This window comes from Dreissena polymorpha, unplaced genomic scaffold, assembly GCF_020536995.1.
Source record: "Dreissena polymorpha isolate Duluth1 unplaced genomic scaffold, UMN_Dpol_1.0 chrUn008, whole genome shotgun sequence".
NCBI lineage: Eukaryota > Metazoa > Mollusca > Bivalvia > Myida > Dreissenidae > Dreissena > Dreissena polymorpha.
Window position 1 is genome coordinate 158840 of NW_026273322.1, and position 72089 is coordinate 230928.

The 72089-nt window shown below is 38.3% G+C and overlaps 3 protein-coding genes across 3 annotated transcripts; 2 read left to right on the forward strand and 1 right to left on the reverse strand.

Moving 5' to 3' along the window:
- Positions 1-13308: 13308 nt before the first annotated feature.
- Positions 13309-19206, forward strand: LOC127863420 (uncharacterized). The gene is made up of 2 exons (XM_052402940.1): positions 13309-13717; positions 17486-19206. Exons 1-2 carry the CDS (start codon positions 13328-13330, stop codon positions 19028-19030), a joined length of 1935 nt encoding a protein of 644 aa, XP_052258900.1. The 5' UTR covers positions 13309-13327; the 3' UTR covers positions 19031-19206.
- A 6690-nt stretch (positions 19207-25896) lies between these two features.
- Positions 25897-55547, forward strand: LOC127863439 (cysteine-rich hydrophobic domain-containing protein 2-like). Its single transcript, XM_052402969.1, has 6 exons — positions 25897-26033; positions 34388-34442; positions 36339-36494; positions 38022-38078; positions 41220-41279; positions 54941-55547. Exons 1-6 carry the CDS (start codon positions 25918-25920, stop codon positions 54989-54991), a joined length of 495 nt encoding a protein of 164 aa, XP_052258929.1. The 5' UTR covers positions 25897-25917; the 3' UTR covers positions 54992-55547.
- Positions 55548-63987: 8440 nt separating this feature from the next.
- LOC127863433 (uncharacterized) lies at positions 63988-69138 on the reverse strand. The gene is made up of 3 exons (XM_052402961.1): positions 68554-69138; positions 67148-67288; positions 63988-66533 (listed from the first exon to the last, which is right to left on the reverse strand). Exons 1-3 carry the CDS (start codon positions 68746-68748, stop codon positions 64419-64421), a joined length of 2451 nt encoding a protein of 816 aa, XP_052258921.1. The 5' UTR covers positions 68749-69138; the 3' UTR covers positions 63988-64418.
- Positions 69139-72089: the final 2951 nt, after the last annotated feature.

The window sequence follows — 72089 nt, forward strand, 5'->3', positions numbered from 1 at the left end:
ACAGGTTCCGACAAAGCCACACAATTAAAACCAGACTACGACGGTGCCAAGAGGTCTCGCAGACAGTCTCCGACGATGCAAAACACTCCCAGATAGTGGATGACTGTGCCAAGATGTCTCCCAGAAAGTCTTCCAAGGTTAAAGGCACTCCAAGACAGGCTAGGATGTATCCCAGACTGTCTCAGACGGTGCCACAGACTCCCAGACAGTGGACGACGTAGCCAGACAATTCCAGAGAGTGGACGACGGTGCCAAGAGGTCTACCAGAAAGTCTCTGACGGTGCCAAAGACTCCCAGACAGTCTCCGACCGTGCCAAGAGGTCTCCCAGACAGTCTCAAACACTCCAAGACAGTGGACGACGGTGCCAACCGGTCTCCCAGACAGATTAAGACGGTGCAACACACTCGCAGACAGTTCACGACGGTACCAAGAAGTCTCCCAGACAGTCTCCGACGGAGCCAGAAACTCCCAGACAGTCTACGACGGTGCAAAGAGGTCGACAAGACTCACTCTGACGGTGCTAGACACTTCCAAAAATATACGACGGTGCCAAAAAAGTTTCCCATACAGTCTTGGACGGCGCCAGACACACCCTGACACTCTCCGACGGTGCCAAGAGGTCTCCAAGACAGTCTCCGACGCTGCCAAACACTCCCAAAAGTACAAGACGGTGCCAAGAGGTCTCCCAGAAGTCTCCGACGGTGCAAGACGCTTCCAGACAGTCTTCGACGGTGCAGAGATGTCTCCCGAACAGTCGTCGACGTTGCCAGACACTCCCAGTCAGTGGAAGACGGTGCCAAGAGGTCTCCCAGTCAGTCTCCGACGGTGCCAGACACTTCCAAAAGTCTACGACGGTGCCAAGATGTCTCCCAGACAGTCTCCAACAGTGCCAGACACTCGCAGACAATGCACGACGGTGCGAAGAGGTCTCCCAGACAGTCCCCGGCGGTGCCAGACACTCCAAAAAGTATACGACGGTGCAAAGAGGTCTCCCAGGCTGTCTAGGACGGTGCAAGTAACTCCCAGACAGTCTTTGACGGTGCCAAGATGTCTCCTTAACAGTCCCTGACGATGCCAGACACTACCAGACAGTGGATGACGGTGCCAAGAGGTCTACCAGACAGTCTCCGACGATACCAGACACTCCGAGACAGTCTACGACGGTGCCAAGAAGTTTCTCAGACAGTCGCCGACGGTGCCAAAAACACCCTGACAGTGGACAATGGTGCCAAGAGATCATCCTAACAGTCTCCGACGGTGCCAGACACCCCCAGACAGTCTTCGACAAGAGGTCTTCCATACACTTTACGACGTAGCCAGAAACTCCTAGACAGTCTACGACGGTACAAAGATGTCTTCCAGACAGTTCACGACAGTGCCAGACAATCACAGACAGTTTACGACGGTTTCAAGAGGTCTCCCAGACAGTCTCTGACGTAGCCACACAATCCCAAACAGTCTACGACGGTGCCATGAGGTTTTTCAGACAGTCTACGACGGTACAAGAAAATCCCAGAAAGTGGACGACGATCCTAAGAAATCTCCCGAACAGTCTTCGACGGTGCAAGACACTCCGAGACAGTCTACGACGGTGCCAAGAGGTCTTCCAAGCAGTCTCTGACGGTGCAAGACATTGCCAAAAGTCTTTCATGGTGCTCAGTGATATCCCAGACAGTCTCGGACGGTGCCTGACACTCCCAAACAGTCGACAACGGTACCAAGAAGTCTCACAGAAAGTCTCCGACAGTGCCAGACAATCCATGACAGTCTAGGACGGTGCCAGATACTCCCGAACAGTCTAAAAATGGTGCCAAGAAGTCTTTCAGACATTCTCCAACGGTTCCAGACACTCCCAAAAATATACTATAGTGCCAAAAGGTTTTCCAGACAGTCTCCGACGGAGCCAGACACTCCCAAAAGTCTATGACGATGCCAATAAGTCTCCCAGACAGTCTACGACGGTGCCAAGAGGTCTTCCAGACAGTATTTGACAATGCCAGACACTTCCAGACAGTGGACGACGGTGCCAAGAGGTCTCACAGAAGTCTCCGACGGTGAAAAGAGGTCTCACAGACGGTCTCCGACGGGGTCAGGCACTCCCAGAGTGTACGACGGTGCGAAAAGATCTCCCAGACAGTCTCCGACGGGCTCAGACAGTCTAGGACGGTGCTAAGAGGTCTTTCAGACAGTGCCCGACTATGTCAGACACCCCTAGGCAGTGGACGACGGTGCCAAGATGTCTCCCAGACAGAATCCGACGGTGCAAGACCTCCCATTGTCTACGACAATGTCACGAGGTCTCCCAGACAGTCTTCGACGAAGCCAGACCTTCAAAGACGGACTACGACGTTGTCAAGAGATTTCTCTGACAGTGTCCGACAGTGCCAGACATTCCAAGACAAGGACGAAGGTGCCAAGAGGTTTCCTGGAAAATCTCCGACGTAGCCACACAATCCCAAGACAGTTTACGACGGTGCCAAAGGGTCTCCCAGACAGCCTTCGACGATGCCAGACACTTCTAAAAGTCTACGACGGTGCCAAAAGGTCTCTAAGACAGTCTTCGACGGTGCCAATAGGTCTCCCAGACAGTCTCTGGCGGTTCAAACACTCCCAAAAGTCTACGACGGTTCCAAGAGGTCTCCCAGAGAGACTTCTACCGACGGTGCTAGCCACTCCCAGAAAGTCTATAAGGGTGACAAGAGGTCTAACAGACATTCTCTGACGTTGCCAGGCACTCCCAAAAGTCTAAGATGGTACCAAGAGATCTCCCAGATAATCTCGACGTCGCCATACAATCACAGACAGTCTACGACGGCGCCAAGAGGTCTCTCAGACAGTCTCTGACGGTTCCATACTCTCCCAGACAGTGGAAGTCTACGATGGAGCCAGGAAGTCTTCGACACAGTGTCCGACTGTGCCAGACATTCCAAACAATCTACGAAGGTGCCCGCTAGACAGTCTCCGACGGTGCCAGACACTCAAAGACAGACTACGACGGTGCCAAGAGGTCTCACAGACAGTCTCCGACGCTGCCAAACACTCCTAGACAATAGACGACGGTGTCAAGAGGTCCCCGAGACATTGGCCGACTGTGCCAGACACTCCTAGACAGTGGACGAAGGTTTCAATAGGTCGCATAAAAATCTCCGATGTAGCCACACAATCCCAAAAACTCTACGACGGTGTCAAGAGGTCAGAGGTCGACCAGACAGTCACAGCCGATGCAAGACACTCCGAGACAGTCTTCGACGGTGCAAAGTGGAGTATAAGACAGTGTCCGACGGTGTCAAACATTCCCAAAAGTCTAGGACGATGCTAAGAGGTCTCTCAGACAATCTCCGACTGTGCCAGACGCTCCCATACAGTCTACGGCGGTGCCAAGAGGTCTCCCAGAGAGTCTCCGACGGTGCCAGTCCCTCCCAAAAGTCAACGACGGAGCCAAGAGGTCTCCCAGACAGTCTACGACGTAGCCAAACACTCCCTGACAGAAGACGACGGTACCAAAAGGTCTCCCGAACAGTCTTCGACGGTGCCAGACACTCCCACTCAGTTGACAGCGGTGCAAAGAGGTCTCCTAGACAGTCTCCGACGGTGCCAGAGATTCCCAGACAGTCTACAAAGGTGCAATGAGTTCTCCCAGACAGTCTCCGACGGTGCCAGGCACACCAAGACAGATTACGACTGTGCCAATCGGTCTCATGGAAAGTCTCCGACGGTGCCAAACATTCCCAGGATATGGACGGCGGTGACAAGAGGTGTCCGAGACCGTTTACGACGTTGCCATACCACTCAGACAGTCTACTACAGTGCCAAAATGTTTTCCAGACAGTCTAGAACGGCGCCATACACTCCCAGAAGTTAACGACGGTGCCAATAGATCTACCAGACAGGCTCCGACTTTGCCAGACACTCCCAAAGAGTGTACGACGGTGCCAAGAGGTCTCTCATACAGTCTTCGACGATGGCAGACACTCCTAGACAGTCTACGACGGTACCAAGAGGTCTCACAGACATTCTCCGATGTTACCAAACACTCCCAGACATTGGACGACTGTACCAAGAGATCTTCCAGACAGTCTCCGGCAGTGCCAGACACTCCCAGATTTTAGACGAAGGTGCCAATCGGTCTTCCAGACAGTGTACGACGTAGCCAGACACTCCCAAACAGTGGACGACGGTGCCAAAAGGTCTCCCAGACAGTGTCCGACTGTGCCGGACACTCCCAGACAGCAGACAAAGGTGCCAATAGGTCTCCCGAAAAGTCTTCGACGGTGCAAACACTCCCAGACATTGAATGACGGTGCGAAGAGATCTCCCAGACAGTATCCGACGGAACCAGAAACTCCCAGAAAGTCTGCGACGGTGCCAAGATGTCTCACAGTCTGTCTCCGACGGTGCCAGACACGCCCGGACAGATTACGACGGTGCCAATAGGTCTCCCATACATTCTCCGACTGTTCCAGACAATCCCAAAAGTTCACGACGATGCCAATAGGTCTCCCAGACAGTTTCCGACGGTACCGGGCACTCTCAGACAGTCAACGACGGTGCCAAGAGGTCTTTAAGACAGTGTCCGACTGTGCCAAAAACTCACTGAAAGTGGACGATGGTGCCAAGATGCCTCCCAGACAGTCTCCGACGTAGCCAGACACTCACAGATAGTTTACGAAGGTGCCATGATGTCTTCAAGAAAGTCTCTGACTGTGCCAGACACTCCAAGACAGACTACGACGGTACCGATATGTCTACCAGAGAGTCTACGACGGTGCCAAGAAGTGTCTCAGAAATCTCTGACGGATCCAGAAACTCCCGGACAATAGTCGACGTTGCCAAGAGATGTCCAAGACAGGATCCGACGAAGCCACACAATAATAACCAGACTACGACGGTGCCAATAGGTCTCGCAGACTATGCCAGACACTCCCAGATAGTAGACGACGTAGCCAGACAATCCCAGAGAGTGGACGACGGTGCCACGAGGTCTCCCAGAACGGTGTCAGACACTCCCAGACAGTCTCCGACCGTGCCAAGAGGTCTCTTAGAAGTCTCCGATGGCGCCAGGCACTCCAAGACAGTATATGATGTTGCCAAGAGGTATCCCAGAAAGTGGACGACGCTGCTAAGAGATCTTCCGAACAGTCTTCGACGGTGACAGACACTTCAAAACAGTCTCCGACGGTGCAATACATTGCCAAAAGTCGTTCATGATGTCAAGAGATATCCCAGACAGTCTCGGACGGTGCCTGACATTCCCAGACAGTCGATGACGGTGCCAAGAGGTCTCCCAGACAGTCTCCGACGGTGCCAGACACTCTCAGACAGTCTTAAACGGTGCCAAGAGGTTTTACAGACAGTTTACGACGGTGCCAGATACTCCCGAACAGTCTACGATGGTGTCAAGAGGTCTTCCAGACAGTCTCCGACGGTTCCAGACACTCCCAAAAGTCCACGATGGTGCCAAGAGGTTGTCCAGACAGTCGAAGACGGAGCCAGACACTCCCAAAAGTCAACGATGGTGCCGAGAGGTGTTCCAGACAGTCGAAGACGGAGCCAGACAGTCCAAGACAGTCTACGACGGTGCCAAGAGGTCTTCCAGACAGTGTCCGACTGTGCTAGACACTCTCAGACTGTGGACGATGGTTCCAAGAGGTGTCCAAGACAGGTTCAGACGGCGCCAGACATTGCCAGACAGTGGGCGATGGTGCCAAGATGTCTCCCACACGGTCCTCGACGGTGCCAGACATTCCCAGACAGTGGACGACGATGCCCGATACTCCCAGACAATGTCCGACGGTGCCAAGAGGTCTCCAAAGCAGTGGAAAAAACAGATAACCCGAGGAAACCCTCACCTGTTTGTCATGGTGACAATGAACCACGAATACATCCAATGAATTTGGTCAATTAGTTTATTTTCCCTATAAATGATTGAGTCAACAGTTGTCACCGAACCCGAACCCTGTGGAAGCAGAAGCTGGTGCGCTACCACTGCGCGACATAAGCTTTATCAGAAATCGGCGAATTGTAAACGCCTATGTAGTACTACACGTATTTTCCAAGTAAGTGACGAAGAATTAAGGAAATCAATTAATGTTTTTTCACCATTAAGCGAAGCAGAAAGGTTTTGGGTATCGAACCCAGTCCGGTGACAAAATCACGTGCCAGACATTCCCGGGCAGTATACGATGGTGCCCAGAAGTTTTCCAGACATTTTCCGACGGTTCCAGACGCAACCATAATTCTACGAGTGTGTCAAGATCTCTCCCAGACGGTCTACAACGGTGCAAAGAGGTGTCCGAGACAGTCTCCGACGGAGCTAAATACTCCCAAAAGTCTACGACGGTACCAAGAGGTCTCAGATGGTACCAGACAGTCTACGACGGTGACAAGAGGTATACCGGATAGTTTCCGACGGTTCCAGACACTCCCAGACAGTGGACGACGTGGTCTCCCGAACTGTCTTGGACGGTGTCAGACACTCGCAGACAGTCTACGACGGTGCCAAGAGGTCTTTTAGACAGTGTCCGACGGCGCCAAACTCTCCACGACAGACTACAACGGTGCCAATAGGTCGTCCAAACAGTATCCGATGGTACCAGACCCTCACAGACAGTTTACGGCGGTGCCAAGAGGTGTCCCAGAAGTCTCCCGACGGGGCCAAACACTCCAAGACAATGGGCGATGGTGCAAAGAGGTTTTTGACAGTTTTTGACTCAACCACACTATACCAAACAGACTATGACGGTGCCAAGAGGTCTCCCAGACAGTCTCCGACTGTGCTAGACACTCCCAGACAGTGGATGACGGTGCCAAGAGGACTCCCAGACAGTATCCGACGTTGCCAGATACTCATAGAGGTTCACGACGGTGCCAGACAATCCCAGAATGGGCGACGGTGCCAAGAGGTATCCCAGACAGTCTTCGACGGTGCAAGACCAGAAGTCTCCGACGTAGTCACACAATAAAAAACAGTCTACGACTGTGTCAAGAGGTCTCCAAGACAGTTTACGACGGTGCCAGACACTCCCATACAATGGACGATGGTGCCAGGAAGTCTCCAAGATAGTCTCCGACGTTGCTAGACCCTCCAAGACAGTCTACGATGGTGCCAAGAGGTTTCACAGACAGTCTTAAACGGTGTAAGCCATTCCCATAAGTTTACGACGTTGCCAAGAGGTCTCCCAGACAGGCTCTGACTGAACCAGACACTTCCAGACAGCTGACGACGGGCCAAGTGGTCTCTCATACAGACTCCAACGGTTCCAGACACTCCCAGAAGTGTACGACGTGAGAAGAAGTCTCCTATACAGTCTCCAAAGGTGCCAGACACTACCAGTAACTAAAACACGGTGCCAAGAGATCTCCCACACTGTTACAGACACTCCCAGACAGTGGAAGTGACCATGGGTCTCCCAGACAGTCTTTGACGGTGCCAACCCCCCCCCCAAGACATTGTACGACGGTGCCAGACAATCCCAGACAGTATACGACGGTGACAAGAGGTATCCGAGACAATATCCGACGGTGCCAGACACTTTTAGTCAGTGGACGACGTGCCAAGAGGTTTCCAAGACCGAGTCCGACGGTTACAAACACGCCCAGTCAGTCTGCGACGGTGCCAAGAGGTCTTAAGGACAAGTCTCCGACGATCCACACACTCCCAAACATTCTTCGACGGTGCCAAGAGGTTTCCCAGAGAGTCTCCGATGGTTCCAGACACTCCCAGACAGTGAACGACGGTGCCACGAGGTCACCAAAACAGGTTAAGAACGTGCCAGACACTCCCAGACACTCTACGATGGTGCCAAGAGGTTTCCCGGACAGTCTACGACGGTGCCAAACACTCCAAGACAGTGGACGACGGTGCCTAGAGATCTTCCAGACATAGTCTTACTGTGTCAGACACTCCCAGACAGTCTACGATGGTGCCAAGAGGTCTCCCTGACAGTCTTCGACGGTGCCAGATAACCCCAGACTATACAGGACGGTGCCATAAGGTCTCCTAGACAGTGCCCGACTGTACCAGAAACTCCCAGACAGTATACGACGGTGCCAAGAGGTCCCCCAGTCAGTGTCCGACGTAGCCACACAATCCCAAACAGTCTATGACGGTGCCAACAGGTCTTCCAGACAGGATACGACGGTGCCACACACTCCCAGACAGTGGAGGACGGTACCAAAGGGTCTCCTAGACAATTCTCCTAAAACAATTCGAATAGCCTACTGAATCAAAATACACACCCATCAATATATTCTACACACACAATTTCACATCCAAATAGGCACGCACAATTTGAACATCAATAACACGAATAAGCTAGAACTACTGGTACAGGTTTCGACGGTGCAAGACACTCGCCAACTGTCTACGACGGTGCCAAGAGGTCTCCCAGACAGTATCCGACCGTGCAAGACACTCCCAGACAGTCTTAACCATGAGTAGTGATATGGAATGTTTTTGTTCTGGTACGCAAAATAGTCTTTAAAAATTTCACACAAAAACTGTAAAAGGAAAAAAATATCACAATATGCCTCGATTCAATTTTGCGCAGCATGCAATTGTAACACATTACGACCGCCAAAACAAGATTTTACTTTAATATAATTCATTTTATTTTCAAAGAAAATGATCAAAATCCAATATGGCGACCATTGCTCCTGGCCAAATGATGTCGATGTCAACATACATGTACGTGTAGATTTACACACAGAGTCGTTCTAAACATAAATTATCAAAAAAACTATACTCGCCTTATTTTTTCATGGACGCTGCAGATTTTGATGGCGTCTAGATCTAGACTTCACATCCTGTAGTTTGTGACCCAACACAAGATAATCCGTCATAATTCTATTAAACTTTGAAACACTAGTTGCAAACGGGTTATTCTTACTGAATAGTCTTTCTTTGATAAAATAACAAAGACAACGTTTATTCATCAAAGAAAATACGCTTACGTTACCTTAAATCCAAAAGCAAAACAATTCGAATAGCCTACTGAACCAAAATACACACCCATCAATATGTTCTACACACAATTTCACATCCAAATAGGCACGCACATTTTGAACATCAATTACACGAATAAGCTAGAACTACTGGTAGATCTAAAACGTCGTCTCATCGGTTCCATCCGAGGTAAGTAGTACATAGAATATGCACTTTTTCATAATTACATACAGGATAAATGTACAAGAAAAGAATGCGCGTTTTCAATGTTTTATTCCAGACATCGCATAGGCCTACTAGTTTCGTGTACTGTACACCAAAAGATGACATAACATGTTTTTTGGAAAATGACGCAATACGTATGTCATTTTATGACGCCATTAATCAGCTGATTGATTATACGGATAGCGAAAAATTATGTCCATTGACTAGATCTAAAGATTGAAGGTCGTATAATTTTAAAGCTACTTAATGTTTTCTCGACTCTCGAATTTGTTATGAACAATCTTTCAGTGGTAGAATAAAAGTAGTCCGTGCACGCGAAAAGTATCATATTCAACAAGGTGGGATTTATTCCATGAGGTGTTATACCGTCAATGTCGGTATAAAAATGGGATAAAATAATAGTAGCAGCACTCTATGGATGTGAAATATATAATAATCTGATTAGTTATGGAACGCTCGACATCAGATGCCCATAAATTATTCTTTTATTTGTGTTCGATATATTTATCATCTGCAAATTATGAAAATAAATCTGATCAATAACAGGAAGGTAAACCCAAAGTCCCAAAGCTTTCTCTGCCTGCTTGTTGTATTTATTAACTTCATCGAGAATAATATGTATCGTATAATTATGACGCTTTACGGCACATAACACGTGTCTGCTTGTAAAACACTTTAAAAACATTACGACAGTTCAACCGCTATTGATTAAAAGTGAATAAAGGACGGGCGCATTAAGTTAAGTAATTAAAGGAAGAGTGCATTAAGTTAAGTGATTAAAGGAATGGCGCAAAAAGTTAAGTGATTACAGTAAGGTCGCATTAAGTTGAGAGATTAAAGGAATGGTGCATTAAGTAAAGTGAATAAAGAAGGGCGCTTTAAGTTAAGCGATTAAAGGAAGGGCACATAAAGTTGGATCTATTGGAAGCTACATGAAAACAAATTGACAATTCAGGTCGCACAAAATATAAAGAAAGCTCAGCAATAAAATTATAAATACCATAATAAATTTAACATGTATGAATACACAGGAAAAATCTCAATTTTACGACAAAATATTCTTCGATAGCACTTCACGCTTTTGACTAGAAAATAAATAACGACAATACTGTCTATATAAACGAAAACAAAAACACGACGCTTGTTAGAGTCATTAAAATACCGTCTACAAAAACGGAAACTGAAACAGACAACCAAAACCGTCACTTCGCACCGGGTATACAGTCTGACTAGAGGCGGAATAAAGTGAACATGCGCTTAAGTTAAAGTACTACTTTCGTCACTTCGGACCAATACATTAAAAATCAAACCAAAACAGTTTGAAACAAAACAAATCGAGCGCTTGTCTTTGAGTAAATAGATGACACGACGTATCCATGTCTGATTTCGAATCGCACAATAAAAAAAATAATGTCAACATTTATGTGTTTCACCACGCTTGGTTTTTTTTCCCATCGCATTCACTTTTAAAGCTGTCACATGAACGGAAGCAGCGAAAAATTTGAACGCGAGAACACACGATGACGTAACCAAATAAAATAAAATGTCAAAATAGAACCTGCTATTATTTGTTATTGCGAATTAAAGCTAAGTCGAAGAGCAGCAGTTTCAACATGTTCGATACTAAATAGCACTACAAGAAGTTATTCGCATCGTGATGAAAATATTTCCCGGAATGATACGTTTTGGCATATATGATTGATTCTCTTAAGTAAAACTTGACGGCAAGTTCTTGCTGATAAGAACGCAGAATTACGTAACTTCAAAGACGGAGAGCGTAGACACATTGGCAACGAGGACGCTCTGACAACCAAAAACGCACGTCTTGTTTCATTTTTGAGGTAGTTAATATATAGACTAAGAGAATACTATGTTAGTGTGATTGTGTACTTGAATTTATTCGACAAGTTGAAGAAATTTTTACATGGCAAGGCTTGCCGAGCCGTGTAAACCTTTATGAGACGAGTCGGATAAAATAATTTCAATATTTCCCAACAGTGAATTACTGATAGTTCTGTGATATTCGCGCGCAGCGATGTGCTTGAGTTTTGAAACTGAAGTTTGCATGGTGAACAAGCCCGATCTTCCGAGACAATAATGATATACCCCGATATACCCCTGTACATGCAAAGCTAATGACCATGTGATAAATGGGCATTTCAGACAAGAATACATTGTTGTTATATTTATTTTATTTCGAGTGTCAATAGCCATAATCGATCATATATAGGAATATTGAAATTTCATGAACATTTCAATAAGACGAATTAATAAATGCAATCTTCCGCTTGACGTTTATCCAACAAACGCGAACAAATGAGATTATATAGTTTATAATATGTTTGACTGGTCTTGTCTTATGCTGACAGTTGAACGTTTTAAGTGTCTAACATTGTTGTTTGAAAAAGGACATATTCTTATGAAAGTGTTTCGATGCAATCTGAAAAGTGGCGTGTTCAATTATAAAGTTGAATTAAATCGGGCTGAGATTTGCTTTGTAACATGAATTTCATCTTGCACATCAACCTTATAATACACGTCACACACGGGATAGATCGTACTAAGCTGAATAAAAGTGGAAGCGAGGAAAAATAACACTGGTATCAATCATGGCACATTTGTGATAGGCAAGTGACCATAACTGAACGAGCGATATCACCTTACATACGTTGCCATTGACCTAATTTCTGGAAAAAATTGGAAATTTAACTTCGCTCTGGCGAAACGAGCTTTTATGCATGTGCGTAAAATGTCGTCTCACATTAGCCTGTGCAGTCTGCACAGGCTTATCAGGGACAACACATTCCGCTTGTATGGTATTTTGCGTTAAAATGAAGTCTATTCTTAGCGAAAATCCAGATAGGCGAAAAGTTTCGTCCCTATTAGTCTAAATTGGATTTTCGCTTAGAAGAGACTTCCTTTTAACGAAAAAGCAACATACAACTGGAAAGTAGTTCTTTATTAGCCTTTTGCGGACTGCACATTTTCTTTATGCACATGAAGTAGACCCAGTTTTCCTAGAGTGCGGCACATCTTAATTACTCTGCAATACTATTCGATAATAGCAGTTTTACATTACATGTTAAGCGGCAGAAATATTTTATACAAAGAGCGTAGGCTTTTTTCCAAAGCGCAAACGTATATGTGTGTGATTTAAGATGAATGGATATTAATCCTATAACGATAATTGCAGAGGAGATCCTAAATTAATTGTTAACGTATTGGACTTTGTTTTATGATACTGGTACAGTGGTACGATTTTCATTCGCTCTCAACCACCATCTGTAGATCAATCTATGCGACAGAAAGCGTGCGGTTTGCGTCGCACAAATCAACGCATTTCAAGTGGTGGTATCATCGATTCAGAGAGTTGCGCAGGCTCATATTTTCATAGTTGTCTATGGTGATTTAATGTTTTGTTTACATTGTAGGAAGTTTCTCTGAGGCATTTTCGTTTAAGTGCATTTGTAGACGGTGATTGTATCATTGTACTGCTAAATGGATGGCCAATGTAAAAGAGTTGACATCCCTTCCCATGGATGAAATACTCTCAGCAGCACACAACAGACCTGACCGGAGGAGGATTTCTGTATCGCCGATCCTCATTTCCACAAACGGCCAAACCGATCAAGGGAATGATGATGATGACTGCTTAATGATTTTGTCTATGGTTGTACGATGATTCGTTGAGAACACCAGCTACAGTCTGTAATTCACCGGTCGCTGTTTTAGCTCTCAATTGGGTTACCTATTTCGTACATGATACTCATGAAAAGTAATCTCTGAACGCATTTACCTTTTTTTTAAGTGTTTCCACCTGTATGTTTGTTTAAGTCCTATAACCATTTTTTACGAATTGAAACGTGATGGATGAAATCACGCATTTAACTAAAAACCGCCAATTGGAGGAAATGAGGAATGTGCCGTCAACGTCAAGTGAGCGTTAACGTAACGTAAAGAACGTAAAATAGCGTAAATGATGGATTGCATACACCGCGTATACACACACATGTTTAATGTTTTACTATAAATATAAAGATTGAAGGCTCACTTTGAAACAAAGCTTACGTGAATTCACGTCTTTGCAGCATCTAAAAAATTTTCGGTTCGACGTGTGTTTTTGTTTGACTTTAACAAAAAATAACGGAATAGAAATAATGTACGTATTTTATCATCTTCTAAGTATATTTTCTGTACTCGGTGTTACGACTGGGAAAATATTCACAATTCAAGCAGACGAGAACAGAAATCGAGAGAACCATCCCGTCTGGGAGCTTACAAACTCTTCCAACGGAAACGCCGTCATTTTAGAACCGAAGAAAAGGCTCGACGTCAACTTCTGTTTGCGTAAAGACGCCGTGGTCAGCGTGGTGGACTTTCGGTTCTCGAACGGAAACTGGAGCGACGTTGTGGTGGTGGAAATAGATAACTTGGGTATCGGGTGGTTCCGGTCCCCGGTTGACCCCTCTCATAACTGGAACAAATTCTTGTCTACAGGGCCCTTCCAGGGATCCTGGGAACTTCTGACGGGCTGGCATACTTTAACTGTAAGTTGCTAAACGTACATAAAAATGTATTTAATAACAATTTAAATACATGAATTTAAGATTCTAAGTGCAACTCATAAAATAAATAGGCACATCAAACATATGCACGTACGTTACGTTAGATTCATCCAATGCAACATTTAGGATGAACTACTCTTAACTAATAGTTACTTTATATGACCACAGATATGCAAAAATGGGTCTTATGCACTATGCATCCAGCGTAGCCCCAAACCAGCCTGTGAATCTGCGCAGTCCGTATGAGAGCCTCTTTGTCCGCATATAAGACCAGTAGTTCTTGCGTGACTTTATAGCGGACAGCGTAGCTCTTGACCAGACCTGGCCGCATACATCATAAGATGCATATTCGCATGACGCGGGTCATATTTCGTTATAACGACGCGATAACCAAGAGCATGATCGTGAACGCCTTGGAGTGCTATGATTTTCCAACATTCACCACATTGAATTTTTCATAAACGTTTTTCATGAAACCGTTTATTCGTCGTACGAATAGAAACTTGAAGATTTCTGTCAAAACTACAAAGTGCAGCGTTAGGGCCTTTAGGATTGGCAATACCTTGATGTTCCAATATATCGCGAAATATTGGAATAAAAAGAGTGTTTTTTACCATGAAAATATATATCTTTATCCATACTGGATATTAAACTGAATACCTTGATGTACAAAAAAAGTTATTTAACCCATCTATGCCTAGTGGACTCTTACATCCTTCTAAATTGGATACATTTATTTCCAACATTAGGGATGTCTAGTACATGTATTTCTATATTTAGAATATTTATTACATAAAATTCCTTTAAGAAAACAGCGCAGACCCTGATGAGACGCCGCATCATGCGGCGTCTCATCAGGGTCTTTGCTGTTTGCCAAGGCCTTTTTTCTAGACGCTAGGCATAAATGGGTCAAGATATTGCATTCCGCTTTACCCACGTGCACATGGTAACATGTCCATGTTCACAAATTGCTACGTTATGTGTTGATAAATAGTGTCAAAGAGCACAGCATACCAATGTCATTAACACATTTCTAAATCTATTTAATTAATTTATATCCATCTTAAATAAAAACTATCATAAAACGCGTGCATGCCCCCCCCCCCCCCCTCCCCCTCCCCACCACACACACGATCTGCTCCGAAACTTCCAAGACGAGTGTAGTACATATCTTAATTTCAATAGATTCCTTTAATGCGCTGTATCATACAAATTGTCATTAAACTGAAGGCTATTTAACAAAAAGAGTTCTTATCTCCAAATACACATGAAGTATTTACGCGAATAAGCTGATAATATGATTTTTTCAGATTTAATGAATATCTAATTCAATCAAACATAATTATGCATGTTATTTTATGAGCTGTCGTGTTGACCGTTTCATCAATTTTAACCCATTTATGCCTAGTGGACTCTCTGATCCTTCTAAATTGGATCAATTTATTTCCAAAATTAGGGATGTCTGGTATATATTTATTTCTATATTTAGAATATTTCTTACAGAAATTCCTTTAAGCAAACAGCGTAGACCCTGATGAGACGCCGCATCATGCGGCGTCTCATCTGGGTCTACGCTGTTTGCCAATGCCTTTTTTCTAGACGATAGGCATAAATGGGTTAATTTTTAGTCAACTTTAAATGTTTGGGAACAAACTTAAGAAACGTGCAGATTTCAATCAAGCTAAGGCACACCTTTGTCGTTAATATGTTTGAACTGTAATACGTACAACTTTCTAATCATTTACTTTTGTTGAAGTGAACGTGGATGTCTTTGTTTAATGCATTATTTTTTTAATTAAAACATCAAAGTGGACGTTTCAGTTATGATGCAAGTACATACATCGAATGTGATGATATAATTAACATGAGCTTCATTTATTCTGTAAACGCATTTGATCATGGTCGATGCATGTATTCTATTGTCATTTTTGATCATAAATAATTGGGGTTTTTTAGAACTTATTTTAGGCATATTTTAATTATCATTTTTGGCATGTGTACTATTAAGCCGATTTTTAAAGATATGTTATGGTGTCGATTTTTAAACGCGTTGAATGCCATGTATTATAAACACATAAAGAGAAACTACAAATTAAAGTATTTTTAAGTATACGGTTAAATTTTTTTAGTGAATGAAATTGTTCAAAATTGTCAATATATTTGAAAAAGTATACGCAGGGAATGCATTTCTTCTACATTGCAATTTATCAGAGATGGTTACTACTCAAGTCAGTTGCATTGTTTTATAAACAAATGTCTGGCTATGATATGAGTCGTGTTCTGAGAAAACTGGGCTTAATGCATGTGCGTAAAGTGTCGTCCCAGATTAGCCTGTGCAGTCCGCACAGGCTAATCAGGGACGACACTTTCCGCCTAAATTTGATTTTTGCTAAAAAGATACTTCATTTAAACGAAAAATGTCATAAAAGCGAAAGGTGTCGTCCCTGATTAGCCTGTGCGGACTGCACAGGCTAATCTGGGACGACACTTTACGCACATGAATTATGCCAGGTTTTCTCAGAACGCGACTCATATTAACACGTGCATACATCTGAAATCTGAACTTAATTATTACATAGAAAGCGTGACTTATACTTTTTGATTTATCGTTATGTGACGACAGATAAACACGATTTGAAGTTCTGATTGGCAAAATAAAAACACGAATATGTTAAGCAGAGTACATAGATGCAAAAAAATGAATAAGGCTTTGGACAAATAAGTTTTGCAATTGAAATTAGATTTGTTTGAACAAGAATTCTTTGATATAGTTGTAGAACTAAAAGGATTTCTTCACATTTTGACACATGCAATTTTGAAGGAATTTTGATACAATTCCTGACTAAGACAACTATTAAAAATGTCGGTTCTCTTATGAAAAAAAAATCAATAAAAACACGTTAAGATGATAACACGTTTTAACGCTTTTCTTCGATAATTTTAAAAATACGACGTTAATTATTCTATCGCACCTTTAATCCATTGTACAAAACGCCTCGACTGTACTTGGCGATCCCAAAATCTTCTTGCCCAGTCAATATCTACCATCGATCTTTCGAGGCCACCAATCGCTCGATCACTCGGATCAAACTAGTCTGAAATTCGCATTCTCATCATTACACAAAAGTCGTGGAATGCAATCGTGTCACAAAAGATAGGATTGAACTTTTATTCAATTAAATTTAAATCATCATTCATCAGTTTGTTTGCATGAAACAGCAATTTGCCAAACCCCAACAAAGTTTGTGCGCTTCCAACATTTTACATCAACATCTATTAATCGTTACTTTTCCTCTCTATTGATTTATCACATGGAATAAAATAATTATATGTTATCTATATAATTACAATTTCATACGTAGTATCTATTAGATCAACCGCACATTATTGGGTTAAAACAGAAATAAATAGTTTAACTCACATAAATTTGTCCCTTTTAACTATATGATCAGCTAAGGTCCGTTAACAAGGGCCAATCAATATTACATGGATCGGTCAATATTCGCTTACATGGACCGCGCGTGCTTAATATTGACGTAAGACGTCAAAGACCATGAAACCAGTGGTTCACACACGGGCTTGGCAGGATGTTAACACACCGTTAAGATTTATGAATAAATACTTTAAAACGTCTGAAATCGGTGACACAATTTCACGTTGCGCTTTTCATAACCGTGATGATGAATGCTACATACACATCGAAATTTGGATAAGAACACATTTAAAATCCGCATTTCATATTTTTTTCAGGTTCGCTTCAATGGGACCGCCGATGGTCTCGCCGTTGATCACGTGATGCTCAACATCGACGACGACCAAATGTCGCAGGATATTTTCTCGTGCAAACTCACATGCATTCCGGACCAGCGTTACCAGCTGCGGGCGAACGACGTGACGACGAGCCCCTCGTTCCTCGTACAGGAATCGTACAAGACGGTTTGCCCGGAAGTGGACAATATCAACATGCCGCTTTTCAACCAGGGCGTGCAGATGTACGAGATCACAGCGGCTATGCCACAGTACCGCTCGTTCTCGAATTGGCGCTCGGAGAACAATACCGGATGTCCGCACCTCTCTCCGTACTACTGGGACTTTTCTAATGTCCAGATCGATACAGACACGCGGCCGATTATGCAGTCGGCAAAAGCAAAACTGTACTCAACCGGTGGTAAGAGAAAAGATTCCAGGATTTCCATACTGATTCTAATTTCTTTCACGCTCGAAGGGAAGTCCAAAGGCATGCTGGACAGCGAGATGGGAACGATCCTGAAGGTGCGCTTCGCCGATGTGACGTCACCTATTCAGGTGCAGTACCAGTTCAAAGGTCGAAAACCCGGCATATCGCTCCCGGAACCACAGACTGTCACGAGAACGAACATGGCTGTGGAGTGGAACACAGACGACTTTAGCTGGACCGACGGTGATTATAACGTCATTTTCTTACAAGTAACGTCCAACTCCACTCGTCCGCTTCATTTAGAGCACATTTCGTTGGAGCGTCGACCGATGCTTCCTGACACAATTATGCAGGTATTCAAAGGCGACGATACCATTGTAGAGGTAGTCTTCAGTGATTTCTGGTGGACGAATCCCGACGCTATGACCGTCCATATAGCCGCCACCGGAAAATCTTACGATAATGTGTCGTATTTTCGAGTCTACAGACCTATCCCCTGGAGCGATGGTTACGCACAAGTGTTTGTCCTATACCAGGACGGGAACGCTCGTCTACTTCCGGTTCCTCCACAAGGCTTAGACTGGATCCCGTTTGGTTCTTCCGTGATTATTGGTCAGACAGACCCTACCGTGGTAAGACCCTACGCTTCAATCACAGAAGCGTTTATCGATGAAACAAATTTGAAAATAGACTTGAAATATATGGACGGAGGCTCATGCAAATTATCCATCGCCAGTAGTTTGTCGGAAACTCGCGTCACTGTTTCTGATATCAAATTAAGTCGAAACCCCATGATGTATCCGTTCGCGACATTCCGCTCCATGTACGTCGAAGAGGGAAATTCTGACGTCGACAGCGTCATGGTAAACGGCGTGCTTCCACACCACATAATGGACGACTTTCCTTACCTCATCGGTCGCAGCTTCGTATTTCATCGGAAGTGCATGTCTAGGCACCTAATGCTCAGCCCGGATATATACATCGACATACGGCGCACAGACGTCAGAGAAACCACCATTGAACCCACGAATTCCTTTCAGACCCTCATTCAGAGAATTCAGAACCACCGGTACCGCCTGTGGACACCGCGGCTCCGATACACATACCCCCGCTTATGATGACGTCACTAACAATGCCACTGATGACGTCATATCAGATCAAGACTGCGAACATAATTAAATATTTAAATATTACTTCATTAAATATTGTGTTTTATGTTTTTTATTTATTTGTGATGTTCTCTTTCGATAACTATTATGTCTGATTAAAAGAATTAAACCTGTAGTGAATCTTTTTTAATATCGCCTTATTTCGTTAATTTTCTTCACCCGCACTTCTGTGTAAAACTTCAATTAGATTATACACGTTCAAAGATAAAGATTATACTGGTTCAAATACTCGTCCAAGAAAAGCGTGTCTCTGTAATTAAGGTAGAGAGTGTGCGTGTTACATCGACAGATCCATTGATCGATGCTCGCTTTTAGTCATTGTTTGTTCATCAACGTTTATGTTTTTGCTTTTATTATAATAGAATATTTCAAATAGTAAAGTATTGTTATAAAATGTAATTAATGACTTATTTCAACTTTGGACAGGTCTATTTTTCTCCGAGTCATACCTTCCTCTGTGGTTTTCGTTACAGAAAACGTATTTGATACACCAAGGTCTATGTGAGTAATTCCTTCCTGATCTGATCTGAACGCAGATAAAAACACGTGTGTGCTTATATTTTATTTATTCCACGTGTTACAACTGATTTACTATCATAAATGTATTTTACATACGTTCACGTTAAAGTATTTATCAAATACACATGCTTAATCAACAATTATGTTCACAAAAGCGAATGTTATAATTAAATGTGAAAAAAATGGTTTAGGGAGGACAACTTGGAATGTCTGACAATCTGCAATTTAGCGTAGAGCTGGAATATATATCGATTTACTGACTCGTACCCTGTAACGTTACCTTAATATTCATTCCCTGAATTCCACTGACTAATACCTCAAATTGGCGTGTGCACACAGCCTAAAAACAACAACAGTAAACTATTATTTACACATTGTTTCATATTTGAATTCAAGGGAGTTGGCGCTCAACTAGAAAATTGCAGGCATGTCAATAAGTACATCTGAGCCGCGCTAAATGCGTGTGCGCAAAATGTCGTCCGAGATACATCAGTGCTATCCCCATAGGCTAATCAGGGACGACAATTTTCGCCTATAATGGATTTGTGTTTAGAAGAGAATTCATTTAAACGAACAAGTTTATATAAGCGGATAGTGTCTCCCTAATTAGCCTGTGCGGACTGCATAGGTTTATCTGCGACCACACATTACGCACATAAATCAATCCTCGTTTTCCCCGAAACTCATAAAAAAATTTGAGCAACAGCCCCTACATCTCGTACAACACGTGTTATTTGAGTGTGACTCGCATGAGGCATATTGCGACAAAACACTTTGTCTTATAAATGAATAAATCATAAACCGATATGAAACTCCACAAAGGACGGTCCCAACGCCGACTGAAATCAAATCGCTGAAGGCACTGAAATTGTTCGCTGTTGTCGTCCTTGATTAGCTTGTGCGCATTGCACAGGCTAATCAGTGTGCACAGGCATATCTTATTGGACATGCATTAAGCCCCGTTTTCCCTGAAAGCAGCCAATATGTACAGATTTCAATGATAAACACTGGGCTGGCCAATGTCGTCTTACAAGCTGGTAAATACACTCACTGCATGAGTAGAGCAGACGCTCCTAAGCATTCGTCATCTGCAGTAGAGACAGGCAGCGGTAATCGTTCCTTGCATAGTGAGTTACGGTTCTTAGCGTTGCTAAGGTTTCCAAGCACATACTGATTTGCAAAACATGCTCTGTAAATTTAGTCATGAGCTTACGCTCACAACTAAAAATGAGGCGGGTTGGGCGTACGGTTGGGTGAAAGCCGGAGTCAACTTGAAGCCGTCAGGTAGAAGACCATCCTGTCCACCATGATCACCACCACCACGGAATGTCTGACACCATGATCACCATCACCATCGGTACACGGAATGTCTGACACCATGATCAACACCACCATCGGTACACGGAATGTCTGACACCATGTACGAGACCAGGACGACAGAGCAAGCGGTCGCAGAGATGAAGAAGTTCAAATTCACCATTCTTGGTATCAGCGAACCAAGATGGACTGGTTGTGGCTATAAGCGACTGACTTACGGCGATACACTGCTGCTCACAGAGCATAAGTATGCAGCACGCATCATGGATTAGCCTTTATGTTTTTCAAGTCGGCATGGAGGGCGCTCATCTGGTGGGAGGTGCACGGACAACGGATCATAATAGCCGCTTTCATACAAAGAAAACGTTGATTAACATGAACGTTATCCAGTGCTACGCCCCGACGAACGACGGTGATGTGGACGAGAAAGACAACTCTAATAACAGATTTCCCACCAAACAAGACGGACCAAAAAAGAATATCATCGTTTAATGAGAGAGATCGGCAGTCCCAACCGAGAATATAAGGAGATCGTGGCGAAGCCAGGCGAGATTAACAACAACGATGAGAGATTCAACGGAGAACCAGGCCTATCACGTGTGCATCATAAGGACGTTTCGTCGCTCTTTTAAGGATGTACGCGTCAATCGATGAGAAAAAGTTGCTTCGGAACATCATCTCCTTGTTGCCTGATTGAAACTGAAGCTACGTGTAAATAGGAATTTGACACGGGGTGATGTCCAGCTAAAACCAGCATTACAACGCTACGATGAAAGACACATGAAAGCAAACAGAGTTCCAAGACACCCTCTCCAACAAGTTACATGTCGTAGATGAGACGCTTGAAGAAAAGATGATAGAAATAAAGTGTTAAAAAGTGAAAGAAGCAGTGACCTTAACATGACAAGAAGAATTGGGTCCCAAGTTGTGCGTCCACAAGAAATGGATATCAGCAAAGACGCTACAGAACGTTGACGACTGAATAGAAAATAAAGCAAGTGTAAACACCAGCAGAAATCATACGAAAAACCAAGCGAAGTGGTGAACCACAGTCAAAAATCCAGGTCTTCATCAAGACCTGACTCATGAAGATCCTTAAGATACGCTGACCATGCGAGATCACTAACGAAGACTTATGAGGAAGAATGAAACAGCAGCCCGTTGAAGAAGACGTCCTTCAGAGATATTGACGATGGATAGGCCAATGTTTTCTTATGGTCTTGTCCACAATTCCCATATCAGTCAATTCCCCCTTGTGATCCTGAATGCTTCATTGCTCGATGGTTGATATAACAATTTGTTTGATTGGCTAAGGAAAGAGAAGCAGCGAATGGAAGTAAACGATACAGGAGGTCGTAAGCCTGAATTTTGCTGGTGTTAATAATTTGTGAAAAATAAATAATGTTGGAAGCAATTAGAGAGGTGATATGGAAAATTATTCATTACTTTGAACCGGCAAGTTTCTTTGTCAAAGTCCAAGGCCCATAACTTCGCCAGAAATCAATGGACCGGAACGAAAGTCATACTTCATCCGAAAGTCTTGTAGGTAGACTCACACATCAAATAGCAGGTCATTATCTTAAAGTGTTTTGAAAAAAGTCTGGATAATGAAATGCCGGACAGACGGACGGACAGTCCAACTGCCATATGCCATCCTACCGGGGGCATAATAATCAGCTTAATATCTAAAAGAGTTGCGAAAAAAACACCTCATGAAAACGGTTATCATAGTGAAAATTCATGTCCAAGGCCCATACCTTCGCCAAATATCAATTGGCCGGAACGAATTTCACACTTTATCTTTCGGTCATGTATAGGTATATAGACTCGCATACCAAAAATCAGCGCAATACCTGATAAAGTTCCGTAAAAACAACAACAACTGAAAACGGTTATTATAGAAAAAGTTTTAAGGTCCAATCTAATGTCACAGTTGTTGACAATTTTGATGGTTTATCTGTGTTGATGGTGGTGAAAGTAAAACTATGTAGTAGATGATAAACATTTTATTACGAATTTACTTTGAAACTTTAGAGGAGGCTTGAATTCAAAGAGAAAATAGTATAATGGTTATATGTCAGTCATATTTTACATTTCTTTATAAAGGTTTTGGATTTTCAAAGTTTGCTTTCTTTCTTCATCAAATATATTCCATCCAAAATTTTAAAAAAACGCAATACCATACCTTGGTTTAATCGAAACCTGAATTAAATGACTAAAAGAAAAGCACGCCTGTACTCGAATGCCAAGAAAACTAAACAGTGGGCAGATTTTAAAACTTATCAGTAACTATGTAAAATAGAATTTAAAAAGGCGGAAGTAAATTATGTACATGAAAAAATTAAACAAGGCTTCGAGGAAAATAACAGCAAGCCCTTCTGGCGTTATGTAAAATCTAAAAGACAAGACAGTGTTGGTGTCGCCCATTTACAGAAAAAAAAAGAAATCTGTTGAGTGATGCTAAGGACAAAGCTGTAATACTAGTTGAACAATTTAGTTCTGTGTGCACGAAACGTTCTAAGCACAAATTACCATCGCTAGAAATTTTTTATAAACATTCTTTACCAAATTTAAATATCACGGTACCCGGTGTTACAAAACTGTTATCGAAAATAAACATTTCAAAAGCTGTGAGACCAGATATCATCTCAAATGTCATTCTCAAAAACTGTTCAAAGCAACTTGCACCCGCCTTTACATCGATATTTCAAAAATCTGTTCAAACCGGAGAACTTCCTAGTGACTGGGTAAATGCCAATATATCAACCATCTTTAAGAAAGGAGATGTACATGCAGCAGAGAACAACCGGCCTGTGTCATTGACCTCAGTAACCTGTAAAATGTTAGAACACATCATTTGCAAACACTTATTGAATCATTTGGAAGAAAACCAAAACCTTAACCAATTTTAACCATGGCTTTGGATCAGGATATTCGTGTGAGACTCAGCTTGTTGTGACACTCGAAGACTTGCTAAAAAACTATGATGAAAGATACCAAACGGATGTAATGATATTAGATTTCTTGAAAGCGTTCGATACCGTCCCTCATGATGAACTCCTAACAAAACAAGATAGCTTTGGTATTGATCAAAGGACCCATCCACACCTGGATCAGAAACTTTTTAACAACCAGATATATGCAGGTAGTTGTCGATGGAGAATTTTCAAAGAAAGTGACAGTCAACTCTGGGGTACCTTAAGGTACTGTTATGGGACCATTATTATTCCTCTACCATATCAATGACACGCCAGAAACAGTACACTCACAGATCAGATTATTTGAAGACGAGTGCTTACTTTATCGCAAAATTAGAAACCAAAATGACCACCAAATCCTACAAAATGACTTGAATGAATTATAAAAATGGGCAGAAAAGTGGGGCATGCGTTTTAATGCCAAAAAATGTTACCTTCTCAGTGTTAATAATAAATCCATGCACTTTGTGGCGAAATTCTGAAACAAGTAGAAGAAAATCCCTACCTTGGATTAACACTACATGAAACTTTGAAATGGTCTTCACAAATAACAAAAGTCCCAAAAAAAGCAAACTCAACCATGACATTTATTAGAAGAAACCTAAGAAACTGTTCTAAAGATTGTAGAAAACCGGGTTACATATCTCTGGTAAGATCATTAACAGACTATGGGGCTATCATTTGGAACCCCTATCTTCAAACTGACATAGAGAAGATCGAACGCGTGCAAAGACAAGCAGCACGCTTCATAACAAACAATTACCATGATAGAAGTGAAGGCTGTGCAACAAGGATGCTAAAGGACCTTGAACTTCCACCACTCCAAGATCGCAGAAGATCCAGCCGGCTGATCTTCCTATACAAAGTGATCAAGGGGATGGTGCCAGCTTTACCACCAGAAGAATATATCCAACCAGCAAAAAATAAGAGGCAAGTGAAAGTTAAAACCGACAAGGACTTCCAAACAACAAACATAGATCGCTACAGTATTAATAACACCAGAGGCTTGAAAGTGAAATCCGTCAATACTGAGCAGTACAAAAACTCATTTTTCATAAAGACTGCTGTGGATTGGAACCACCTTGATAATAGCATTGCATGCGCACAGACAATCGAGGGATTTAAGTCAACCCTCCCACAGTGCTACTAGCACTCCGCTCCCTGTGCCTACGCCGTAACAGGCCCTGCACTGTACAGAAGCATAAGCAAATATCATACATTTCTGAAAATGCTGTTTTCACCAATATTTAAACTTTATAGTTCAGAAAGGTGCTGATATACTTGTTATATTCCATACATTTGTATTACAAAATAAGTTTTTTAAGCATTAAAACTCACCGTGAAAAGTGCAAAATTATTTTGTTTAATAGGAAAGGAAGACCCCTCCCGCACCCTCCCTGGTTGCCCCCACCCCCCACCCCCCTGTCAAAAAATTCTTGCGTACGGCACAGTTACGCATTGTACCAGAAAAAGTTCCCTTAAACAATAGGCACTTGTACAAAATCTTCTTTGTAGAAGGAGTGCTGTATTGCGGAAGAAGAAGAAGAAGAAGAAGAAGAAGAAGAAGAAGAAGAAGAAGAAGAAGAAGAAGAAGAAGAAGAAGAAGAAGAAGAAGAAGAAGAAGAAGAAGAAGAAGAAGAAGAAGAATTTAGCAAATCAGCATTGTTACAGTTAGCTAATAGATTACTCATTCTATAGTATAGATACGTGTTCTATTCGGCACCCGTTCTATTCTTTCTAGTTCAAAACTAGTCCAAATAATTAGATGTAATCTACCGATGTATATCGACTTCATATTTATAGGAGTAAGTCAAAAAGCAGTTCTGTCATTATTATATCGCGATCAGGTCCAATAATTATGTCTTCATTATCTTGTTATTTTATCGTACCAGATTTTTTTCAAATAGAGGTTACGATGCACTAATCATTAAGTAGGGTGTAGTTGTCATGCAATACACAATTTTCCGCGAAAACGTCATCAACATTTACGCAAACGTCAGTACACAAACCATCGCCACAAAAATGGCAGACTTCGATACAATATACGAAGAAAACGACGAAGAACCAAGTAACTCGGCTGAATATACCATATCTGTACCAGATCCCATAATAATCCGCGGTGCTGGAAACATAACATTGTGTGTAATGTTATAATTATTGACTAATCGTGTTTATTTGTGTCAGTGTCATTCTTTGTGTCAACAAAGGAACAGCCATTTCATTGTTTACGTTTAAGATGAATCATAAAATCAGTGACTGATTAAACGGAAGTTAATTTCTCGCAGTCGCTATTTTCCTGGTAAATCTCAAATGCTAATGTTATTTTAATTGTTCTTATAAGTACTCTAAGATATTAGTTGAGTAGGAGTATAAATGATATTAATATCGCAAGCAATAAATTATTTCTTTTTGATGATAATTGATTACATATAAATGTGAAAAACATATAATCTTGCACCCAAATAATTAAATGTTTTATATTTATCATACTGAATCTGTGTCTTTTTTAAGCAGTTCCAATATACAACTTGATTGACCAGTCGCCAGCTGTCAATCAAACTCATGAAATAATCAATCAGATTTCGTTTATTTCGTCCACATGGTCCGAAAAACAAAGACTGTCAGAGTAATGGATAAAGCATTTTATGAAAACACAACTAAGTGGGCGGCGCGATCTCGCATTTGGCGACTGGTCAATTCGCGTACTATGAATTCTCAGTATGACCAAATTATAAAATTGTCAGAGTTCCACAATAACGTACCTTAATGATGACCCTTTTGTGTTGATCTCGACTGGCACATGTTTTCACTGCGTATGCTCAGTCCATATTTAAACGTTTACTGACATGTTCTTATGTAATCAATTCAGTGATAAATTATAACTTTCAGTATATTGGCCTTAGTAGACATACTTATTTACTTGACATGAAAACTAACTTTTTTCAAGAGCAATTTTTATGAGAGGACATGACATACATGCCATAATTTTTAAGACCAATACCGGGACATTGAGTTAAATTTTCCGGGACTTTTGCCGATTTTCTGGGACATGTATAAAATGTAGCGATATTTATAGACATATGCATTTTTGGTACGTTTTTTTTTTGTTTCGCATCGTTAATTGCAAAAGTTCGAAAGCCTACAAATACACTTGATCTATTAACGTCAAATTAAACATTACTACTTCCGTTACTAGATACAAGCCACGTATTTTCAGTGTAAGCATTCTAAACATAGATGGTGACGTCACTGCGTTATTGTTATAAAGACCGTTGTCTGCTTTTAATTTTTTACTCAGCGATGTTGGACTTCAGATGTGTGAACAACTATCCTTTGCCCTTACGCAGAGGGAAATAATGACATAGTAGATTAAAGTCAATTAACAACCACAATAAACACTGACGCCTTTCCGGTTTGACCACGAACGTGAGACAATCAATATGATAACAGGACCCCTGATATTTGATCGATTTTGACACGTAGCATAGTCTGCCTATTCGGGTAGGCATTGTCATGGTGACGCTGCAGATATACACAGATTTGAGGTGCAGTTAAGCCTAAGATAAGGTACATGTATGTATGGATTTTGTAAACTCCGGGACATTTGACAGATTTCCGGGACAGCGGGACAAGTTCTTCATTTCCGGGACTGTCCCGGACAATCAGGGACGTATGGCATGTATGGGACGTGAACATGTTTATGTTATGTGGACTTTTCCCATGAAAAAAGTGCTTAATCCCCAAAAATTCATTTTTCCCAAAATAGCCAGGAAAAAGCCTGAACTAAAATTTGTAAAATTTATTTCAGGTGTGTGTAAAAACCCTATTTTACCTATGTATCTTATATAAAAGTTATCTAAAATGTGTCTTTTTTTTTGCTTGTGTACACCCATTCAGAGAGTCCTTAAAGTAAACTAAGATAAAAATGTTTATATAAAAAAAATAATAATAAAATCACTATTTTTTGCGGTTGGATTTTTGATGTTGACGTAAACCCACAAAAGAATGAAATGAAAAACAAGTTCTTCATTCCATTTTAAGCTCACCTGATCCCAAAAGGCGTATGGTGAACTTTTGTTTTCGTCTTTTGTCTGTTGTGAGATATCATCATTTACCTAGTTAACACTCATGTGTAATACACATTAATTTTCGGGTTTGATTAAAGAATTTTCAGTTAAAAGACAAGGCCCTCTGGGAGTGGGACAGTTTTCTTTTATGGTTATAGTGAAATCTTTTTAACTCTATACAAGTCAAATATTTAGTCCATTATTTAGCTCACCTGTCACGAAGTGACATGGTAGGCTTATGTGACTGTGTGATGTCCGTTGTGTGTGCGTGTGTGCTTGCGTCCGTCAACAATTTGTTTGTGTAGACATAAGAGGTCACAGTTTTCATCCAATCTTTATGAAATTTGGTCAGAATGTTTATCTTGATAAAATCTGGGTTGGGATTGTATTTGGGTCATCTGGGGTCAAAAACTAGGTCACTAGGTCAAAAACTAGGTCACATAATAGGTCAAATAATAGAAAAACCTTGTGTGGAAAATAGAGGTCGCAGTTTTCTTCCAATCTTTATGAAATTTGGTCAGAATGTTTTTCTTGATGAAATCTGGGTTGGGATTTATTTGGGTCATCTGGGGTCAAAAACTAGGTCACAAGTTCAAATAATTTTAAAAAATCATCAACAATTTGTTTGTGTAGACAGTAGAGGTCACAGTTTTCATCCAATCTTTATGAAATTTGGTCAGAATGTTTATCTTGATGAAAACTGGTTTGGGATTGTAGTCAGGTGAGCGATTCAGGGCCATCATGGCCCTATTGTTTGTGTTCACATTATGATTTGTTTTAATGGTATATTGGCTAAGTTTGTAAATAGATCCAGTTGGTTGAAAAAATAAGCCTCCAGTGTTAACAAGATTTCACATAAGGAAAATATCTCTGCACTTGTATTACCTTGTTTATCAACCAATCAAATTTAAGCCTCTTTTTTATATTTAATGTTTCAATTCTATAAGTCAGTAAGAACAATTTTCTGTGTGTTCGAAATAAGAAATAAGGAGGCAGGGTTGTTATTTATTTATGGAAATTGTAAAGCTTTTGAACACTAGAAGTCAAAATGTTGACCAAATCATAGTAAAACCTGCTCAAATTAATGCTTCCATGAGGTGGAGAAGTTAACGCTTAAATGTTGATGTGTTGGTAGGTGATCTCCAGATATGTTGGGCTTACTCTGGCTTTCCCCCACATCTCAAGGCCTCACCAAAATTAAGTATCTTTTAGTTAAAACTAAATGGCTGGAAATTGCAGCTATTGATCAAAATGTATCACAACTTTCATGTGTCTAGAAAGGAAATTAGTTTTGAGTGCTGGGACACACTCGGTTTGTTCACATAATGCAGCTTCAGGCCCAGAAGGACCTCATAAACTTTTAAATATACCCATACTCACACACACTTAAAACAACTTATTCATGATATTGCTCTTTATTAAAAAATGAGTTTATAAATTGTATGTGTGCATTACCAAAGATCTTTTTCATAATAATGACTTTACATGTTTAGTATAACATCTCTGGTTTTTACAAACACATTATTTACTACATATATCAATAAAAGCATTAATTTTTAGCTCATCTGTCACGAAGTGACATGGTGAGCTTATGTGGCCATGTGATGTCCGGCGTCCGTTGTGTGGGCTTGCGTCCGTCATCAATTTGTTTGTGTAGACAGTAGAGGTCACACTGACTAATGGGATTGTTTACCCTCGGGACTTCGGTTATAAACCATTGCCCGAGCACACTGCAAAACATAGAACTCTGCATAAAAAAGCCGAAAACGGCCATAAAATGGACAGCCCGATTTTACTGGGCTGTAACATTGATATAAATAGAAAACTTTGCAGTGTTGGTGCGGTGCCTTAATAAAAATCTATTAGTTTAAAAATATCTAACCTTTATAAGAAGCGTTAAAAAGACGCAGTACTTTACAATGCCTAACGCTGTTAAAAAGCAGCGTTTTTATTGGTTGATGCACTTATAAAACAATGGCGCTGATTGGCCGAAAATTCTTATTAAGGATTGCAAGTAGGTCAATCCGTTTATAAATAGATTTTCCCACGGCTGACGTTGTACTTTAAGAAAAAGTAAACAATAATAGTTTATATGCAAAAATATAAATGAAAGAAAAAGATGATAAATCCAAAAGAACTTGGACTTGTTTTATAGTTATAAATTACTATGTTTATGTTATGTTACTGTGCTTATTATTAATTATTATCATTAATATGATGTTGTTATTGTATGTTATTGTTTGTTTTGTTTTTTAAGGAGGAGAGAGATAAGGAGGAGAGAGAGAAAGAATAGCCCAATTTTTATAAGTAAAGATGGTGAAAACACACATACTGTTGTATGTGGCATCATCATTACCAGACCCACTGTTCAGTATATACTTCAATGGGTTTGTTGGAGTCTTTAGACTTTGTGATCTGTGTTTTAAATGTTAGAGTCCAAATAGGACTATTTTAATATAAGTCTTATAGAAAAAGGGGTACACAGATGTGTAATATGTTTGAGTAATACAATAATAATACTTGAGGGTTTTCCAGATCACAAAGTGGTTGAACATTGCCACAATATGTTAACATACATAGTCAAGTACCATTTTTATGTGTATATTTAAAGTTTAAACTAAATGCCACACAACAAGATCTAATTATTGGTGAGATATGTTTATATCTATGAACATTAATTAATAGGGATGCCAGAGCCTGATTTAACAGCTCTCAAATGTAAAGTGAAGTTGCATGTGAACATGCAATTATATAAAAAGGAAAGGAAAAAAGACAATATATGATAACACATAGGGAGTATAACTCTCAATTATATATTAATGTTGCAATTGAGTATTGAGTTGTTAAAAAAATAATGAGTACAAGTTTATGTATGTGGCTCAATGTTGAACACTTGCAGACAGGGAATATAGCCGTAATGCTCCAACATAAGACCCTGTCTGTATGGAACTTAAGGAGGATTGGGCTATGGAGAAGAGAGGTCCCCCCAGAGTGGCATTAAAACAATATTTAAAAGTGGGTTTAGTAAAAAAAACTTATATGTTAAGGGCAATAACTTACGTGTCTCCAAACGGTCACCTTCATAGGGCCACATAAAAATTAAGGGTAAGACAATGTGCTTTACAGTTAAAAATGAGACAAAAACAGCTATATTTGTACAAGAGGTTCATTATTTACAATATGTACAGAACTATATGCATTTATATATTTATAATACATGTTGCCATTCTGGAGGGTTGAAAGAAGGGGAGATTTTTGGAAGTGTAGGCCGTTGTGGGTGGGGGAAAAGAAGAGCCAGCAGAGGTGGTGTCACTCAGTTGTACTAAGGGAGGTAATTGTGGTTAGAGGTCACAGTTTTCATCCAATCTTTATGAACTTTGGTCAGAATGTTAATCTTTATGAAATCGGGGTTGGGATTGTATTTGGGTCATCTGGGGTCAAAAACTAGCTCACTAGGTAAGAAACTAGGTCACATAATAGGTCAAATAATAGAAAAACCTTGTGTAGACAATAGAAGTCGCAGTTTTCATCCAATCTTTATGAAATTTGGTCAGAATGATTATCTTGATGAAATCTGGGTTGGGATTGTATTATGGTCATCTGGGGTCAAAAACTAGGTCACTAGGTCAAGTAATTGAAAACTCATCAACAATTTGTATGTGTAGACAGTAGAGGTAACAGTTTTCATCCAATGTTTATGAAATTTGGTCAGAATTTTTATCTTGATGAAATCTGGGTTGGGATTGTATTTGGGTCATCTGGGCTCAAAAACAAGGTCACTAGGTCAAAAACTAGGTCAAATAATAAAAAAACCGTGTGTAGACAACAGAGGTCGCAGTTTTCATCCAATCTTTATGAAATTTGGTCAGAATGTTTATCTTGATGAAATCTGGCTTGGGAATGTATTTGGGTCATCTGGGGTCAAAAACTAGGTCACTAGGTCCAAAACTTGTTCAAATAATAGAAAAACCACTTATAGACAATAGAGGTCGCAGTTTTCATCCAATCTTTATGAAATTTTGTCTAAATGTTTATCTTGATAAAATCTGGTTGGGATTGTATTTGGGTCATCTGGGGTCAAAAACTAGGTCACTAGGTTAAAAACTAGGTTACTAGGTGAAATAATAGAAAAACCTTGTATAGACAATAGAGGTCGCAGTTTTCATCCAATCTTTATGAAATGTGGTCAGAATGATTATCTTGATGAAATCTGGGTTGGGATTGTATTATGGTCATCTGGGGTCAAAAACTAGGTCACTAGGTCAAGTAATTGAAAACTCATCAACAATTTGTATGTGTAGACAGTAGAGGTAACAGTTTTCATCCAATGTTTATGAAATTTGGTCAGAATTTTTATCTTGATGAAATCTGGGTTGGGATTGTATTTGGGTCATCTGGGCTCAAAAACTAGGTCACTAGGTCAAAAACTAGGTCAAATAATAAAAAATCCGTGTGTAGACAACAGAGGTCGCAGTTTTCATCCAATCTTTATGAAATTTGGTCAGAATGTTTATCTTGATGAAATCTGGCTTGGGAATGTATTTTGGTACATCTGGGGTCAAAAACTAGGTCACCAGGTCCAAAACTTGTTCAAATAATAGAAAAACCACTTATAGACAATAGAGGTCGCAGTTTTCATCCAATCTTTATGAAATTTTGTCTAAATGTTTATCTTGATAAAATCTGGTTGGTATTATATTTGGGTCATCTGGGGTCAAAAACTAGGTCACTAGGTTAAAAACTACGTTACTAGGTGAAATAATAGAAAAACCTTGTATAGACAATAGAGGTCGCAGTTTTCATTCAATCTTTATGAAATTTGGTCAGAATGTTTATCTTGATGAAATCTGGGTTGGGATTGTATTTGGATCATCATGGGTCAAAAACAAGGTCACTAGGTCAAATAATAGAAAAACCGTGTGTAGACAATAGAGGTCACAGTTTTTATCCAATCTTCATGAAATTTCAATCTTTGGTCAGAATTTTTGTCTTGATAAAATCTGGGTTGGGATTGTATTTGGGTCACCTGGGGTCAAAAAATAGGTCAATAGGTCAAATATTAGAAAAACCTTGTACAGACAATAGAGGTCACAGTTTTCATCCAATCTTTATGAAATTTGGTCTGAATATTTATCTTGATGAAAACTCGGTTGGGACTGTATTTGGTTAGTCAGGTGAGCAATTCAGGGCCATCATGGCCCTCTTGTTTTATGTCTTGAAGCATCTGATTTTTTTGTTAAATAATGTGATGTTTTTACCGTTAATCACATTTTGTTAACTACTTGAAAATTACATAGGTAACAAAGATAATGTTTAAGATCTTTTGTGCTACCACATTTGATTTATTAGAAAGTTAATATCAATATCCCTTTAATATTGCTCACAGTAATCACACGATCATAACCTTTATTGTCCCCTACCGGTTTCACCGGAGGGGACTTATGGTTTGCACTTTTTGTGTCCGTCTGATTGTCAGTCTGTCACACTTTTCTGGATCCTGCGATAACTTAAAAAGTTCTTCATATTTTTTCATAAAACTTGAAACATGGACAGATGGCAATATGGAAACTATACACCTCATTTCATTTTGTTCCTACGTCAAGAATTATGGTTGCCTTGGCAACAAATAGATTAGAAATACTACTGAAAATGGTGGATCCAGCACACTTTTCTGGATCCTGCGATAACTTAAAAAGTTCTTCATATTTTTTCATGAAACTTGAAACATGGACAGATGGCAATATGGACATTATGCACGTCATTTAATTTTCTTCCTATGTCAAACATTTTGGTTGCTATGGCAACAAATATATAAAAAATAAAATAAATTATTTCTAACATTGGTGGAGCCAGTAGGGGACATATATTGCTTGGCAATAGTCTTGTTATATTAACTTTAAATCAGCTCGGTTTTTGAAATGTTACAAAATAGATTTACAGCAAGGTTTTTGCATGAATGAATTATTAATGTCTGGAAGAGATAGTAATTTTTTTGCATGGAATCATTCATGCAAACATGTGTTCTGATCAATACACGCTCACTAATGAGTTTGTTCTGAATTCTGTTTTGGATTTGTGGAACTTTATCAAAAGATGTTTTATATGTACAATTGTGAAACTCTTATTAAACACATCTAAAATATGTAGCACAAATAGTTAAAGAGTTAAATGTGGCATCAATAATATATTTAACATTTTATCCACTAAACATTATTACGGTTAATCCCAGCGTGCACAGCATCAGCCTTTATTCTCCATTAGTGTTATACAGGGAGGCAACTTATATAGTACTTGACATCCGGAATGTTAAAATGATCTTCTTTTAAACAATAGCAAAATTACATGTTCCTTTTTTATTTTAGATATATATAATAAATATATGCAAGGTGAATACAAGGAACTAATTATCATTTTTTATCTTTCAGATTTGGGCTTAATAACAGATTCAATGTGGACTTTCCAAGTAACCTTACGGGTAAAGTAAGTAGAAATACACAAGCAGTTATTCCTTTCCCATTCAGAAGCAAAGTGAAAATGGCTATGTGCAAACAGCATAAAACCAGAACAGCCTGCGAGTAACTCGCAGTCTGTTCAGGTTTTATGCTGTTTGCTGCTCATCATTATCTAAGTGTTGGAAATGAAGCCTTCAAAACTTGAATCAAGTAAGAACCGTCTTCAATAAAATATAACTTTCCAAGGGACCACAAATGCATACAAACACGTATCTAAGTGGTAAAGGGTTTAAAGAAAAATACCATTAAAGAAAAGGTGCCATCCTTCATTGGCCAGACTACACAGGCTAGGCTGGGACAACACTTTATGTACCTGCATTAAGCCCTGTGTACTTAGAGCAAGGCTCCTATGCAATTTTCACCACTTTGCTTAAATTTAAGGTCATAAGGGGCTTCTTTTTCATTACACATAGATGTTTTTATGCCCCCGGTAGGGTGACATATAGTAGTTGAACTGTCCATCAGTCAGTATGTCAGTGTGTCAGTATGTGTGTATGTCAGTCTGTCCGTCCGTCCGAAAAAAACTTTAACATTGGCCATAACATTTTCACTATTGAAGATAGCAACTTGATATTTGGCATGCATGTGTATCTCATGGAGCTGAACATTTTTAGTGGTCAAGGTCATCCTTCAAGGTCAAATGTCAAATATATGGTGTCTGTCCGTCCAAAAACTTTAACATTGGCCATAACTTTTTCAATATTGAAGATAGCAACTTGATATTTGGCATGCATGTGTATCTCATGAAGCTGCACATTTAGAGTGGTGGAAGTTCAGGTCAAGGTAATCCTTCAAGGTCAAAGGTAAAAAAAAAAATGTTTCAAAGCGGTGTTCTCATGAAGCTGCACATTTTGAGTGATGGAAGTTCAAGGTCATGGTCATCCTTCAAGGTCAAAGGTAAAAAAAAGTAAATTCAAAGCGGCGTTTTCATGAAGCTGCACATTTTGAGTGGTGGAAGTTCAAGGTCAAGGTCATCCTTCAGGGTCAAGGTCATCCTTCAAGGTCAAAGTAAAAAAATATAAATCAAAGCGGCGTTGTCATGAAGCTGCACATTTTGAGTGGTAGAAGTTCAAGGTCAAGGTCATCCTTCAAGGTCAAAGGTAAAAAAAATAAAAAATTTCAAAGCGGCGCAATAGGGGGCATTGTGTTTCTGACAAACACATCTCTTGTTAATGAGTGATTTACACAGTGCAGTTATTTAAGTTAAAAAAGTTTCTATATATTATTATTTTATGTTTCTTTTGTTATTTCGATTTTCCTTCCATTGCATGTGTTTTTTACTAAGAAATGCCTGAGACATTTTATAAAAAAGGAATCTTGATGTTATGCCTTTATTTTCAAAATGTGTGGGTAGCTGTATAGACATTTGTTGACTGCATTGTACATTGTTTCATATTTACTTCAACACTTTGCATCATAGTGTTGCTTGAACTCTTGATTCGTGTTTCTTGGCACCCAGTGTAGTCACTGCTTTATAACGCTTTGCTGAGATTAATATTGGTTGCTATGGGAGACAAGTATTGTCCTCCATAAGCCTGCGCAATCTGCACAAACTAATCAGAGACAACACTTTCAGCCTATATTGGATTTTCGCCAAGAATGAACTTCATTTCAACGAAAAATACAATCAAATCAGAAAGTGTTGTCCCAGACTGCACAAGCTAATCTGAGATGACACTGAAAGCACATGCATTAAGCCTAGTTTTTCCAGAGCACAGCTCATCTTATAGCTTGGCAATTAAATTCCTTACCTCAACTGTTGCACGGTCTGCTAGGTTAAGAGAATTGTTTTCAGCTAAAAAGTATACATAAATAATAAAATGTACTCATTTGTTATACTTATTTTCACAATGACCCACTCCAGGTGGCGCCCGAAGAGTTCCGGGACACAGTTCTCCGTATCAACAGCACACTGAAGAAAGCTCTGCCCATCAACATCAAATGGCTGCTGTGCGGCTGCGTGTGTTGCTGTTGTACCCTCGGCTGCTCCCTGTGGCCTGTTGTCTGTCTTAACAAACGAGTATGTATTCTGGGCAATCTAATTTGTGCGTGTAGCTTCTTGTGTGTAAAAAGATAATTAAAGTCCTTTCTGTGAAACATTAAGCGTATACAGTTGTGAACCAGAGTGGTTTTTATTAGTGTTTAAAAAAAATGTTTGTAATCTTACTGACATTTTTTGTCCCACACCAAAAAGTGCAGGAATATAGAAATGGTACGCATTATTCTGTCGGTGTGTGGGTGCTTGCCTAAGGATATAGAGTCTGAAATTTCTGCTTTAATATTGTGCCTAGAAATTAAATATTTATAATTCATAAAGTTCTTTTATTCTTCTGAACTCCACTAACAATAGTGTAGTCCCTTTGGGGTCTCATGTGAGTACATTAGGACCCATGGCTCTTGTTTTTAAATGAGTTATTTTTCTTTGTTTAAAATTACATATAAAGGCTTCTGTGCACAACACCTCATACAATTAGTCAAAGTTTTACAGAATTATTATCTCCACATGCTAAAGTGCATATTGTGAAGGTTTCACCAGGTTGTTATTTTTTAAGAAATTTGTCCTTGATGGCTGCTACACTGTCAATGATATTTGTTTAATGCCTCTACTTGGCCTAGTAGCTTCTCATGCAGGCTCACAGTTTGAGCTGGTCATAAGTGCCAGCATTCTGGAATTTACTGCAAAATCATTTATATTTGTTGGCAAAAAATGTTGTGATTGTTCTAAAACTTTTGATGGATATGTAAATTGGTTTAATTTCTGATTTTGGAGAAAAAATGACAAATTTGTGTGGGTCATTTTCCAAAGAGTTTGGGTTTTATATGTGGATTGATCAACCCACGATATCAACAACAATTAATGTCCCATGAATAATAATGGTTTAACAGTATTCCTGGATCATGCATTACTGCTTTGTTTAAGGGCTTACTGGTTTTTTTCAGAGACTGTACATGCAGTCTTAAAAAGTACATTATTCCTTTTGTTTAATTGTAAAATACAAGGTTTAACTGCAGATTTATAATGAATGTTCTGTTATAGTTTCTTCATACACTTAATGATTATGTTTTAATTTTCTTATTATTCTTTTTATCTGCCATTTTTTGGGAAATAATTACAAGATTTGTCAGGAAAATAATCACTTTTTGCCATTGTGAAACAGCACAATTTTGGTGGTAGTTTTAATGCGTCCGGTAGGGTGGCATATAGCAGTTGAACTGTCCGTCAGTCAGTCTGTCCGTCCGAAAACTTTAGCATTGGCCATAACTTTTGCAATATTGAAGATAGCAACTTGATATTTGGAATGCATGTGTATCTCATGAAGCTGCACATTTTGAGTGGTAAAAGGTCAAGGTCATCCATCAAGGTCAGAGGTAAAAAAAAAACAATCCAAGGGAAGTAATAAGCTTTAAAAGGGAGATAATTTCTAAACCTGCCAAATGATTTATTGAAATTTTATTTCAAAGCGGCGCAAAAGGTGGCATTGTGATGCCGATGAACACATCTCTTGTTTAGCTATAAAAATCACTGATATGTACATTTTTCTTTCAGACAAGACATTCTGTGGAAAAAGTTATAGACTGGGAAAATAGCCATTTATACCACAAGGTTAAGTACATATGATCTGATATAACTCTCCAACATTAACATTACGAGCTGCGTTCTGGAAAAACAGGGCTTAACATGTGCAGAAAGTGTCATCCCAGATTTGACTGTTCAGTCAGATACTTTCAGCTTTTAGGGAGATTTTTGTTCAAAGAATGTCTCTTTCAAACGAAAATCCAGTTGAGGCCGATAGTATTGTCACTGATAAGCCTGTGCTGACCACTATAATAAAATGTTTGGTTTAACCCTTTGCATGCTGGGAAATTTGTCGTCTGCTAAAATGTCGTCTGCTAAATTTCTAAAATTAGCATTTTCTTCGATTTTTTTCAAAGAATAATATTAGAATAGCAAACAGTTTGGATCCTGATGAGACGCCACGTTCTGTGGCGTCTCATCTGGATCCAAACTGTATGCACAGGCCTTCAAAATTCGGTTCCCGCACTGAAAGGGTTAAGGGAAGTTTCTTCCAAACAAAAATTCTAAAAAAAGTCTAAGTGGAAAGTGTTATTGCAGATAAGCCTGTGTAGACTGCAAAGGTTTATTTGGGACAACACTACGTACATGAATTAAGTCCCTTTTTTCCAGAGCAGGGCTCAAATATATAAAAAAATTACTGGCATAAACTATTCTGTAAAGACAAAATTTTGTAAAACTAATTATTGTAATACTTTGAGCTAATTTTAGATAGTGCTTAATTAATCAACAAGTATTTTTAGATCACTGTTTGTTTAAAAATAAGAACTATAAGTAACTCCAGACACAATTACTGCTGCACTAAATATTGTAAAAGAATTTTTTATAAGATGTAGCTTGTGACTAAGTTTGGTTGAGAACTGATATGAAAACAAGACTTCATTAAAGTCAAAAATTTTAGGTAAATACACATCATATTGTCACCATCAGTGTAGGTCTGATGTAGTGTGTCAATGTTTATGTACACTTCCTCTTAGAAAGCAATTGATGCAGTAATGTTCATCAAGTACCAAGCTCCTTTCTAGATGCTTGAGACTAGAAGTCATTCTTCAGGCCTTGAAATACTGGGAAAGCATGTTACTCATCAATGTGACCCCCTCAGTCAATATAGTGTACTGGTAGTTGATTGCCCTGTCAGTGTGTCTTTAATTTAATAATAAAGATAGAGTAAATATATAGTAGCATTCCTGTAAGTTAATGATTTTCTTTATTGACAAGATTTCCCTAAGTTCAATTTGGACTTTCTGTTGAGAATCGGATATAACCTTCACTGTGATGAGGAGAAAACAAATCATTTTGGAATGCCTTAGATAAAATATTTCTTGTTTTTCATAATTCAATGCGATGGCAACTGAAAACATTTTATGAACTAAGAATGAATTATATGGAAAAAAACAGACATTTGAACGTTGGCATGATTAAACAAAAAGGTTTTAATTGGGTGTAAACATCCTTCAATGACTTTGAAAATACACAATGTAGTAGAAAAACATGAAAATGACTTTTCAAATATTCAAAAGGCAAAATGAAAAATACTTTCCTTACCTATTGCCTCATTCTACATTTTATTTTACATCTGTTGCAAAAGGTAAACAATGTTTTTTGCATTTATCATATGTGTGTGATAACTTATAAGATGCTTGATTTTGACACATCTTACATGGATGTAGTCTTCATTGTTAGGGGAATTTAAACATTAAGGATGGAAGTGATAACACATTAACTGCAGCCTGTAAACTACACCGCAGACATTATATTTGGCTACAAAAACAACAGCATTTAAAATAAATCTAAATCTTTACCACAAGTGAAAAGCCAGGGGGTTAGGGATGTGACTCATGAGTGATAGATTGAATGTTGTCATTAAATGCAGTTACTCATCATACAGCTTAAATTACATTGGTAGGTTGCATTAACTAAAAGTGCCGTGTATGGCAGTGATATTTATGTTCCTTGATTGTTGTGGAGCTAAAGTGTGCTACATGTATGTTGTCATTAAAAATGATGCATTGCCACAATAACTGATGGTGTAAAAATGTTGCAATCTTTATGAACAAAGGCTTTGTTAGCACTTTTCAGGGAAGACATGTTTTGCCTTAATAATTCAGATTTGTAAACATTTGCTAAAGGCAAAAAATAATATTTAGCATAAATCGTTGTGTTTCCCCTAATTACTAGGGATATTAATTTGATACATATAGGCAACCATTTACCACTTAGAAACACACTTATAGGCATTGGGAGTCCCTAAGAAAATCAAATTAAATTCAAGACCTCTATTACTTGATTTAAGCTTTAAGGGTTTCATTTTCAACCCTAAGATACTTAGGAGCAGCAAACAGCACAAAACCTGAAAGAATCTGAGTTACTCTGGTTTTAGGCTGGTTGCATGTAGCCATTTTCACTTTGCTTCTGAACGGGAAACATTTAAAGAATTATTATGCCCCCCTTCGAAGAAGAGGGGGTATATTGCTTTGCACATGTCGGTCGGTCCGTCCACCAGGTGGTTTCCGGATGATAACTCAAGAACGCTTGGGGCTAGGATCATGAAATTTCATAGGTACATTGATCATGACTCGCAGATGACCCCTATTGATTTTGAGGTCACTAGGTCAAAGGTCAAGGTCACGGTGACCAGAAATAGTAAAATGGTTTCCGGATGATAACTCAAGAACGCATACGCCTAGGATCATGAAACTTCATGGGTAGATTGATCATGACTCGCAGATGACTCCTATTGATTTTGAGGTCACTAGGTCAAAGGTCAAGGTCACGGTGACCCGAAATAGTAAAATGGTTTCCGGATGATAACTCAAGAACGCATATGCCTAGGATCATGAAACTAAATAGTAGATTGATCATGACTCGCAGATGACCCCTATTGATTTTGAGGTCACTAGGTCAAAGGTCAAGGTCACGGTGACCCGAAATAGTAAAATTATTTTCGGATGATAACTCAAGAACGCTTTTGCCTAGTTATTTATTATATTTTGATAATTCTCTTATATTATATCATTATCAAAATAATGTTAGTGATATCAAAATGTTAATTAAGAAACATTGGTGCACATCACATTTTTACAATCATTTAAAGTAAGCATTATTTGAAGGTCATCGCAAGAAACATTTATTAATAAATGATAACAAATGCATGTGTGTTTTGTATTACAGCTAGGTCTTCATTGGAAACTGTCAAAGCAACGGTGTGATAGTAGTAGCATGATGGAATACGTAAGTTCCAGTGATATATTGAGTCATGTTCTGAGAAAACTGGGCATGATGCATGTGCGTAAAGTGTCATCCCAGATTAGCCTGTGCAGTCCTCACAGGCTAATCAGGGAGGACACTTTCACCTAAATTGGATTTTTGCAAAGAAGGGACTTCATTTAAACGAAAAATGTCATAAAAGCAGAAAGTGTCGTCCCTGATTAGCTTGTGCGGACTGTACAGGCTAATCTGGGACGACACTTGACGCACATGCATTATGCCCAGTTTTCTCAGAGCACGGCTCTATTGTGTGAACAGCTAATTGCAGAGTTTGTTTGTCCATATTTTTTTGATGAATTAAAGAAACAGTGTCACAATTTTTGCTTTTTATGTCCCCCACTATAGTAGTGGGGGACATATTGTTTTTGCCCTGTCTGTCTGTTGGTCTGTTGGTCTGTCTGTCTGTTTGCGCCAACTTTAACATTTTGCAATAACTTTTGCTATATTGAAGATAGCAACTTCATATTTGGCATGCATGTGTATCTCATGAAGCTGCACATTTTGAGTGGTGAATGGTCAAGGTCAAGGTCATCCTTCAAGGTCAGAGGTCAAATATATGTGGCCAAAATCGCTCATTTTATGAATACTTTTGCAATATTGAAGATAGCAACTTGATATTTGGCATGCATGTGTATCTCATGGAGCTGCACATTTTGAGTGGTGAAAGGTCAAGGTCAAGGTCATCCTTCAAGGTCAGAGGTCAATTATATGTGGCCAAAATCGCTCATTTTATGAATACTTTTGCAATATTGAAGATAGCAACTTGATATATGGCATGCATGTGCATCTCATGGAGCTGCTCATTTTGAGTGGTGAAAGGTCAAGGTCAAGCTCATCCTTCAAGGTCAGAGGTCAAATATATGTGGCCTAAATCGCTTATTTTATTAATACTTTTGCAATATTGAAGATAGCAACTTGATATTTGGCATGCATGTGTATCTCATGGAGCTGCACATTTTGAGTGGTGAAAGGTCAAGGTCAAGGTCATCCTTCACAAGGTCAAGGTCATCCTACAATGTCAAACATCATATAGGGGGACATTATGTTTCACAAACACATCTTGTTCCTTATAGGGCTATAGTAAAACCATGTTAGCACTCTAGAGGTCACATTTATTATGCAATCATCTGGAAACTTGATCAGAAGATTTGGTCCAATGATAGCTTGGGTGAGTTCGAAAATGGTTTTGGTTGCTTTAAAAGCATGGCCACCAGGGGCGGGGCATTTTTCCTTATATGGCTTTATATGGCTATAGTAAAACCTTGTTAACACTCTAGAGGCCACATTTATTGTCCAATCTTCATGAAATTTGGTCAGAAGATTGGTCTCCATGATATCTTGGATGAGTTTGAAAATAATTATGTTTGCTTGAAAAACATGGCTTCCAAGGGGCGGGGTATTTTCCCTTATATGGCTATGGTAAAATCTTGTTAACACTCTAGAGGCCACATTTACTGTCCGATCTTCATGAAACTTATCAAGAATATTCATCCCGATAATATCTTGGATGAGATCAAAAATGATGCTGGTTGGTTGAAAAACATGGCTTCTAGAGGGCGAGGCATTTTTCCTTATATGGCTATAGTAAAACCTTGTTAACACTCTAAAGGCCACATTTCTTTTCCGATCTTCATGAAACGGGTCAGAAGATTTGTCCCAATAATATCTTGTTATCTCAGGTGAGCGACTTTGGGCCTTTCAGGCCCTCTTGTTAAAAAAAGTACATCCTTTAGTGAATGAATTGATTAGTTTTGAGGATATACAGAGTTCACACATCCTAGATTTGTTTGTTTGTTTTTTTGTTAGCTGGACAGTGTCCAGTGGTTTGCATTTTTGAAGGAGTATCAACATTACCAGAACGTCACTTTCTTCAAGATATTATACACTGTGAACTTGCCATTTTGATGAGTGAATCATGTCATGTTTATATAGAACCAATACATGTAAAATGTTTAATCATTTCCTATAATTACACCGATTTTGCTAAAATCAATCGGGTGTCGTCCCGATTGTCCCACATTTAGAAATTCAATACACCGTTCAAATAGGTGTGAAGAGGCGTAAGATAGGTAATACAAGTATAAAAAATATCATGTCTAGGATTTATTATGATTAACTACGATCAAGTATAAAACGATGATTATCTATTGTTTGTCTGCTGTAACATAAATACAATATAAATTTAAAAAATAAGATAAATAAAAACTGTTATTTTATATAATTAAATAACAGTCGAACATCTCAAACATGCTTTAATATATATCCATGCGTTATCAACAAATTAACCTAACTTCACTTTTTTCAAAATTCCACGTTGCTGTATTTACTTATAAACACGAAGGGATGAGCATTTTGCTTGACGGATTCAGATTTGTACTAAGTATGTATACTTGTATACTCATTGATCTTATAACATGCGAAGTATTGTTAGTATGCCATTCGAATTAAAGTATACAGAATCTTTATTCAGAGGGGAGATTAAATAAAGGATTGAACGATTGATGCTTTGAATCGAAATATTAAGAATAAATGGTGATTGTTAAATAAACAAATTACCTGAGATTGTCTGATTTTTTTAATACATTCATATTGCATTTTATAGGTATTAAATCGATTGGTGATTAAATATAAAATGTTAATAAAGTGTGTCTATATTCCCTCTAATGGAAGAGAATAAAAATAAAATATTTATCGAGAAACACTTTTGTGTTTATGTTATGTTAATTTAATCAAATAAATACACGAAATAAATACCCCTTTTCGAGCCCCAAATATGCGACTTACCTGTCTTTTCCGTTATCGATTTTTTACTCTTAAAATAAAAATGTAGGACAATCGGGAGTAAACCATCAATCGATGCTTACTTTTTTGATTGTCTCCCTTCTCAAAAAAGTGAGCAAAACGTACATTTAACTTACATTTTGCGTGTGTTTAACGTGGCGTTATTGGCACTGCGTTTTATGTGCGCTTTTTCTTAACAAGTGAGTTTTTACCAAATAAAAAAACAGGAACTGCGTCAAATGTGCGCTTTATGTTGGTTAAAGTGCGCTTAAACTAGATAAGAAAATGTATGCCTTAGACTGTGTAAAAATGTGCGCTTTTATGTGGGTAAAAACTGCGCTTTTAAGTGAGTTATTGTGTGCTTTTTGCTGCCATTCATGTGTGTAAAATGTGCACTTTTTTTGTTATAAACTGAGCTTTTAAATGCGTTTAATGTTAGCTTATTAATTCAGTACTGATAAAAAGCGCACATTAAACACACTTTAAGCGAAGTTTTAACCCACATAAAAGCACACATGTTGGTAAAATGTGTGCTTTATGGCAAGTTTTAACTGCGCTTAAGTGAGTTAAATGTGTGTTTTGTGTTAGTCAGTTCTTATAAAAAGCACACATTTAACTCGCTTATATCGCAGTTTTGACCCGCATAAAACGCACATTTTAGGCATGTGAATGGCAGTAAAAAACGCACTTTTAAAAGCACACATTTGCGTTAAAGGTGCATCTTTTGCCTTAACAAAGTTGATTCAATTGCATGATATCAAAAGTTTTAAAATGCAGATATGAAATAAAAATAAAATGTAAGTATACTCATATATTTTAAATCATTACAAGATAATTAAATTTTACACTTTAATGTGATCCAACATTATAACATTTATTAATATACATAAACAATTTAATTTCAATGATGACAATTTGGTGAGAAATACATAATTAGATTATAAATTAACAAACATAATATCAGGCAGTTGGTCAACTATGAGACCATATCACTTTAACTACCCTCTTTGAATCTCCTTTGCAACAAACTTATTGTTGATTTACACATTGTAGTAAATACACATTTTTTTTATCACACAATACTTCATGCTGAAAGTTTTTCAAGACATTTTACACTAGAATAATAAGTCTTAATGTTGTTCACTTTATACCTAAAATCTAGCTCAAAGTCAGTTGCTGATTCTGCTTGATTTCAAAAACTAACTTCCTATCTGTGGTTCTCAAATAGATGGTGACTGAACCAATCAAAAGTATATCAACACCCCTTTGTTAGGCTTAGATGGAGGACTGATAGGGACTGGCTAATCTCTTATCTGATTCCATGCTGTGTCTAAGCCAATAATTACATAATTTCAACGTAACAGTCTTGAATCTGCTTCGTACACTGTGACAAACACTTCACATTTAAGTGCAAAGTCTGTTTATTTCAATGTTACCTTATCTCTGAAGCAATAAAACTGATGACTAATTAAGATAACTTGGTAACAACCCCCCAAATCATCGCATTATGTAACATGATACTTTGCAGTCAGCAAGCTCCATTGATTTCAGCAGTATTGCTTATATCACAGAAATCGATTGCATTAGATCTGCAGTAAAGCGGCTGGTAAACAGAGCATCTTATGTCATTTTCAGGTAATAATAAGCAGAAAAAAAGGATTTTCGAAAAATTGTCATATGTGGAAATTTGTCGTCAGAATTTTTATTTTGTTGCTATTGGCGGCAATGGCGATCAACATCGTGAACCCTGCAAGCTGACACCTGAGTCATGTGGGGTCAACTTAAAGTACCTAATCTAGAAGCCAACAATAATTGTGAAACTTAACACTATTTGTCAGACACTTTCACCAGGAAGTCAAATGTTAATGGAACATTTTAAATCACATGCACTCTTTATCAGACATAGAAAATCCACCAAGTTTAATGAAGATATTTTATTTTATGTATTCAAACTGGAACAGGTCCATTTCATTTTGGATCTCGTCTCTGGGTCATTTGGGAACGGGTCCTTTACCGGACATGTCATAGTGCAAAAAACAATTGCTGTACTTACTTTTCATGTTCAACCAACTAAATTCTGACGCAAAATGCAGTTTAATTGCTTGACAAACTTATAAAAAAATTCTCTTCAACACTGTCATACATACAGGAAATAATCTCGTGAAATTCAATACTTCAATAAACTGTATATTCCTAACATACTCTACATTTTCGGGCACCCCTGTTTTTATGCGCCCCCAAAATTTATTTTGGGGGGAGCATATAGTTGCCGCTTTGTCTGTCCGTCCATGCACAATTTTTGTCCGGGCTATTTCTCAGCAACTAATGACCGGAATTCAATGAAACTTTATGGGAAGCTTCACTACCAAGAGGAGATGTGCATATTATCAGCTGGTTCTGGTCGGATGATTTTTCACAGAGTTATGGCCCTTTGAAATTTTTGAAATTTTCCATTAACTGTACATATAGTCCAATCCTTGTCTGAGCTATTTCTCAGCAACTAACGACTGGAATTCAATGAAACTTTATGGGAAGCATCACTACCAAGAGGAGATGTGCATATTATCAGTGGGTTCTGGTCGGATGATTTTTCACAGAGTTATGACCCTTTGAATTTTTTTTCAAATTTTCCATTTACTGTACATATAGTTCAATTCTTGTCCGGGCTATTTCTCAGCAACTAATGATCGGAATTCAATAAAACTTGATGGGAAGCTTCACTACCTAGAGGAGATGTGCATATAATCAGCTGGTCCTGGTCGGATGATTTTTCACAGAGTTATGGCCCTTTGAAATTTTTGAAATTTTCCATTAACTGTACATATAGTCCAATCCTTGTCTGAGCTATTTCTCAGCAACTAACGTCTGGAATTCAATGAAACTTTATGGGAAGCTTCACTACCAAGAGGAGATGTGCATATTATCAGTGGGTTCTGGTCGGATGATTTTTCACAGAGTTATGACCCTTTGAATTTTTTTCAAATTTTCCATTAACTGTACATATAGTGCAATTCTTGTCCGGGCTATTTCTCAGCAACTAATGATCGGAATTCAATAAAACTTGATGGGAAGCTTCACTACCAAGAGGAGATGTGCATATTATCAGCAGGTTCTGATAGGATGATTTTTCACAGAGTTATGGCCCTTTGAAATTTTCTATAAAAAAATTATTGTTCCCCTAACTACTATGCCCTCAATACGTTTCCTTTTATCTGAATATATAGTGCAATATTGTGACAAAAAAAACCTTTGGGGAGCATCACCCGTCTCAGACGGTTTCTTGTTAATAATTATTTTGTTTGAAATAAAAATTATGGATTTGTGGGTTTTCGTCCATAATTAATGACTCTAAATTTTCAGTCAGTTTATTTTACGATTCTATTTTACCAGAATTTTGCCTTGTTGCACTACTCTAGTGACATTTCAATCGTGCGTTTTTACAACCAGATTCAGGTCATAAAACCTAGCAGATAAATGCCTCAATGGCAATAAACAATTGCATGTGCGCTATTAGAATAAAAACTGTGTATACCTGTATACTTTGTTTGGTTTTACCCAACAGCTTCAAGTGGAACATATATGAAAGCAATTTATGCTATATTTTATGGGACGGTATTTCACAAGCATGTGCTATTGAAAAAATAGATGCTGTACACATTGCATGCCAGTATTTGATCGTCAAGAAAATATTTATCTAAATTTTGCAACACCTGTTATTTTTATGCCCCCGAAGGAGGGAATATAGTGATCGCACTGTCTGTCTGTCCATCCGTCTGTCCGTCAAACTTTGCGTTTAGGTTTCGAAAAATGCTTATAACTTCTATGTCGCTTCAGATGTAACCTTCATATTTGGTATGCATGTGTTTATGGACAAGGCCTTTCCATACACACAATTTTTGACCCCTTTGACCTTGACCTTGAACGTAGGGTCCGCGTTTAGGTTACAAAATCTGCGTTTAGGTTTCGAAAAATGCTCATAACTTCTATCAAAGCGTTTATCGGGGGCATATGTCATCTTATGGAGACAGCTCTTGTTGTCTCTTAATTTTTGTACATTAAATTATTTTTGAGTGTAAGAAAACTTGAAGTTATTACAGAATGCTTTTTCAAGGAAAAAAACCCTGAAACACTTAAAGGCTAATTAAGTTCAAACAAATCTACAAAATGAGAAGTTTTCTTAAAAGTGATATAAGAAAAGAAACCATCATTCATGATTGAAGGACATAAAAACGGTAATGATCTGTGAAAAAGGTTAGATTTGCAAGTAAACAAATCAATTATATGATATATAACTTTGGTGAAAATAACACTAAAAGATGCATTTTAAAGCTTAAAATCTACAATGTATGGCTTGACAAAAAAATAAAAATCGCAATTATTTTGTTACTGTGAATGTGACCTTTTTCATAAGACCTAAGGATAACAGATTTATTAAAAGGAAATAATTTATAATTAAGTAGGGTTGAAACCCAGTCGGACAAAATTGAACTTATTGACCTTTCATAATCATGACTTTAAATGAATGTTTGCAAACTTAAAAAAAATGTCTCAAAAACATGAATACGTATGGATGGATAATCTATGACAACAGTTGTTAATGAGACCTGCATCATTCGAAAATTTGTCTTTAACCATATGTGGACAGGGTAGCTCAAGACCAGCATGCGCATAGGTACAGTGGCCCTAGGTTGAACTGAAATGAAATTTTGTAGATTAGTTAATTTGGACATATCGTACAGTTCTCTAATAACGAGCGTCTCCTGGTATCAATCATTGTTTACATATCGTACAGTTCTCTAATAACGAGCGTCTCCTGGTATCAATCATTGTTTACATATCGTACAGTTCTCTAATAACGAGCGTCTCCTGGTATCAATCATTGTTTACATATCGTACAGTTCTCTAATAACGAGCGTCTCCTGGTATCAATCATTGTTTACATATCGTACAGTTCTCTAATAACGAGCGTCTCCTGGTATCAATCATTGTTTACATATCGTACAGTTCTCTAATAACGAGCGTCTCCTGGTATCAATCATTGTTTACATATCGTACAGTTCTCTAATAACGAGCGTCTCCTGGTATCAATCATTGTTTACATATCGTACAGTTCTCTAATAACGAGCGTCTCCTGGTATCAATCATTGTTTACATATCGTACAGTTCTCTAATAACGAGCGTCTCCTGGTATCAATCATTGTTTATATATCGTACAGTTCTCTAATAACGAGCGTCTCCTGGTATCAATCATTGTTTACATATCGTACAGTTCTCTAATAACGAGCGTCTCCTGGTATCAATCATTGTTTACATATCGTACAGTTCTCTAATAACGAGCGTCTCCTGGTATCAATCATTGTTTACATATCGTACAGTTCTCTAATAACGAGCGTCTCCTGGTATCAATCATTGTTTACATATCGTACAGTTCTCTAATAACGAGCGTCTCCTGGTATCAATCATTGTTTACATATCGTACAGTTCTCTAATAACGAGCGTCTCCTGGTATCAATCATTGTTTACATATCGTACAGTTCTCTAATAACGAGCGTCTCCTGGTATCAATCATTGTTTACATATCGTACAGTTCTCTAATAACGAGCGTCTCCTGGTATCAATCATTGTTTACATACCGTACAGTTCTCTAATAACGAGCGTCTCCTGGTATCAATCATTGTTTACATATCGTACAGTTCTCTAATAACGAGCGTCTCCTGGTATCAATCATTGTTTACATACCGTACAGTTCTCTAATAACGAGCGTCTCCTGGTATCAATCATTGTTTACATATCGTACAGTTCTCTAATAACGAGCGTCTCCTGGTATCAATCATTGTTTACATACCGTACAGTTCTCTAATAACGAGCGTCTCCTGGTATCAATCATTGTTTACATATCGTACAGTTCTCTAATAACGAGCGTCTCCTGGTATCAATCATTGTTTACATATCGTACAGTTTTCTAATAACGAGCGTCTCCTGGTATCAATCATTGTTTACATACCGTACAGTTCTCTAATTACGAGCGTCTCCTGGTATCAATCATTGTTTACATACCGTACAGTTCTCTAATAACGAGCGTCTCCTGGTATCAATCATTGTTTACATACCGTACAGTTCTCTAATAACGAGCGTCTCCTGGTATCAATCATTGTTTACATACCGTACAGTTCTCTAATAACGAGCGTCTCCTGGTATCAATCATTGTTTACATACCGTACAGTTCTCTAATAACGAGCGTCTCCTGGTATCAATCATTGTTTACATACCATACAGTTCTCTAATAACGAGCGTCTCCTGGTATCAATCATTGTTTCCATACTGTACAGTTCTCTAATTACGAGCGTCTCCTGGTATCAATCATTGTTTACATACCGTACAGTTCTCTAATAACGAGCGTCTCCTGGTATCAATCATTGTTTACATACCGTACAGTTCTCTAATAACGAGCGTCTCCTGGTATCAATCATTGTTTACATACCGTACAGTTCTCTAATAACGAGCGTCTCCTGGTATCAATCATTGTTTACATACCGTACAGTTCTCTAATAACGAGCGTCTCCTGGTATCAATCATTGTTTACATACCGTACAGTTCTCTAATAACGAGCGTCTCCTGGTATCAATCATTGTTTACATACCGTACAGTTCTCTAATAACGAGCGTCTCCTGGTATCAATCATTGTTTACATATCATACAGTTCTCTAATAACGAGCGTCTCCTGGTATCAATCATTGTTTACATATCGTACAGTTCTCTAATAACGAGCGTCTCCTGGTATCAATCATTGTTTACATACCGTACAGTTCTCTAATAACGAGCGTCTCCTGGTATCAATCATTGTTTACATATCGTACAGTTCTCTAATAACGAGCGTCTCCTGGTATCAATCATTGTTTACATACCGTACAGTTCTCTAATAACGAGTGTCTCCTGGTATCAATCATTGTTTACATACCGTACAGTTCTCTAATAACGAGCGTCTCCTGGTATCAATCATTGTTTACATATCGTACAGTTCTCTAATAACGAGCGTCTCCTGGTATCAATCATTGTTAACATACCGTACAGTTCTCTAATAACGAGCGTCTCCTGGTATCAATCATTGTTTACAATATGAATAATGCTCTCATGATGACGTCAAACACATTATGCTTCGAGTATTTTGTTTCACTGACATTTCTAAGCTTAAAAAATAAATACAAACACATCCAAAATGAGGAAAAAACTGGTATAATTGCATTTCAAAATCTTACTTCATCTAAAATAATCCAAATGTATCTATATTCAATACATTTGATTAGTCTTCTTCATTAAATCTTTGCATGCTGGGAAATTTGTCTTCTGCTAAAATGTCGTCTGCTTAATTTCTAAAATTAGCATTTTCTTCGATTTTTTTCAAAGAATACTATCAGAATAGCAAACAGTTTGGATCCTGATGAGACGCCACGTTCTGTGGCGTCTCATCTGGATCCAAACTGTTTGCAAAGGCCTTCAAAATTCGGTTCCCGCACTGAAAGGGTTAAATTATCACATAAGTTGCAAAGTGAAGCATATGACTGCACTAGTGTAAAAACAACACTTATGTTTATTTGATTTATTTTCAAACAAATACTTTCACTTTCTACTGATTCTCAGAAATTGGTTCATGAAAAACTCGCATCCGAATTGTGCGCGGACATTGTATCAGTTGATATGTTCAGTGGGAATACCCCATCCCGATTGGATGTTTATTTGCGCAAATGTTTTAATTGTAACATAATTGCCAAAATTTATTTGAACATATGGCGAGCTTTTATGTTTATGAAATTCTTAAGCACTTTGATGTCGCTCAAAAGAAGAATGACCAATAGAATAGAAACTTGTTAAATTGTTAATACACATTATAGAAAAAAGATTAATTTATGTTTAAGTTAATGTTAAATATGTCCCGTGAATAAAATTAACAAATTTAGTTGGCCTAATACCTATTGCAATCGAATCTTTTCCCTTTTCTGTGTGACGTCTCGATACGAGGTTACCACACGTGTAGGGAATGTTATTGCAGGTGTGTATGGAACTATTGGCCATGCATTTTTAAAAGCACTGTAATAAAACAATTTTGACATGGATAGGGAATTACATAAATCTTTGAAGATAAATCATTAATTGTTGCATTGTTTGCATTAGTTCAGAAATTCTGCTACTGTTTTCCTTTACCAATCAATCAGTCGTTACCGGAGGATAATTGTTGGATCTTATGTACTGAGATAGATCTATGAAGATTGGGCAAGAAATGCTACTTTTAGAGTGTTCACAATTAGGTCTCACTATAGCCTTTTAAGGAAAACCCACCTGGCCCCTAGTGACTTCTTCAAAGGACCTGAGGCATTTTCCAACTCATCCAATATATCATAAGCATAAATAAAGATGACTCAGTGACCTAGTTTTTGAACCCTAATGACCCATCTAACTGCCAAAATTTCATTGGGATCAACTTTCTGACCAAATTTATTGACATCATAAATCTGAAGTTTCACCGGTTTTGAGAAGTCAGATTTCAAGAATTAACAATTGTTTTTCTCAAAATTATTAACACTTTGTCTTAATTTGTCATATTTGTATATTTTTTCTGATGCAGTTCCTACATTTTGTCTTTTATTAAGATTGAATATGGCTGGTGGTGATTATTGTAGGCTGTGTCTGTAAATGGGTTTACTGTGTTAATTGATGAAAACTAAGCCGGCTGTCTGGACTAAAGATAAATTTGTCTATTAAAAATCTTTATAAAAAAGTATGAATCTAAATGTTAATGATGTATTTTATGTTTCTTATTAATGACATGTAATTAAGCAGTTAAAGGTACAAATATCCAGTATAAGCACCATAAAACACACCAACATCACAGAATATTACTGTACTTTTGCATTGTTGACATTAAGCTACATGTAATTACTAACAGGCCAAAACCTGTTATATTTTAATTTATTTAAGTGTTACTAGTGATCTAAATAATTTGTTCACTGCTGTAATGTTTTGTGAACAAAATTAACCTCACTCTGGGAAAATGCGGCTTAATGCATGTGCGTAAAGTGTCGTCCCTGATGAGCCTGTGCAGTCTGCACAATTAAATCAGTAAAGGCACTTTCTGCCTAAACTGGATTTTAGCTAAGTAGAGACTTCCTTTAAATGAAAAATACCGTAACAGTGGAAACTGATGTTTCTAATCTCAAATGACTCTTAAAGGGGCCTTTTCACAGATATTGGCATATATTTTAGTTTGTCATTAAATGCTTAATATTGATTAATGTAAACATGGGATCTAAAAAGCTCCAGTATAGAAACATGAATAAAATTAAAGAAAGAAAAGAAAGTAACCCTCAACTGGGCTTGAACTTCTGACCCCTGGAGTAAATGGAGTAAAAGTCTATCGCTTAGACATTCGGCCATCCGTCCTCTCACAATGTTCGATGTATTTTATACTCTTTTTAAGCAATCATCGTACTATCATAAAATATAACGACAACAACAAAACTCTCCAAATTATTCAATCGTTTCGCCTTGCAACGCTTTATAATTTTCAGGTTTTCAAATTGTTTAAAGATGCATATAATGGATATTTAAAGCTTGATAAATGTTCAGTATTACTGTTTCCTCATAAATATCATAACTACAACCAAAATTTGCGAATCTGAAACAATTTTTTTTTAATTTTGTCAATTTACCAAAACGTGAAAAGGCCCCTTTAAAGCGCATGCATTTAACCCATGTTTTCGGAGAGCATGGCTCAGCTATTTTTCCTATGTCTTTAATTAGAGGTTGAGGCAATTGCTGCTTCAAATTCATCAACTCAATAAATATTGCCTTGGGACTAAAGGTCTGTGAACAAATTCAGGCTCCCTTTTATTTAGGGGAAAAATTCTTTCCAACTTTTTTTATTACCGGTAAACCAAGAAATTTCATTCATATAAAAATCCAAACATGTCCACATCCAAATTTCAAAAAATTCAAATGAAACGCCAATTCTATTTTAAATGAAATAGTTTAACTGCTAAACATGTAATGTCAATGTGCGATGATTGTTTAATATTTTATAGTATTAAGATACACGTCTCCTCTGGTAAAACGGGGCTTAATGCATGTGCGTGAGGGATGACACTTTCCGCGTAGACCGATTTTTTGTTGAGAAGAGACTTCTTTTAAAGAAGAACATCCATTAACCCTTTGCATGCTGGGAAATTTGTAGTCTTCTAAAATGTCGTCTGCTAAATTTCTAAAATTAGCATTTTCTTCGATTTTTTCAAAGAATACTATCAGAATAGCAAACAGTTTGGATCCAGATGAGACGCCACGTTCTGTGGCGTCTCATCTGGATCCAAACTGTTTGCAAAGGCCTTCAAAATTCGGTTCCTGCACTGAAAGAGTTAAAAGTGGACGTTGTCGTCCCGGATAAACATGTGCTAACTGCACAGCTAGGCTTATCTTGGATGACACTTTATACGAGTCGCGTTCTGAGAAAACTGGGCATAATCCATGTGTGAAAAATGTCGGCACAGGCTAATCAGGGACGACACTTTCCGCCTAAATTGGATTTTTGCTAAGAAGAGACTTCATTTTAATAAAAAATGTCATAAAAGCGGAAAGTGTCGTCCCTGATAAGCACAGGCTAATCTGGGGCGACACTTTACGCACATGCATTATGCCCAGTTTTTCAGAACCCGACTCATATTCATGAAGCCCAGTTGTCCCAGATCGAGGCACATAGGACTGAAATTTGTCGAAGCTATTCAACTGAGTTATTATGATAGGATCTGATTATTATGTTGAAACTGGTTGAATTTAAAGATTACTTATTTCTGTTTCAGGTGCTGCTTGTAGAATTTATACCTAAAGTATCGATACTTCGACCTGACTGACCCAGCTGGACGTGACCTTCTGCAAAGGTCATGGGGTCAAGGACAGAATCATCAAAAAACAAAATCAGAAAGTTACGTTGGTACATGTACAGCTTCAGAAGAAAAGAGTGTTCAATCTGCACTGCCAGATTGAACACTTCAGCTGTAGAATAAGACAAAGTATTATAATATGCTACCGGAACAGATTCTGGTAATCTGTGCATACCGGTATGTTTGACTCACTGTACAGTATGTTCCCTGATTGATAATTGCTGTCAGCTTTATTTTAAGCATGGAGACTAGTATTGTCTTGAAATGAAGTGTATATTAAACAATATCATTTCAACTTATTGCTTATCCATTACATTTCATTGATTTGGCATGTCAAAGACTATTGTGTTCAGTTATTGGTCGCAAACGTAGGGGAGACAACCATCATATTGCTAAATAAGTAAAAGGCTGTGAATAGCCACCCTTAGACTGTGTTTGCCAATGTCAACTGTAATATGTAGGGAAATAAAATGTCATAAACTGGCCCTGCTTGACATGTGCCTATCTGATATTTTAACCCTTTCCGTGCGGGCCTTTGCAAACAGTTTGGATCCAGATGAGACGCCACAGAACGTGGCGTCTCATCAGGATCCAAACTGTTTGCTATTATGATAGTATTCTTTAAAAAAAAATAGAAGAAAATGCTAATTTTAGAAATTCTGCAGACGACATTTTAGCAGACGACAAATTTCCCAGCATGCAAAGGGTTAAGAATTGGCTGCATATGCCCACCAAGACTAATGCCCACCCGAACATTGGCAATTATTATAATTAAGCAATTATTATTAAAGATATTTCTTAAGTGCTTTCATTATGTAAAAAACACACTAAATATTTAAATTAATAAATACAATTCTCTTTGTCAGGATGCTTATGGCTTAATTAATTGTAATTAATGAATTGTATCATCTATCAATCTTAAGAGAAGCATTGAGGAATGGCTAAATGTTGGTAGGGTCATTGTACTGGAGGGCACATGTCCACCTTTGCTGAAAATATTGAAAGGGAGAATGTACAATGAGGGCAAGTTGCAGGCTCTCAGCAAAAGATGTTCTTGGTTCCATTCAAACTTGTCAATATTTTTTTTCAAATACTTTATACAAATTGTTTCTAATGGATATTTTACTGATTAAATACAATAAAAAATCCTTCACAATCGGTGCATTATTAATGTTTTGCTATAACACCTGGTAGGTTTTGAATCTTCGTTTTATACAAAGCATGTTACATAACTTATCAAAAAAGAGCTCACTGGAGTAAAACTGCAAAAATGCATAGGTTAAAGTTAAATATGAAAAAAAGTTCCTGAACTTGATCTTTTGCTGGATGCATATCTCTTATGTTGCCAAAATAATTTTGCATGTTATTTCTCTCTATAGTGTTTTTATTTTGTATCAAATTTATGTGAGATGCAACAAGCGAAAATGGGTCTTAAGCCATATTCGGCCAGAGTAGCTCTGCTACTAAGACTGCACAACCTTGTGGACAGGGCAGCTCCTTACCAGACTGCGCGAACGCAGACATAATACCCATTTTCACATGAGGATTCTTATTTTGTTCTAGTCTTATGTTGTTTATGAAATATTGTGCATTTATTTCATCTTATAAGTTATTTGATAGCAAATATTAGTTTTATATGAGATGATGTCACAAACATGAATTTCGAGTTCAATCATTTCATTATTTCAAACTCATACAAACGAAAGTGTAATACAAGTTATATTTGTTTGAGTAGACGAACTCATTAATTTCATAATGATATAAGTTGTTGCTTTAAACACTTAGTTTTGTAATCAAAAGAAATTCTTCAGGATATATTTGAATTGAATATGGCAGTTTGAAAATATTCATTTAAAATGCACGTAATTGGTGAAATAAGTAAAGGAAAACTTGTTAGAGAAATACAGACATTTTTTATGTCAATTCTGATGTCCACGTATACATTTAGCACAATGTGCTATTTATACTTATTCGTTTGTGTGTATCAAAACCAAAACTTGAAAGGTTGGTATATAAATCCTTAAAAAACTCGTGTATCTTTGGCATTATTATAAGCCTGATGTGTTATACAAGAGGAAAGCACACATGCATAAAACATAGATCAAATATTGTAAAAAAAGGAATAAATAAATCATAGTTTAAACAGTATACTGATAGAAGAATTAAATAAATACTCATAAGAAATATGCTGTAATATATGCCATTTCTAGTGACTGCAAACTTCACATAATTTGTATTTTTACATGTGATAATTTTAATATATTTTTTTAAATATAAGTAATTTATTATTGAATTGTTCATTAATATGTTAATATCATAATTATTAAGTGAACAATTTAGTGCATGATAATAAGGAAAGAACCACTAAACTACCCTCTGCACAATAAAGAGATATGATTTGTGGCTGTTATGCTATGAAATATGAGTTTCTCTCTAGGAAAATCGGGCCAAGTGTATTTGGGTAAAGTATTGTCCCAGATTAGCCTGAGGAGTGCTCTCAAGCATATCAGGGACGTCACTTTCCGCTTGTAGGGAATTGTTAGTTGAAAATTAGTCTGTATTTAACCAAACTCCAGTTTATTTAAAAAATGTTGTCCCTGATTAGCCTGTGCGGACTGCAAATTCTATTCTAATATATCATCCACATGCATGAGCCAGGATTTTCCGAGAGAGCAGCTAGTATGATTATATATGTTCCTGTTTATTTGTATGTATTGATTTGTGTGATAATATTGTTATACTGTGACTGAAGAAACACTGATCTCACATTTGTGTTGGACCAATTTGCAAGCTCATTTTGTCATATTTAAATGGAATATCATCATCATCGTTGTCATCAGCAATATCCAGGGGATGCAAATCATTGTATAACTTTACTTGTCTGTTCTTGACAAGCAATAAGGTCGAGTTGCTGAAGAAGCTAACCATTTGTTTCTGGTTTATTTTCAAACACATTGATTTGATGATCCTTGGTAAATTGTTCACTCACAATATTAAGTACAAAGTATTTTATGTTTTATGTTCATGCCAGTAAAACAACAATAGAAATTTGTATCAAGACTTTAATCAAATGGTTAAAATGTTGATTAGCATAGCACTGTCCAGGACAATACAAACATTTGTTAATCCTGTTACCACATAGATTTTGACGCATGTGTATGACCTTAAAAAGTTATATTTAATTGAAGACCTTTCTAATTTGATTCAAGTTTTTAAGGCTTCGTTTCCAACCCTTAGATACTGATGAGCAGCAAACAACATAAAACCTAAACAGACTGCAAGTAACTCGCAGGCTGTTCTGGTTTTATGCTATTTGCACATAGACATTTTCACTTTGCTTCTAAGTGGAAAGGGTTATACCATCCCTTCATTACATGTTCTAAATTATTAATGAACAACACACCTCCATTCTTTGTTGTCATGGTACAAACTTCATTCCTACATGTAAAACTGTGTATTTCACATTGAATGTTCTTAAAAGAGTGTTGCTTGAAAGAATAGTGTTTTTAAACTTTATTTTAAATTATTTTGAATCTTGCATATTTTCCATGTCTGTTATTGAAATTGAATGTTATTTTTTTACCTGGATTTTCACAGGTTAAAAGCAGTTTTTAGCTCGACTATTATATATGAAATATATATAGTGGAGCTATCCTACTGACCCCTGCATCGGCGCTTTCCCGTTAGCGTTAGCATGCAAATGTTAAAAATGTGCGTACGACCCCAAATATTTCCTATGTCCTTTGACATATTGTTTTTATATTTTGCATACTTCTTTACCAACATGCCCCCAATCTATAAACAAGAGCAGACAACTTTATCAAGCATTTTGACAGAATTATGGCCCCTTTTATACTTAGATAATTGTACATTTGGTTAAGTTTTGTGTTTTGGTCCATTTTACTCCTAAGTATCATAGCTATTGCTTTCAGACTTGGAAAACACGTTTACTATCGTAAGGGGACTGTACAGGGAAAGTTGCATAACTCTGGTTGGCTTTTTAAAGGAATTATGGCCCTTTTTGTCTTAGTAACTTTTTGTTTGTGTTTACATCCACTTTACTTCTAAAGTATCAAGGCTATTGCTTTCAAATTTCAAATACTTTCTTACTATCATGATGGTACTGTACCTGGCAAGTTTAATTTGACCTTGACCTTTGAATGCCCTTGACTCTCAAGGTCAAATTAATAAATTTTGCTTACATTGCCATAACTCCTTTATTTATGATCACATTTGATTCATACTTTGACAAAACAACACTTACCTGATATACCACAATGCACTCCACCCAAACCACCCCCACGCTCCACCCCAGAACCCCCCCCCCCCTCCCAACATCCCCACCCAAAAAAATATTTTTGTTCTTGTTTTTGAAAGTTCATCTATTGAATGATCATACACCCACATTATACCCCCCCCCCCCCCCCCTCTCCATGATGGCTTACATTATACTGTCAAGCACTCAAATAGTCGAGCGCGCTGTCCTCTAACAGCTCTTGTCAGTTCACCTGACCACAAGGTTCTCAAGGTGAGCTCTTGTGATTACCCTATGTCTGTTGTTATGCTGTTATGCTTTTTGACATCAATTTTTGGCTCTTTACAACTCTTAAGACCGCATGTTTCCTCCAATCTTGATGAAACTTGGTCAGAATAATTATCTTTTTATGTCCGCCAGTCTATACTGGGGGACATATTGCTTTTGCCCTGTCTGTTTGTTGGTTTCTTTGTGTCAAACTGTAACATAGGCCATAACTTTTGCAATATCAAAGATTGCAACTTGTTATTTGGCATGCATGTGTATCTCATGGAGAAGCACATTTTGAGTGGTGAAAGGTCAACGTCATCCTTCAAGGTCAAATATATGGGAGGGACATGGTGGGAGGGACATGGTGTTTCACAAACACAGATTGTTTTTTCTCTTATAATCTTATGTTATTGATTATATGTAACAGTGCACATACTGCTCTCACTGATAGAAATGTTACAAACCAAGGTCTAAAACATTATAAGGCATATTTCTGTATAATTTGTTAAAACAATTGTTTGCAAATGACAATACCGGTATGTATACAATATATGCTTTAAAATGAATTAAGAAAACAAATATTTATCTTGACAATATCTAGGCTAAGGTTTAACCCTTTCAGTGTGGGAACCGAATTTTGAAGGCCTTTGCAAACAGTTTGGATCCAGATGAGACGCCACAAAACGTGGCGTCTCATCAGGATCCAAACTGTTTGCTATTCTGATAATATTCTTTGAAAAAAATTGAAGAAAATGCTAATTTTAGAAATTCAGCAGACGACATTTTAGCAGACGACAAATTTCCCAGCATGCAAAGGGTTAATAGATTAGTAATTCCCCAAATGTGAATGTCAAGATCACTTTTTGGGTGCAATATGTCACTCACTGTGACTACAGTTACTGATAAAGTTCATTAAACATTTCCATAATATATTTTAATTCAGTAACTTTCTTATTGTCTTGCATTTTAACTTTCCTTATTTTGTGTTGTTAAAAGTATAAGTAAAGAAAATGTTGACACAGTCATGTGTATACCCACTCTAGTATAATGGCTGTTGTTCTTTAAGCAAATGTGATGTGAAAAGGAAATGCTGTTCTGATATTTGATATATATTTTATAATAATAATCCTGTAATGATTGACTGTGTGTGAGGGGCACCAATGTGTGCTTGTTGTGATATTAGGGGAATAAATGACCTTGTGCACTGCATATGGGGTATGTGGTAGACAAGATGTTTATAGTTGTTAAAAGGGCTATCTGACAGTTTTCCAAAAAATAGAACTTTCACAAATTTAATTTTATGATGTTTTGAGCAATTGTTTCTGATGTGTTGTTGTTAACAAAGCAGAATTATTTTGATACTTATGGCTGAATTTGAAGCCACATATCAAAAGGTATGTCAACCAGACTTCATATCAAAAGGTATGTCAACCAGACTTCAAAATGATCTTGGGATTTAATAGATATGTGTCAAACATTTTACTTTGCACATGTAATAGGTTGTTGAAAATGCAAACAAATAATCTTTTAATAGTTAATTTTAAAGCTGTAAACATGCTTGAAGACACCAACGAAAGGCTATTCTGTTCCAACAATTAATATACTGTTTACTTGATGTAGATATTGTTTACTTAAATCATAATTGTAAAAGCTTTACAACCAGAGTAATCATTAGCTCATCTATTTTTTGAAAAAAAATTATGAGCTATTGTCATCACCTTGGCGTCGGCGTTGGCGTTGGCGTCGGCGTCCGGTTAAGTTTTGCGTTTAGGTCCACTTTTCTCAAAAAGTATCAATGCTATTGCATTCAAACTTGGTACACTTACTTACTATCATGAGGGGACTGGGCAGGCAAAGTTAGATAACTCTGGCGTGCATTTTGACAGAATTATGTGCCCTTTTTATACTTAGAAAATTGAAAATGTTGGTTAAGTTTTGCGTTAAGGTCCACTTTTCTCAGTAAGTATCAATGCTATTGCATTCAAACTTGGTACACTTACTTACTATCATGAGGGGACTGGGCAGGCAAAGTTAGATAACTCTGGCGTGCATTTTGACAGAATTATGTGCCCTTTTTATACTTAAAAAATTGAAAATTTTGGTTAAGTTTTGTGTTTAGGTCCATTTTATTCCTTAAGCATCAAAGCTATTGCTTTCATACTTGCAACACTTACTAACTATCATAAGGGGACTGTGCAGGCAAAGTAATGTAACTCTGACTGGCATTTTGACAGAATTATGTGCCCTTTTTATACTTAGAAAATTGAAAATTTGATTAAGTTTTGTGGTAGGTCCACTTTATTCCTTAAGCATCAAAGCTATTGCTTTTATACTTGCAACACTTACTAACTATCATAAGGGGACTGTGCAGGCAAAGTAATGTAACTCTGACTGGCATTTTGACAGAATTATGTGCCCTTTTTATACTTAGAAAATTGAAAATTTGATTAAGTTTTGTGGTAGGTCCACTTTATTCCTTAAGCATCAAAGCTATTGCTTTCATACTTGCAACACTTACTAACTATCATAAGGGGACTGTGCAGGCAAAGTAATGTAAATCTGACTGGCATTTTGACAGAATTATGTGCCCTTTTTATACTTAAAAAATTGAAAATTTGATTAAGTTTTGTGGTAGGTCCACTTTATTCCTACAGTATCAAAGCTATTGCTTTCATACTTGCAACACTTAAGAACTATCCTAAGGGGACCGTGCAGGCAAAGTTATGTACTGGCTTTGGACGGAATTATGGGCCCTTTATACTTAGAAAATTGAAAGTTTGGTTAAGATTTATGTTTTGGTCCACTTTACCCCTAAAGAATCATAGATATTGCTTTCATACTTGGAACACTCACAAACTATCATAAGGGTACAGTAAAAGGACAAGTTGCATAACTCTGGTTGTCATTGTTACGGAATTATGGCCCTTTTTTGACTTAGTAACTTTTAATATATGGTTAAATTTTGTGTTTCGATCCACTTTACTTCTTAAGTATCAAGGCTATTGCTTTCAAGCTTCAAATACTTTCATGCTATCATGAGGTTACTGTACCTGGCAAGTTGAATTTTACCTTGACCTTTGAATGACCTTGACCTTCAAGGTCAAATTATTAAATTTTGCTAAAATTGCCATAACTTCTTTATTTATGATTAGATTTGATTGATACTTTGACGAAACTACTCTTACCTGACATACCACAATAGACTCCACCCAAACCATCCCCCGTGCCCTCCCCCCCCCCTCCCCCCCCCCCTAATTTTTTTTTTTTTTTTTTTTTTTTTTTTTTAAGATCATCTCACAAATTACCACCACACCCTCACACTATACCCCACCCCATTTTTTTTTAAACGGTTATGTTTGAAATACCGTCAAATCATCGCACCCAAAATATAACCCGCTTTTTTGGAGGATAATGTAATAAATGTCCACAACCCCACACTATACACCCCTCTTCACTCCACCCCTCCCTCCTTTGTGATTGAAAATGAGAGTCCCTTCACCTTTAAAAAGAAAATAGATGAGCGGTCTGCACCCGCAAGGCGGTGCTCTTGTTTTTATTTTGTCATGATAGTTTACCCTTATTTGTGTTACTATTTTCAATTGATTTGAAACCTGCAATAATGACTCCTCATTTGCAAAACTTTGTAATATTTTTTTGGTAAGTCGATTGTTTGTAGATGCCGTTGTGGTATACTTGTTTTAAAAAGTTTTTGCTTTGTGCAAATCAGGAAGTGAGTCGTCTGTTAAGCAATAGTGTGTTATGGAGAGAATACAGCATTTTGATAAATGAGTATGATGTTGGCGTGTGATCTGGGTTGTTTTGGGGAAAATTGTTGTTGTTAATAATTGTCGTTTTTCTGTGAAATTTATTGACTTTTTAGACGATTGTAAATTGTAAGACTTGTTGAATAAACATGAACACCATGGGTTTTGTTTAATCTTCTGTTGCTGTTTCAGATTGGCACATGTCGGGCCATGGTCACATGGTTAATGATTAGAGTCACGTGGTTTATATCCAAGATCACAGGCTACATGACTTGTCACGTTAATACTTGTAGACTTGCAGTGATTCATTCATATCTACATTAACATACGCAGCTCGTTATAATTCAGTTCATCTGGTGAACTGGCAGGACCTGTATACAAATCAATTATTTAAAATCATTAGGTACATATAATAGCGTACAAATGCGTATAGAACATACGATGTAATTGGTACAAGCAACCGATGGAACCACGTATGTGTTATGTCCTTTTACCGATTCAACAGCGTTTACCGTACGAAAACCATTTTGAACAATACGAGTCACAGTAGTTGCACAAAATGCATGAAAGTAAAAACATGTTTCAGTCATATCAGATGCATATGTTGCTTTAATTTTAATAATGGATGATTTCTGTATCAAAAAAATGAAGTCGACGACTGTTTGGCAGTTTAATAAACCCACAAACCATTTTAACTGCAAGTATATAAGCACGTCTATTGATGCACATCTATTACCAAAACAAAAACACGAAACAATCACATTCTCACACTGGCGGTACATAGCACATGACACTACTGTATTTAATGCATATATGCCCAAAACGGTCTATATGCGACTACATAGTCTTAACAACATTTTTTAACAAGATGTTTTACAGACAAAACTTTTTTCTACGTAACAATATGTTTTAAAGAAAGTACATAGTCAGGTTGGTATTCTACGTATTCAAATGTTTTCTCATAATATGTTAAACGATGCTCACTCAATCAACATAAACTTATCTAAACATTAGACCAGATAAAGCAGCTAATTACATCCTAAACATAAATTTTAAGTCAAATCCTGCTGATTACATAATACGTTGATAAATTGTATGCATGTATACTTTATACCAGACGATAAATTTGCACGTAATTTTGACGAGCAGAAGTGGTCTCCGTGATCGCGAAACGCTCTCCGAACGGCTCGGTACTGATCGCCAGGGGCTGGGCCAGATTCTGTAGAATTATCTTGATGAGAGCGCCGCCTGGCGAGATCTGGTGCACGTTGGACGATCTGTAACCTGCCACGTAGATGTTGCCTTGGTGATCTACCGCTACGCCACCTGCCGACTTGAGAATATCATTAGAGTACGAATACAACACATCGTAGTCGACCTTATCGTCTTGTTCGCGGTCGCTAAAGGTCGATCTCGAGTCAACGCGCTCGATAGGCGATGCTCTAGCCGTCGCGTCGAGGTCCTCGGTCCTCAGAGAGCCGTGGGAAGTGTTCTTCTGCTCTTTCTCGCGCGTGTCGTAGGATTCTTCAAGCCGCTCGTCGAAAGCTTCGTTCATTAAATTGATTGGCGAACTCGCGGAATCACGAAGTTTCATCTGCCCTTTGTTGTGGTCCTCAAACGAAGGAAGCGTCTTGGACAGCTCGGTCCTTGATAGCCGCTCTGTCATCGTCCCGCCTTTATTGTCCTTACCGTCCCCAAGCGCGGTGCTGGATCGAATCCTGGGTTTATTGGGAACCATGTTGCGCTTGGGACCCTGATCTTCCGGAATCGCCAGCTTTCCAGCTTTCCTGCGCAGAACCAATGCGACGACAGCGTCTTTGGTCCGGTCTGTGACGTAGACTTCTTTCCCCGAAACGTTTGTGGTGACGTAATTGGTCTTGATGAAAAGTCGTCTGCCCGATGGGTCGTCCTCAATGGTATCTATTTCAGTACCATCTACGGTGAGGATTTTCAAATTTCCTTTCTCCGCACCTATACAGCCGACAATAAGGTTCGACTTCGTGAACGTTATTCCCCAGCATTCGTCCATCATTCGAATGGTCTCTATATTCTTCAGGCGTTCACCGAGGTAGAAGATCTCGACTTTGCGTTCTTTTGGCAACGTGACGGCGATCTTATTGTCTCCTAGCTCTGTAAAGTCACGTGGCCATGTCGTAAACGTCTGCTCGTAAATAAGATTCCCATCGTCCTTGAAAAGCTTGATTTTCTGATTATTCTGATCCGCGATCAGCATGCGTCGGTCGGACAAGAAGAGAACAGATGACAGACAACAGTTCCGGGTATCAGTCGGCGTTTTGCAGCTGAACTCGATCTCTTTCTCTGCGTGGCGGTCTCGTAGCAGTTTAAGTCCTGGCGCCGATGGAATGAACGCGCGGCGTCTGTGGGTGAGAACCTTCCCGAATGTCTCAACGCTGACCAGAGACTGCAGGAACGCCTCGAAAGCATTGTCAATCTCGAAGCTGTAGTCTATCAGCTCGAATTTCTCCGTCTGCTCCTTGGCGATTTGGTCTTCGTACTTGATTGAGCGCTCGATACACTGCTGGACCGTGATGAAGACCTGAGCGTTCGAGCAATGGCGGTTTGTGACGGTCAGGACGGTCTTCGCGTTCTCCACAGCGCTTGACAGCGCTTCGCACCAATCAACTTCCGATTTCAGCTTCGTCGTCTCCTTGGCATGGATTGCGTCGAATTTTTCAGCGAGAGTCGCTTCAAGTTTCTCCAGCAGGATATTAATATTCTCCTTGTAGTTCGAGATCTGTTCCAGAATGCCGTTCTTCTTACCATTGAGCGCCTCGATGTTCCCTTCCCGGTCCTTTCGCATCGTCTTCAGATGATCCAAGTACGAGTTGAGCTTATCTACCAACTCCTCCGTGACGGCTCCCTCCTCGAGCTGTTTGGCCAGCTTTTCAATAGACGCCACCTTCTCACATCGGCGGTGCTCCGTGGCCACGCACATGACGCAGCACAGCGTGTTGTGATCGGCGCAGAAGAGCTCGATGTCCTTTCCCACGTGGTCAGCGCACGGCTGCGGTACGGACAGGATGCGCTTCGGGTGCCTCTTGATGATGTCCATCTCCTCGATTTTATGTCGGCGGGAGATTTTCATGAGGCGGTGGTACTTGAGGCAGTTGTCGCAGAGCGGCTCCGCGCAGTCGCGGCACCAGTAGGAGGCCAGCGTGTTTTCGCCACCCTCCTCGCACGTGCCGCAGAGCTTGTCGTCCACCTGGGTTGGAGAAACACGTGCAGTCAGATAGGAACTTGTTAAAAAGCACTTACATAATGGTCTAACTTAAACAAACTACTAGTATTAAAAATATCAACGATATGACATTCTTAGAACACATTGTTTGTAATAACTCAAAATGCACAACGACATGGTAATATTGTGGTAAACGTTCAGAAACGAAATAAGGAACATGACTTTTCCTGTTAGGCGCCTCCGCGCTTAAACAATGGCTTGAGACATCGTTGTAGACCGTTCTAATGTCGAACTTTGAACTATTTCAAACCAACAGTAATATAAATGAGCCTCGCTCTTTTAAAAGGGGGTTTAATGCATGTGCGTAAAGTGTCGTCCGCACAAGCTTATCAGGGACAACAAACTCCGCCTAAACTGGATTTTTGCTAAGATTTGCAAAGAAGAGACTTAATGTAAAAGAAAAATACCAAAAAAGTGGAAAGTTTCGCCCCTGTTTAGCCTGTGCGGACTGCACAGGCTAATCTGGGACGACACTTTACGCACATACATTACACCCCCTTTTTACAGAGCACGAACAAAATATAATTTCTTAGTCATTAAGCATGTTTCAAGTATAACATTACCCTGCTAATACAGACCTGTAGCGATATGGACTCGAGCAGAGCCTCCATCATCGTGTTGGCCGGAAGTGTCTCCGCCCACTTGTCCAGCGGCAGTTCCGGTTTGATGACATTCGTCAGGGCGTGACATTTAGGGCAGGGAAATTCGCGGTGCGTTACCTTTGAATGACAACCCATAAACGTATTACTTATGCGATAAAAATACATTTTATTCATAAACCGGACTCAATACTCACGCAGAAATATCCATCCAAGAATTGTGTCCGCAATGTAAAAAAAGAAAAGCGCGAAGAAATATGTTTCACCGTTAGAAAAATATTATTTCACCAAAATGCAATGTAATGAACGCTTGGTCACACTGAAAGAGTGCACGAGGAAATCGAGTGTGTTTGGCGGTTTTTCGTCATTCAGCTTTGGGCAGTTGAACTGTTAAGACGCAGTTTAATTTTGAGTTTGTTTCTTTTTTGTACTTAAATAATAATTCATGTATTGGTTAACTTAGAGATGGAAAACTAAATAGGCGGATAATGCATATGTGTATGAATTAATAAAATGTTTTTTTATGTAGATAACATTAATTTTGTTAATATGTATTTGTTGAATTATTTCATCATGTTGATGTTTGTCATGTTTTACGCAGACAGTGGACTGTCTAGATGCTTTACCAAATACACAACATGTATTGGAAACTATATACGTCTTGTTTGGTTTATTTGCGATAGGTAAGAAACAAAATTGTGTTTTTTTAATGAGATTCGTATACATAAGAATTAAATGCAGTGGTTTTTTAGGAATCTGTTTTACTCTGTCCAAAGGCGCTTGTTAATCTGCGACAATTAATGATACACCTTAATTTACAATAAATACTACTCTTATTTCACTTAGCTAGAGATTGTTGTGAATAGTCGATGCTTATTATCACTATGCCTAGAGTTCCATCCGTCAGAGTAAAAAAGAAACGTTAAAAAACACGTTTAAAAACCAAACTGTCATTTCATAACCTAAACCGCAACCGTTAGCTTTGTTCACGAACATCATCAGTTAATGTTTTGATGTGATTGACTTACCGGTTAAACCATTAGCTACTGTATTGGTCAGGAAGCACATATTTTTAAATGCTAATGTTTTTGAACACGCAAACAATGGCAAAACCGACCGAATCCACGCACTTAGATTTCGCTCTAGTAAAACGGGGCTTATGCATGTGTGAAAAGTATCGTCCCAATCACGCGTATCAGGGAGAGCACTTTCGGAGTTCATGTGTTTTTTCCGTTTCAATGCAGTCTATTCTAAGCGAAAATCCAGTTTAGGCGGAAAGATTCGTCCCTGATTATCCTGTGCGGACTGGACTGACACTTAACGCACATGCAATAAGCGAGATTTGCCTTGAGCGAGGCTCGATCGATTCCTGTGCCTCTGTATACCTGTTTATTCCGTGCGGCGTGCTGTATGTGGACAGTGATGCAATGCTCGCACAGCGTGTGGAGGCACTTGAGCAGTTTGGGGCGCGTGTAGCGGTCCAGACACATGGGGCACTTGATAAACGACTCGTCCACGGCATATGCAGTCAGTCCTAGGATAGACAAGTCCTTCTGCTTGGAGGTCGCGCGCTCTTCCATTTTTTGGCGACTTACGCTTTCGGGAGGAACGATTTTCCGGTGAAAATTTCAAGCGCTTTGATTCTGTTTGATAAGTCAACTGCGTGGTTTTCGTAACGTTTCAGAACTTCTAGTTTTAGAGATGATTTCCGATGTAAGAATACAACATGTAAATTACGAGATTTTCGTGACGTTCATATCATGAGCGTCAATGGCGCTCTGATTAATAACATATCATATAGCGGTTGTCTTCGTAGGAATTAATTTGTTAGATCGGGTTTATAAGTTTCTTATCACATACGAAAAAAAGCTAAACAATCATGTTATTGCATTCGAAAATGCTGACTAACAAATGGCGTACCTGTACACAGTTTTTCGGACAATGCGTAATAATTCCAGGCGAACACGAAAATGGCCCGTTTTAACTTATTTCAACTTTATATTGCATAAAACTCCTGCAAATATGTATGTCGCGTTTAAGCCATGGCATTGCTTTCAAAATTGCAAAATTGACCATATTTCATATTTATATTCTAGTAAAAGGCACTTTTGTTTCCAACGAATTAAGCATTATCTTGAAATATTTCATAAACACAATCGCTTTCAGACAAAAACCAATGAACACGATTTAAATATAAATTTAAATATCTATCTGAAGGGTGTAAGCAATTAAATAATGCCATAGATATCTGCCGATACAATGGAGTCCGAGCTACATGATCAGTGAAAACATTTGGGTCATGTTTCACGCGCTATGTGATCAAATATCCGTAACCATTGTCTTTGCCCAGTGGCAAGGTTTTATATAACATATCTTATGAGACAATATTCAGGTGTTTAAAGTTTACAGGCTTAAGTGAAGGTTTCAATGAGTAGGTCGTAATCACGTTTGAACTAATAGAGATATTGTTTGAAGATTGTTCAAGTAATGCCCACAATTAGACGACAAGATCACGCCTGGTCTAGAAAACACAAATCATGCCAATGATCCAGCTAATGTTGTTGAATTTTCGAAATGCAGATATTGCATTATTCTGAATGCCATACCGGTACATACAAAAAAATGGAAACTAGGAAGAGTGCCCTGCTCTGGTAATTGTAACGAATTCTTATTTCAGAAATCATAGTTATGGTGTAAATAATGGTACTTTGAGTAAAAAGCCACTTACATTATAGAACAATCGGATAATTCATATGATCAACTTATGAAATTCAATACCGATTACATGTCATGCTTTTATATATGTTTTGATCTTGTATACTCATGGACGGTATGTCTATTGTATATATTGAATAAACCTAAACCTATATGATCCCAAAAACACATGGCACAGTTTTTACGGAATCCGGAACAAGAGTATCTTTAAGTCTGTTAAACATGGCTGCTGGTCAACTCGTACCTAAGTCAACTCGCACGGTAGTCAACTGGCACGTTTTTTGGTCAACTCGCACGGCATTTCTGGTCAACTCGGTTTATAAGTAGTTTATAAGTATGCCCTTTTTAAATAATCTGAATATACGTTTGTTACATTTAATGGCTATTTTACACTTGTGATCGGTGATTTTCACGGGTTATATGAATGTGTGTAAGAGGTGTGAAAGGTCTTATATACAACAAACAATAATTCAAATGGCAAAACATTAATCAATTAAACTGAATAGGTATGATAATTAATCAGTGATACTTCAATGTTTGCCACAACACGGATAATGTTGTAAAGGGTGTTTTATACCTCATTAAGTCAAGTAGTTATCTTTATATTCCAGCTTTGCCTGAAGTAATTTAATAAACGTTGTTTAATTGTATTGTAGATGAGTGTTTGTTTTGGGGATACTGTTATCACTCGATCCAAGCATTTTTACCCAATAGCGGAATATATGTAATTTGCAATTATGAATAGCGGGTATAATGCTGGCTACGATTGGTAGATTTGTTTACTTGTAAGATTTTAAAAATACGTTTAATTGTTCGCGTGTTGAGAATTCGTATTGATTTATAATATTGAAAAGTCCATGTAGAGCTCTATTTCCGCGTCATGTTTTTTTTAAACATTTTTATTCTTATTTCTATTTAATTGATATAAATTTAATATTTTTTACTTTTTTAATAAGCTATGAAAGATTTTGAAAGTTTCATACGTCATTATGTTAATTGTTAAATTGGAAATGTAATAATAAAACATCTGTCACCTAATCTGTCAACAAAGTAACTATATCTGAAAACACCATATCCTATTTCTAACTCCTAGAATTACAATAAACAGCTAATCTGTCAGTCATTCATAGCTGATGAAGGTACTGATTATCGAGGGGTAGATAAGGTCACATAACCCCAAACCGGAACTCCGTCCCAAACCGGCAGTCAGTTTGATACTTAGCACACATTGTTCAGTGCATGCTGCATAGGATTTGTAAAATACATTGCAAATGGAATGTTTTTGTATCAATTTGAAGGTATATTTGTAAGCAACAAGAAAAAAAAGCCATTTTTGTGCTCTACTTTTTCTGTTGATGGTTCCCGGCTATGAAAGTAGGTCATACTATTTGAGCTGAAAATGGTCGCATGCACAGCTGCCAAAACCGGTGTGCCTATTCTAAGGTATATATTTTGAGTTGCAACGTATAGAACTTAATGACATCCATTTGTTAAAAAGATTATGCATTTATCTTTCCAATGATGTATGATGATATAGTGGGTCATTGCTTGATCATGGTAAAAATTGATATCGAACTTGAACTATTTTATATGTAATAAAGAAGGAAATTAATTGCGCATGCGTAACCTTTAAGCACATCCGACCAAGTTAGTCGTCTGCCAGAATTTTGACAATTGACCATCAAAAACTCTCTGTATTGCAAAACATAACCGCCAGATGTCATTTTGACCCAAATTAGGGCTGTTTGCAATTGGGCTGTTGCACTTAGGGTCATAAGGGGGGTAAATGCTGGAAAATCACAACGAAACCTGTTCCGGAGACATATTCTAAGACTACTTAAACACTCGGTATTGTTTTTCAGTGACATTTTGACATTAATTTGCATCAATCTCAATAATGAACCTAATGCATGTCTTTATTTAATCTGTATTTATTATTATTGTTTACTTTTTAGCCTTTTACTGTTAAAAATGCCCGCCAATTTTGGACCCACACTGCTATATGCCTTCGCCTTTAACCCCATCAGGCAGATCTACTCAGAATAACACTACTTTGCCTTATTTTTCCTGTTTGGATATCTTGCTGAGTTCAAGTAAAATTAAGTATTCAGCTGAAAACACAAAAATGATAATAATAGTATGCTTTCTTTCCTGGAAGAATGTTGTTGTAATAAACCCTGCGTGCGTGAAAAACACCAGGGAATTT

Coding starts and splice junctions, on each gene's coding strand:
- LOC127863439 (XM_052402969.1), top strand. CDS start 25,918: ATGGCAGACTTCGATACAATATACGAAGAAAACGACGAAGAACCAAGT. Junction 38,079..41,219: donor ATAGCCATTTATACCACAAG/GTTAAGTACATA, acceptor TTTGTATTACAG/CTAGGTCTTCATTGGAAACT. Junction 41,280..54,940: donor GTAGTAGCATGATGGAATAC/GTAAGTTCCAGT, acceptor TTTCTGTTTCAG/GTGCTGCTTGTAGAATTTAT.
- LOC127863420 (XM_052402940.1), top strand. CDS start 13,328: ATGTACGTATTTTATCATCTTCTAAGTATATTTTCTGTACTCGGTGTT. Junction 13,718..17,485: donor CGGGCTGGCATACTTTAACT/GTAAGTTGCTAA, acceptor TATTTTTTTCAG/GTTCGCTTCAATGGGACCGC.
- LOC127863433 (XM_052402961.1), bottom strand. CDS start 68,748: ATGGAAGAGCGCGCGACCTCCAAGCAGAAGGACTTGTCTATCCTAGGA. Junction 67,289..68,553: donor ACGCCGCACGGAATAAACAG/GTATACAGAGGC, acceptor TGTCATTCAAAG/GTAACGCACCGCGAATTTCC. Junction 66,534..67,147: donor TCGAGTCCATATCGCTACAG/GTCTGTATTAGC, acceptor TCTCCAACCCAG/GTGGACGACAAGCTCTGCGG.